General features: G+C 38.8%; 1 protein-coding gene and 1 long non-coding RNA gene across 3 annotated transcripts; one reads left to right on the plus strand and one right to left on the minus strand.

Moving 5' to 3' along the window:
* Nucleotides 1-9,547: 9,547 nt before the first annotated feature.
* LOC126484549 (uncharacterized) lies at nucleotides 9,548-38,664 on the plus strand. Its single transcript, XR_007587872.1, has 4 exons — nucleotides 9,548-9,891; nucleotides 16,788-17,076; nucleotides 36,582-36,787; nucleotides 37,123-38,664. It is a non-coding gene; the product is annotated as an uncharacterized LOC126484549 (long non-coding RNA).
* LOC126484537 (uncharacterized) lies at nucleotides 10,791-39,572 on the minus strand. Of its 2 annotated transcripts, XM_050108087.1 has the most exons (3): nucleotides 39,296-39,572; nucleotides 30,264-30,513; nucleotides 10,791-13,515 (listed from the first exon to the last, which is right to left on the minus strand). In XM_050108087.1, the coding sequence occupies exons 2-3, from the start codon at nucleotides 30,366-30,368 to the stop codon at nucleotides 12,454-12,456; spliced, it is 1,167 nt and encodes a 388-aa protein (XP_049964044.1). In that variant the 5' UTR covers nucleotides 30,369-30,513; nucleotides 39,296-39,572; the 3' UTR covers nucleotides 10,791-12,453. The 2 variants fall into 2 exon arrangements, with proteins under 2 accessions (XP_049964044.1, XP_049964052.1); XM_050108095.1 differs by lacking the exon at nucleotides 30,264-30,513 and having other exon boundaries at nucleotides 10,793-13,515.
* Between the last annotated feature and the right edge of the window lie 21,376 nt (nucleotides 39,573-60,948).

Genomic DNA, 60,948 nt, shown 5'->3' on the forward strand with positions numbered 1-60,948 from the left:
GACCTGTCATTGAGAATGTTCAACTACTTGGAGCGAAAATGGACTAAGCCACAACAAAACTGCTAATATTCTACTATATAGTACTTTTGTAATTTATCTATGTCAAAATATTGTTCAATAAAACCACAGTTACATCATATGCATGTTACAAGGCTGCAATGTATCACAAACATACATTATTTGTGGGCCCGTATTATGAGACCTGTTTCCTCCATATTGACTTCTCCGGGGTTAGTCCGCTTGTGCTCTCAGTGCCTCATATATCAATTGTGACAGCACATGTGTAGTGCTACAACATATTTTATTCATCACCTTTTGCTTTAGATTCCATCAGTTTCCAACTAATCGTCAATCACCTGTGGTCTATTCCTTGATTTTATTGGTTATGGCACTGTAGATGTGTCTTACATTAGCATCAGCCCATTCATATATTACCATTTCACATTACAAACAATCCATCTCTGGGCCTGTCATTAAATAGTAACTTGTCAGTTTAGAAACTAAGTAGTGTCTACATGTCTAAGGGAATTTTAAAAAAATTATGTAATGTTGTTTCTAGCACACAAAAGTGTGTTTTAGGCATTTCTAAATGAATGAAAAAATATGGACGCAATCCTAAATAAGATGTCTTGAAATGGATTTTGTCATAAATGTATTAATATCATTCACATAGCTACGTGTAGCAATATGGACACTACATAAATCTCTGATAAACTCGCAAAAAAAATAGAAACATCAAGTTAGAACTGCTAAAGATAATCTCTGAAAGTGCGCTTGTTTTTAAAAAGTTTAGGGTTAACAGACTATGAACATCAGGAATGAATTCCAATCATAATCAGTTAAACTGAGCATTGAAAATAACTTGCATTGTTTCACAATGTTTTTGTTGAAAAACAATAATCGCTTGTACTGAGACAGGTAATTATTTGACCCAAACAGCTCTTGTACAAAAATTGTTAGAAGTTTTGGGTAATTATCTGATCTATGTGACCATCATATTTAAAATACTAGAAAATTTGTATCTTCTGTCATTCTGAAACTTTCTGGCAGATTAAAACCATGTGCCAGGCTGACTCACACTTTGGACCTCCGCCTGTCATAGGCAAATTTCTACTGACTGAGCTATCCAAGCATGATTCACGACCCTGTCAGTATGTTTAACACTTTCTCAGTTTATAGACAAAGTATTGTACTTCTGCCCCAAGTCGAGTGAACCATAGAACATATTTTTTGCTTAAAGCACATAACTTCTCTCATGTTGAAAGTTAGCAAGTCAAGCAGAGACTGAATTGTCACTTGCTACAGTCTTGCTACCTCCAGAGGTAAAAGAAAAAAATATATGTAGTATACTATATGCCCATGTACCTTCAACACTCAACTCCATACATCAACATCTATAGTCTGCATGTCACTGCAGCAGTGGGCATTCCATGGCACTTGTGCCAGTCTTCTTACATTTTAAATTTCCTTCTCTTTGTACACATGATACTGAGTGAAAGTGACTGCCTATATGTAGCCATAAGTGCCATACCCAATCATCTGGCATGAGCATGTTTTAAGTCAATAATTTCGTAATTGATAGAGCACAGCAACACAAATAAACACTCAACTAAAACATCTCATTTCAATTGTCAGAGGAAAATTCAGGAGTATTTCCCCAGTTTAATTATTGCAGCAGTGTAGAGATCAGTGATACTGATATTAGTTTCAGTGGTCTTGAGAAGCAACTGACATCACTAAAAACAAAGAACCAAGGTCCGATGAAATCCCAGTGAGATTCTATACCAAATTTGCAACAGTGTTAGCTTCTCTTTTAACCACAATATACTGTAGGTCCACCGAACAAGAACCACACCCAATACTTGGGAGAAAGCATAGATCGCACCCATGTACAAGGATAGCAGAAGTAGTTCAAAAACAACCATCCAGCATCCTTGACATACCTTTGTTAAAGAATCTTGGAATATATTCTGATTTCAAACAATGAGGTACCTCAAACAGAATGACCTCTTTCAAGACAAGCACAGATTCTGAAAACATCAACTGTGTAAAACCCAACTCATGCTTTTCTCACATGACAACCTGGCAGCCTAGAATGAAGTAAGTCAAGTATATGCGGTATTTTTTGAGTTCTGGAAAGCATTTGACTCAATACCACACCTACTCATATTATCAAGAGCAGGTTTGTATGGCTTGTCAAGCAAAATTTTTGACTGCACTGAGGATTTTTTTATAAGGAAGATAGAGCTTGTTATCTTGGATGAAGAATTGTCGGCAAGTGTAGAAGTCAGGTGTGCCCCAGGGATGTGTTTTGGTACCCATGCTGTTCATCTAGTATATTAATGACCTTGCAGACAGTATTAGTAGCAACTTCAGACATTTTGCAGATGATTCTGTCTGGAAAAAAAATAAAATAAAATAAAAACTGCAGCCATATTCAGTTGAATTGTGATATGATTTCAAAGCTGTGCAAGACTGGCATCTTACTTTAAGAGTTCACGAATGTAAAATTGTGCAGTTCACAAAATGCATAGTATCCTATGACTACAGCTTCAGTGAGACACAACTGGCGTCTGTCAACTCACGCAGGTACGTGGGTGTAACAATTTGTAGGGATATGAATTGGAACAATCACGTAGGCTTGGTCACAGGTAAAAGCAAGTACAGACTTTGGTTCATTGGTAAAATACTATTCTGCAAATGAAACTGCTTACAAAACAATAATGTGACTCATTGCAGAATATTTCCCAAGTGTATGGGACCCATATCATATAGGACTAAAAAGGGCTAGCTACTAAATGTAGCACAAATATGTGAAGGTTTATCTGACCCACAGGAGAGTATCACTGAGGTGCTGAACTGTCAGATACTTTAAGATAGGTGCAGACTATCCTGAAATTACTTACGAAGTTTCAAGAGAGAGTTTTAAATGATGACCGTAGGATTATACCATAAATACTATCCGAGAGGGATCGTGAATATAGGATTAGATTAAGTAGACCTGGCACAAAGTTGTTTAAGTAACCATTCTTCCTGCTCTCCAAACTGGAATGGAATGAGAAGTAGCCCTTCTATCTGGTATAAAGGGAAATACTGGGTGTTTCAAAACGAATGTCACAGTTTTAAGGCTTTGCAGCATTTATTGCATTCAGATCACAATTATAAATAAGACATCAAATAAAAGAGTAACTCAGCCAGTGTTGTTTGCCTACCTGTTACAAGCTATAACGTCTGCAGACTACAGTTTATGTGCCAGTGTTGCAATTGAAATGTTGCTGCGTGACAATTTTCTGCATTGCATCATCTTCAATGCTGAATTAATATTTCTCCTAAGTCGAAATGCAAACACACACAATATGAAAATCTGGGAAGGGAGGGGGTGTTAGTAAATTCCAATGAGATGGTGCAGTTTCAATTAGACTCCCCTAAATTGAATGTTTTTTTGTGCTATTTCCCAGCAGAAAGTTTATGGCCATTTCTTTTTTGGTAACACAATGCTCTCATTACAGAAGAACTTAGTATCACAAGAAGTTTATCTTCCTCTGTCAGTCAAAGATACTTCCAATTCTTGCACACATCTTGAGAAGTGAAGGGGATACTTTTAAAAGATCATGTGTAAGGCAAAATTGAAGTCAGGAGACAATGACAAAGAGCAGCAAGTAGTTGGTTGGATGAAGCAAAGGAGGTTACAAGCCGTCCTCCTCACATGATATTAAGAAGCATTGAAAATAGCTGTCGTGGGGGTGTCTAGTTGAAGATTCAGTTACTTGTTAAGTGAATGAAGAATGAGGTTATCACACTTGGCAATGAGTAAACTGACTAATGATGATGGTGATGTATGTTAGGGGAAAAAAACTACTGCTTCAAAAAAAGCCATTTCTTCTCCTGCTGTACTACTCAGCTGCTGTTATTTTCTAATACTTCAAACAAAGCAATTGTGTAAGTTTACACGAGCACAAATGTCAGAGTTTAGCATAATTTACATACTCATGTCCAAGTACTGTATTCTGATAAATTGTAGAAAGAGTGGGAATGAGATTTTCTTTTACTTTGTTTTTTAAATATTTGGGGTGTTCAATTTGCTGCCTGATATCCACTGGTAACTTCTTGTAGACTTTTGCAACAGAATAAAAAAACTCCATTCTCAATCCTGGAGAAGGATTAATCGAGTATACAAACATTATTTGTGGTTTTGAATTGCCTAATTCATCCTAAATTTACTCTTGTTATTAACCACAAATGCCATTAGGGATTACATGTTCTGCCCTGTGAGTGTAAGAATCCTATGTCCATGAAGAAGCTTCTGCAAGCTGTTTGATAGTCAACTTTACACTGTATTCTTATTGCACGCTTCTCTAGAACCAACACTTTTTTCCCTGCTTTAGGTGCAATGCCTGCCACAACAGCAGGTAGTCAGTACTTTCGACTGAGCTTTTTAAGGTAAATCTTGGCACTTGTACAATAAAAATGAGAGACTTTCACATGTAAGTAAGGTTCGAGTAACACTGCTAAAACCTTTGTTGATTATTATGACAGCTGTTTAGGAAGATTTCCATTTTCAAGTACATCTATGTTCTCCTGATAAATACACTGAAGTGCCAAAGAAATTGGTATAGGCATGCATATTCAAATACAGAGAGATGTAAACAGGCAGAATTCAGTGCTGCAGTCGGCAATGCCTATATAAGACAATAAGTGTCTGGCCAGTTGCTAGATCGGTTACTGCTGCTACAATGGCAGATCATCAAGATTTAAGTGAGTTTGAATGTGGTGTTTTAGTCAGTGCACCAGCGATGGGACAGAGCATATCCAAGGAAGCGATGAAGTGGAGATTTTCCCGTATGACAATTTCACCAGTGTACCGTGAATATTAGGAATCTCTGCAGCTAGAAATGGATCCTGCAAGAACAGGACCAACGACAACTCAATTGAATCATTCAACATGGCAGAAGTGCATCCGTTCTACAAATTGCTGCAGATTTCAAAGGTGGACTATCAACAAGTGTCAGCGTGTGAGCCGTTCAACGAAACATCATCGATATGGGCTTCAGAGCTGAAAGTTCACTTGTGTACCCTTCGTGATGGCACAACACAAAGTTTTACACCTCGCCTGGGCTTGTCAACACCAACATTGGACTGTTGATGACTGGAACCATGTTGCCTGGTTAGACAAGTCTCATTTCAAATTGTACTGAGTGGATGAATGTGTTTAAATCACGTGAAATTCTAAAATAATGATTTCACATTGATTTTGTACTGTTTCATACAGTGTGGTGTACTATTTTGATATAATATTGTAGATATTTCCTGTAATTTTTGGCAGTTCACACCAAATATGTTTTATTTTTACATAGTAACAGTGTGTTATGGTTTGACAGTTCACGCCATAGATAATTTATATTTACATGGTAACAGTCTCTCCAAGGCCATCTTCGTGTACCTAATAATAACCAAGGGGGAAAAAAAATATGCATGCGTTCATTGTCTTGTTCAGCTTGATAACCAAAAAGATGAAACACCTCTTCCTTCTTTATATCTGGAGAACATTCTGGATATTCTGTACAGTTTTTGTGCCTAGCACAAAAATAATGTGGCACACAGTATAAAATAGAACAAAATCCATGTGAAATAGAAGGTTTAGAATTTCATGTGAAATATAAACGGTACTGTTGCCAGATACAGTCACACCAGGTGTTATATATACATCAGGACAATGTAGATGTACTTGAAAGTGGAAATCTTCCAAAACAACTATCATAATAATCAATAAATGTTTTAAGCAGTGATACTGGAACCTTACTTACAATGTCCTTTCAAGACATGTATTTCACTGCAGGCCCAACCATCACGAAACTTTCATATGTAACTCTAGATTAATTGTTTTCACCAGCTTAGTGACCAGTATCAATATATACCTTTTTACATATGCACAGTCACCAACTGTCTACTTCTGTGAACATCCTAATATGAACAGTCGCAGTGCCTGTACCTCAGAACAGGACAAAAAAGCAAATTTAAATATAATGGGAACTTCGCTTCCTCATTTCAGTATAGATCCACATTTTTTATCATCATATAATTTCTTTTTCTCTATACTTTTAAGAATAACACTGAAACTCAACAGCAGATAGCAAGAGGACCAATTGTCTATCCTAAGTGTTGGCTCATTAATTTTTGTATTCTGTCATGCTACATAAGCAACTGAGATTTCAACTTTGATTACATGAAAATTTAATCTTTCGCTCCTTCTGCACTTCATTCCTTCAACTGGTAATACTACTACTCTCTCCAAGGCACTTTGCATGTGCCTAATACCAACCAAGTAAAAAAAATGCATGCACTCAGTATGTCTGCATGTGTGTGAGGGGGGAGGGGTAAGAGGACAGGTTGCGCATGGTTCAGCTTGATAACCAAAAAAAGATGAAACATCTCTTCCTTTTTTATATCTGGAGGACATTCTGGATATTCTATAGAATTTTGTGTGTTTAACACAAATACTCATTAACCCACATGTATTAGTAAAGGGCTAACCCAGTTCATGGTGCAGTCCCCGTTGCAGGTTGCCTGTCTAATGGCTTCCAGGGGCAATAGAAATTTGATTTTCAGTATTTTGTATAATTATTGACTGAATTTAAAATGCTGGAATAATCTACTCACTAGTGTAATCTATGTTAAATGTTTAATACAGTAAGACAAGTACTACTGTTATACACTGTTTGTATCGTTTGTCTTGAGGCAGCATTAATCATGCTGTGCAAATTACCTGACTATATTCATCCAATACTTGAGAATGAGACCACTTAACAACTTCCAACAAATGTTAAACATAACTTCAAACATTCTCTGAAGTTCTTCTCCTTACGTGCTTGATGGAAAATATTTAAAACATTAACTCATTTGCATACTAATCAGACTCTGAAGCTGTTTTATAAATGGGTGATTGATTTTTTTAAATAATAAGAGTGTGAGGGTTTTACTGGTGAAACACTAGAAGAATTGTATTAGACATGAAATTGTATCCTTTAGTGCATTTCATTAGCTCAAGAGTTGCTAAGATAACGTAGGCCACCCCAAAGAAAAGAAATTAGACAGGCACTTTGATCAGACATTAGCAGCCTTTGAAAATAAGAATATGGTATCACATACACTGAAGTGCCAAAGAAACTGGTACAGGTGTGCATATTCAAATAGAGAGATATGTAAACAGGCAGAATATGGTACTGTGGTCAGCAATGCCTATATATGATTGGTTACTGCTGCTATAATGGCAGGTTATCAGGATTTAGGTGAATTTGAACATGGTGTTACAGTCAGTGCACGAGTGATGGGACACAGCATCTCCAAGATAGTGATGAAGTGGGGATATTCCTGTACCACCATTTTACAAATGTACCTAGAAGATCAGGAATCTGGTATAACATCAAATCTCCGACATCACTGCAGCCAGAAAAAGATCCTGCAAGAATGGGACCAATGACGACTGAAGTGAATTGTTCAACATAACAGAAGAGCAATCCTTCTGCAAACTGGTGCAGATTTTGGAAGTGGGCCATTAACAAGGTGAGACCAATGACCTCGTAGTTTGGTCTCTTCCCTCAAACAACCCAACCCATTAACAAGAGTCTGCATGGGAACCATTCAATGAAACTTCATCGATGTGGGCTTCGGAGCCGAAGGCCCACTCGTGTACCCTCACGAGTGCACAACACAATGCTTTACACCTTGCCTGGGCCAATCAACACTGACCTTGGACTGTTGATGACTGGAATCATGTTACGTGGTTCGACAAGTCTCATTTCAAACTGTATCGAGCGGATGGACGTTTACGGGTATGGAGACAACCTCATGAATCCATGGACCCTGCATGTCAGAAGCGGACTGTTCAAGCTGACAGATGCTCTGTAATGGTGTGGGGCATGTGCAGTTGAAGTGATATGGGACCCCTGATACGTCCAGATACGACTCTAACAGGTGGCACGTGCATAAGCATCCTGTCTGATCACCTGCATCCGTGCATGTCCATTGTACATTCCAGCTGACTTGGGCAATTCCAGAAGGACAGTGTGACACTACACACATCCAGAATTGGTACAGACTGGCTCCAGGAACACTCTTCCGAGTTCAAACACTTATTATTACTGAGCATATCTGGGAAGCCTTGCAACGTGCTGTTCATACTCTCACAGATTTATGGACAGCTCTGCATGATTCATGGTGTCAATTCCTTCCATCACTACTTCAGAGACTAGTCGAGTCCACACCATGTTGTGTTGCGGCACTTCTGCACGCTCGCAGGAGCCCTACACGATATTAGGCAGGTGTAGCCGTTTCTTTGGCTCTTCAGTGTATGTTATGTGAACTATAGAAGGCATGTTAATACGTTCCCTTTGACATCCTAATTGCACGGTTGGCAATTTATTATGTAATGTAGTTCTGCATTAGCAGTAATTACTTAGTTTATCTCAGTTAAAAAGAAACACTCTTCTGCAATAGAAATGAGTACCGTATTTACTCGAATCTAAGCCGCACTTTTTATCCGGTTTTTGTAATCCAAAAAACCGCCAGCGGCTTAGAATCGAGTGCAAAGTAAGCGGAAGTTCTGAAAAAAATTTTGGTAGGTGCCGCCACAACTAACTTCTGCCGTCCAATATATGTAGCGCTACACAGGCATGCTTTGCAGGCACAAAGATAAATACTGGCCCCAAACCCTCTGCGTCAGTAAATAAATTTAAAAAAAAGGTGGACGACGAGCTTTTTCCTCCGCCTCGAGTTTCGACCACTGCATTTTCACACATTATCCAACGAAGTAAATACAAATTCCGTATTGTCCACCTTCGAATGTAGCAGCATTTCAATGTACTACGAAAATCCGACTGGCAAGACTGTTTGGGATGTCTACGTTCTTAATTTTTTCCTACCTATGAGAAGAGATGGTTCCTTATAGGAACTTTTGTGAATTGTAAATCTCATGCAGTATTCTCTTCACCTTAAGAATAATACGAATATAAACGTTTTGCCATGTATTCTTTCGTGTTTGCTGCTTATTCATTTAGATCCTGTCTGCCTAATAAACGACGAAACTAGAGTGAGACAACAGCAAACGCGGAAGAATATGCATATCATGTCATGTTTATATTCGTATTATTCTTATGCCTAATAATGATACAGTTAGAAATGAAGCACAGCAACTGACTAGATTTTTAAATCTAAGATGACTCTAATTTCAGTGCAGAATGTAATGTAGGCTACTAAAGAGGCGTCTGCAAAGATTTTCAAACGGAGAAAAATTTTCGCTAAACTCTCGTTCAGAACATCTTCTATCATACGCTGTCTATTATTTGGTTCTTGTTGATCATTATCAAAGAAAGCAGCAGTGTAAGTAACAACAAGTAGCAGTCTCTTGCCATTGTTTCGCTAAGGAGACGATTCCTTTCTCTCTCTCTCTCTCTCTCTCTTTTTTTTTTTTTTTCTTTTTTTTTTTTTTTTTTTTTTTTTAAAAAAATTGTAATCGGCGGTAGCGTGCGCAAAAGCAAGCCATGCCGCGAGCGGCGACAGGTCGTAAACACTCATTATCAGAATGCGACAAACAATGCATGACACAGTACAGTAATGCATTTTCAGCTTAAAGTGACGCAAACATTTATAACAAAGAGTACGACACTTATCAGATCAAAGAAAAATAAGCAATCAATTCAAACCAGAGGTAGTATGCGAAAAACTTGGGTACTTCTATAAATACGGACGGAGCACGTGACGCATAGCAATGGTTACCTGGTAAAGGCTACCTGGCTAAGCTTACGACTCGAACCAAAGTACTGTAGCTGTATCTTCATTCATTCGACCTAAATTGTGTCTCATATTACAATGGACCAACTTTGTTTCGATTTGGAGGTGCGGCCTAAAACTTTTCTCTCCCCTTGAATTTCGAGTCTCAAATTTCAGGTGCGGCTGGGATTCGGGAATTTTTTTTTCCCTTGATTTTGAGTCTCATTTTTCAGGTGCGGCTTAGATTCGAGTAAATACGGTAGTGGTTTTCCCCAAGGCTCTGTCCTTATGCCTTTCTTCAACATTATTGCTATCAGTGACCAGCCCAGTTGCATAGATCTGCATTATCAGTAATTACTTACAGTTTGTTGCAGTCAAAAATAAACACTCTTATTTAACAGGAATTTGTAGTGGTTTTTTACAGTGCTCTATGATTGGACCCTTCTTTTGCATTTACGCTATCAATGACCTGCTTAATTAGATACTATATCAGACTGGCATATGCTTAACTTACCTCACATCAGAACATCTTAGCTCTGAAGGAGGTTACACAGGACTCACTTGAATCTGTACTGTGCCAGTTCTCATCAACTAAACTACTATGTAATCCAAAGAAGATACAACAGCTTCTTTTAGGATTGCACAAAGTTATATTGTCTGGAATCCAGCCTAAGACTTTAGGTTGGAGGTTTCAGACTGGCTGGCTCATCTTGTTCTAATTTAGTGATCAGTCAGCCACACGTACTGCTGTAGTATTTTAGTCTCTTCGCTATTCACTTTAAAGCTGTTTTACATTTATATTAGTGGAAAGTTTGATTTTTTTTTCATCAGTTTTAAACTGAACTGCTGCAAGTTATTTTGGTATATACATTAAAGGTCAAGATGACAAGTACCCAAAGATCAGAAGAGTTTTTTTTTCTTGTCACCACCTTATAGATGTAGTCAAGAAGGCAAAAGCTATGTAATATCGAATGAAATCAGATGTGAAATGACAGACTTATTTCTGTTGTAACTATCATACATTTTATTGTTGTCAGTACAGTTCAGTTCATGTAAGTAAAATGCCAACTGGTTATTAATTATGCTTTAATAAATGACTAAGCCTTGGACTTATCAATAAAGTACAAAATTTGATTTGAAGTATTACAATTTTTTGGCAACACTTATCAATTTGACAGTAAAAACATCTATCAAAATGTTTATTTACAAAACATCATTCCACTTATTATATAAAGAACTGATATATAAAATATGGTGCCATATCTGCTACTATATGAGTTATAAAACATTCAGACATGAAAAAGAGAAAGTATAGAAATCAGCATTTTGTTACAAATATGAGTATTTTTAATAAACTGTATTATGAAATTATTCAGTCTCATTCTTACTTAACATTTCACGCAATCTTGTTCTGAAGATGTTTCACTTGTATTTTTATTTAGTGGTAAAAATATCAACCCAGTACCAAGTCTTAATTATTTACATCAAGTTTGTAAAAATGCTGGAGCTCATGTCCAAAATGCATCACATTCAGCATAAGAAAAACACATCATCTAACAGCTCTAGAAAGTTATTTAAACCATGGTGCTCCATCCAAAGCTTAATGGTTACATTCTATGAAATGCATGCTCACCTCCCAAGCCTGCTTTTTTTAAAAAGTACTGCATACGTAACATCACAACTGGTAGTACTCATGGCATACGCATATCTGTATGTGAAAATGTGTATTACAATCCCATTACATATTTGAAGTGTCAATTACACACAATTTACAAACAATTTAATATTCTATTTACAAACAATTTAATATTCTGCTGAACTGACCGTAACACACACAATTGAGTCATATTCTCGAAAGTATTATGTCAAGAGAATATAAATTTGTCACTGAGCACCAGTTATTACACAGGACACAAGCAGTCTCATAAAAGAACGGTAAAATAAAAAACAAATGCTATCCCATAAACAATATCCTGTGATATGTGTTTGCTTATGAGAATTACAATAAAGATCAAAGATCATGAAAATTTAAGAAAGAAAAACATGATATGTGTTCAAAGAGGAAGTTTTCAGAAATATTACAGAAATGTATCGTAATAATATGTTTTAACTACTTTCTTTGTGTGACTACAGCATAAAAAACAAGACATTTTCTTCTTCTAGCGAAATGCAAAATGGATTTTGTGTAGCACAGTGAAAGAAATTACCTAATTTTCACTAAAATATTATTATTATTTGGAGTTGGGACACAGCAGACTTTTGGAGTTGAGGCACAGCAGCCTTAATATGTAATTTTCTAAATGAGGATTTAGAAAACTACATAAAACTTCTCTTGCAATCATATAAACATGAAAGATCCATATACAGACTCTTATTTTTACATTAATACATGAAGCTCATTATTGAATACCAGATGGGTCAGGCTTGCTTTCCTACTGTTTTGACATTTTGTACAATTAATTATGTTCCACAAATATTAGTTTCTGGCAGTGTTCAGTCATAATTTCTGGTTACTTTAAAAGGTCCTTTGCCCCAGTCTGAAACTATTTTGAAGTATTACATACACATTTTGTACAAGGTAATCATTTATCACATGCATGCCTTTTCATATCCAGCTCACATGATGTAATTTAAACCAGATAAATTTTTATATACAGTCAAACATATTGAAGATTATAAAGTCTGTCATTAACCTGATAGATCTCCAGATGATGATCTTTCAATAGGTTCCACTCTGCCTGTTCCCTGAATGTCTGTTAAGATTACAACTTCATATGGAGAGCATTCCTCGTGCCTCAGTACAGCACACAACCAGCCATAAAACCCTTTCTCTAGATCTGTTATTTCCTTATACCAGCTGTCATAAAACCATGACAGCTGAACAAAACCTGCATAAATGCCAAGACCAAGAGTAAAAATAACTATAAGAAAAGGATACAATAAAATGAGAATGGGAGAGACAAGTATCCTACAGAATGTAGGCTTTTCTTCAGTATAATATGTAAAAATGTTGTACCAAGTAATTGTCCCAATGTAAAATGAATACGCACCCGACACAAGACTTACAATAGGTAAAATAATGGCAGTTATTACCATTATATGGGGACCACTCTTAATACCACATGATAACCAAGTTGAAGCTGAACTGGAACTGGATTTTTTTGCAGTTATATTTGCTTCAAGATGCTCAAGCTCTTCACGAGACATATTCAGTCTAATATCCACGCACTGACCTGCCTTCTTGCCACGTTTAATGGTTCCAGTAACTGTAAGGCATCCATCAGTGCTGTTGCTCACTGCTGAATGATCCGCTACAGATTCTGATGTCTCAGAACCTCGAAGGGCCATAGTCTCAAAATTATTGATTCCATCTTCCTCTTGGTCCTCGCTCTCTGTGCAGATATTGACATGCTTTCTAGATTTCAGTTTATGAGCCCCTGTAGTATCCCGCACAACATCAAAATCTAAACTTTGTTCACTCTGACTAAGACTTTCAGTTGTTGTACTTGTCTTGTCAGAAGGATGTAATTTAACTGTTTCTGAAAGTGGGATAGGAATGCTGCAGATTTCTGATGGTGGCGACATTTCAATCTTGCATGTCTCTTCACTGCCAACAATTTTATTATTACTGTCACATCTTTCAACATTATTCTGGTGAAAATTAGTCACATGTTTTGCATTATTTCTGTTTTCTTGGCACAAGTCACTTTCAGCAGAAGGAGCACACAGCACGATACCATTTTCCTTGTCCTGTATGAAAATTACATAATTTTTATTAACATTCAGTGACATATAATATGACAACAGGAAAACAACAGTGGGAAGTTCATATTGATATATACATGATTAAGAGCTATTAATATAAAATATTTATCAAATTACTACAAACTTGGCTTACAATGTCTGGTGACAGAGGGAAAGAAGTATGTAAATAAAATTTCTTTGCATATAAATAATGCTTGTCTTTAATTGCAGAGAACGTGACATGTCAAACAGTGAAATTATTATTATTATCTTCTTTACTTTCTCAGACCTTAGGTCTGGTTAAAAATGGAAAGTGACGCGGACCTTGATCAAGTGTGACTTCCTTTTAACTGTACGGTATATGTTACATTGCATTTAGGAACTTTCGGGTAATTGAACATGTATCAATAATTACAGATTTCTGTAATTGTATATATAAGTTTGGATGTAGCTGTATTGGGTTGATGTACTGGTGGATATTGTGTGGTATGACTCCTGTAGTTGATAGTATAATTGGTATGTCAACTTTATCCTGATGCCACATGTCCTTGACTTCCTCAGCCAGTTGGATGTATTTTTCAATTTTTTCTCCTGCTTTCTTCTGTATATTTGTTGTATTGGGTATGGATATTTCGATTAGTTGTGTTGATTTCTTCTTTTTATTGGTGAGTATGATGTCAGGTTTGTTATGTGGTGTTGTTTTATCTGTTATAATGGTTCTGTTCCAGTATAATTTGTATTCATCTTCTCCAGTACATTTTGTGGTGCATACTTGTATGTGGGAACATGTTGTTTTATTAGTTTATGTTGTATGGCAAGTTGTTGATGTATTATTTTTGCTTCATTGTCATGTCTTCTGGGGTATTCTGTATTTGCTAGTATTGTACATCCACTTGTTATGTGATCTACTGTTTCTATTTGTTGTTTGCAAAGTCTGCATTTATCTGTTGTGGTATTGGGATCTTTAATAATATGCTTGCTATAATATCTGGTGTTTATTATTTGATCCTGTATTGCAATCATGAATCCTTCCGTCTCACTTATATATTGCCTTTTGTTAGCCATGTGTTGGACGCGTCTTGATCGATGTGTGGCTGTGTTAGATGATACGGGTGCTTGCCATGTAGTGTTTTCTTCTTCCAATTTACTTTCTTCGTATCTGTTGATGTTATGTGATCTAAAGGGTTGTAGAAGTGGTTATGAAATTGCAGTGGTGTAGCCGATGTATTTATATGAGTGATTGCTTTGTGTATTTTGCTAGTTTCTGCTCGTTCTAGAAAGAATTTTCTTAAATTGTCTACCTGTCCATAATGTAGGTTTTTTATGTCGATAAATTCCCTTCCTCCTTCCTTTCTGCTTAATGTGAATCTTTCTGTTGCTGAATGTATGTGATGTATTCTATATTTGTGGCATTGTGATCGTGTAAGTGTACTGAGTGCTTCTAGGTCTGTGTTACTCCATTTCACTATTCCAAATGAGTGGGTCAATATTGGTATAGCATAAGTATTTATAGCTTTTGTCTTGTTTCTTGCTGTCAATTCTGTTTTCAGTATTTTTGTTAGTCTTTGTCTATATTTTTCTTTTAGTTCTTCTTTAATATTTGTATTATCTATACCTATTTTTTGTCTGTATCCTAGATATTTATAGGCATCTGTTTTTTCCATCGCTTCTATGCAGTCGCTGTGGTTATCCAATATATAATCTTCCTGTTTAGTGTGTTTTCCCTTGACTATGCTATTTTTCTTACATTTGTCTGTTCCAAAAGCCATATTTATATCATGGCTGAATACTCCTGTTATCTTTAGTAATTGGTTGAGTTGTTGATTTGTTGCTGCCAGTAGTTTTAGATCATCCATTTATAGCAAATGTGTGATTTTGTGTTGGTATGTTCCAGTAATATTGTATCCATAATTTGTATTGTTTAGCATGTTGGATAGTGGGTTCAGAGCAAGGCAGAACCAGAAAGGACTTAATGAGTCCCCTTGGTATATTCCACGCTCAATCTGTATTGGCTGTGATGTGATATTATTTGAATTTGTTTGGATATTAAGTGTGGTTTTCCAATTTTTCATTACTATGTTTAGGAACTGTAGCAATTTAGGATCTACTTTGTATATTTTCAATATTTGTAGAAACCATGAATGGGGTACACTATCAAAAGCTTTTTGGTAATCAATGTATGCTAGTGTAGTAACCTTTGTTTAGTTTTAGCTTGATACGTCACTTCTGCTTCTATTATCAGTTGCTCTTTACATCCTCGTGCTCCTTTGCAACAGCCTTTTTGTTCTTCATTTATAAATTTGTTCTGTGTTGTATGTGTCATTAATTTCTGTGTAATGACTGAAGTTAATATTTTGTATATTGTTGGTAGGCATGTTATGGGGCGATATTTAGCTGGGTTTGCTGAGTCTGCTTGATCTTTAGGTTTTAGATAGGTTATTCCATGTGTAAGTGTATCAGGGGATGTGTATGGGTCTGCAATGTAACTGTTAAATAATTTAGTTAGATGTGAATGTGTTGAGGTGAACTTCTTTAGCCAGAAATTTGCTATTTTATCTTTTCCGGGGGCTTTCCAATTGTGCGTAGAATTAATTGCTCGGGTGACTTCATGTTGCAAAATTACCACTTCAGGCATTTGTGGTATCATCTTGTATGTGTCTGTTTCTGCTTGTATCCACCGTGCATGTCTGTTATGTTGTACCGGGTTTGACCATAGGTTTGGTGGATTGTCTATTTTAATGTGTGTGTTATCTATTGTCTGGTAAAATGTCTTTTGGTTTGTGTTGAATGTTTGGTTTTGTTTCCTTCTATTTTCACTTTTTTTGTATCTTCTAAGTCGTTTGGCCAGTGCTTGTAATTTTTGCTTCTTTTCATCTAATTGCTCTATCGCTTCTTGTTGTGAGATTTTACCTAACCTTTTTCGTTTTTTGTCTGATATTTCATTTCTTATAAATGATGTTAGGTGTCCGATGTCTTTTCTAAGTTTTTCTATTCTGATCTGTAGCCTGTGTTGCCATGCTGTTTTTGTGGGTTTCTTCTGTGTGTTGGTTGGTTCTGATCTCTGCCTAGTTTGTATATTTAGTGTAGTGAGTGCTCCTATATAAACCAGTAGTTGTAACTCTTCCATATTTGTATTTTCATTTATTTTGTTGTGCATGATTGTGTTGATAGTTGTTATTGTTGTTTCGACTTGTGGGTTATTTGGTGGTCTATGCAAGAATGGTCTAATGTCTTATTATTATTAACTCAGTATTCTCCTTGTTGTCTGGCCTTTGCAGAGAACTGATCGAGTTTAGGATGTCACAACAGTAGCGCTTTATTGAACATGTATACAAATATGTAGTCGTCTTACTAGCGCTATCCAAAATAACATACTAAACTGGATTATGAAACAGTTCTCTGGAAGATGATCTGTTCCAGTAAAAGGTTGTCTGTGTCATATATCCATCATGCAGCTCAGTGACACCGTTCCCAAAGAAATACTGTTACATTCTTATGTGATTTAGTGATCATAAGAGTATAATTAATCACATAAAATACAAGTTGAATTCAGCTAAAACTAAATAGGTAAGTCAGAATTATGACTAACACTAATGTGTAACTTAATCAGATATATTCTTAGCAGCCTGTAGCATGCTCCATCTCTCATTGTGACATGGGCTCCAGAAACAGTGCAAGCATTGGGAAGCCATTCTGATACATTACTGCTCTCAGCAGCATTCCAGATTAAGAATTTCACTCTGCAGTGGAGTGTGCGCTGATATGAAACTTCCTGGCAGATTAAAACTGTGTGCCGGACTGAGATTCGAACTCGGGACCTTTGCCTTTCATGGGCAAGTGCTCTGCCACCTGAGCTACCCAAGCACAACTCACGACCCCATCCTCACAGCTTTAATTCTGCCAGTACCTCATCTCCTACCTTCCAGACTTCACAGAAGCTCTCCTGCAGAGCACTTGCCCGTGAAAGGCAAAGGTCCCGAGTTCAAGTCTTGGTCTGGGACACAGTTTTAATCTGCCAGCAAGTTTCAGCATTCCAGCTGTTCTCAAGGAAGATTAGGGCATAATGACCCATTTTTACTGTGATCAAGCTCAGGTTGTACAAGGATGAGGAGAAAAATTGGCCATATTAATTTTGAAGTACCATCTTAGCATTAGTGTGAGTGGTTTAGGGAAAACATGAAAACCCTGAAGCTGGATGGCTGGACAGGCATTTCAATCTGTCTCCTCTCAAATTTAAGTGTAGTATCTTACACTCTGTGCCATCTCACACAGTCCACATTTTCAGTGTGACTAATGTCATGCTGCTTCATGATGAGACAAGTATCTCTGTCCTCTAGAGTGTTCATCAAACTGCTGTGATACAGTTTGGGGAAATAGGTGCTACATTGTTGTGTTGAATGTACAGAGAGCTGCATGTGAAGGGACTGATATATATGATCTACCACGAAGTCTCTGACTCTTTTATCTGTGAGCAACAATAGATGGTATTCCAGGAGTCTTATTTCATTCCATGGATTAACACCAGCACAGCTAAAAATGTGCCCTTTAGATGGCAAGAGCTGTTTTCTACCTGCTTTGATATACTCAAACTGTGCCTGTAGCATGTACCAAAATATGATGCAACTCACCAATTCAAGCAATCTTTCCTTATGCTTCAAATGCCCAATTGCAATGTTTTGGGATCCGTTTATCAATCCGTATGACCTGCAAGATGTTATAAGCATATAATGCAATATGGGTCCTCAGATATTGATAGTGCTCACATGCAAACTGAGTGTTATCAGCTACACTGTGGCCTGTTTGACACACGGGACACTGCAACAATCCCAGGTAACCCATGGTGACCTCTGTCAGCCATACGTTTTGACCTCACAACTGATTTTTTTTTATTTAATAGGATCAGTAATGTTGCACATTTTGTGCATGGTTGTCACACGGGCAAAAGTAAAAGGCATGATAATGTCATCAGTGTGTAGCACACATATCTCTTTCAATTGCTGAATAGTGACAGATGCAGCACTCTGTCTTTAACACTGCTGCTGTCATTCATTGAACTGCTGCACCTGATCAAAAGCGTTAAAGAAACATGAAAAAATTAGATGCAACAGAACAGTCGCTGTTATCCTTATGAATAAAGATCCGTAATATAGCACTACATTGGAGGTGGAGGAAAGAGAGAAAGAAAACTGTCCATACTAGTAAGTAATTAATTCATTCATCATGTTCCACATATCCAAACCAAGAAGGAGAACCTCAAGGGATGTGGAATGAGGCAAGTTATACAAAAGACAAGCAAACTGTAGAAACTTAATCTGCATACTGTATTAACTGTAAATTATCATTATATTGCTTAGTTCTATTAATGCTTATGCCAGCTAAATTTAATCCAGTACATTAAAAAAAAAGCTGCTGTTGTGAAAAAGGTGTTACTTCCTCAGTTATGCTAAAACTATTGCTTTTGTCTGATTTATGCCTTAATATTTACTTATATCAACAAAAATAATCAATTTTTGAAAATATGAGTAACTGGGTGGATAAAAAAAAAAAATCTACTCACCAAGTGCCAGCAGAACAACACACATATAAAAGGTATTACAGTTTGCAAGCATTTGGAGCCAGTGGCTCCTTCTTCTGGCAGAAGGATTGAATGAGAAGTAAGAGGGGTGAAGGAAAAGGACTGGTAACATTTAGGAAAAGAGGTAGCTTTCAGAAAAGTCACCCAGATCCCCAGGTCAGGGAAGACTTACCAGACGAGATGAGAAAGAAAGATTGATTTTTGAGGACTGCACCAGACGAGATTTGAAAACCTGACAGCTTGAAGGTGGAAGAATGAGTAACATGCAAGACAGAGATTACTGCTAAAACACTATGCACAAGTTAATAAGAGCGAAAAGCTAAGTGCATTATATGTAATAGAGAATGGGAGGCAGACGGCAAAAAATGGATAGGTAAGAAAATGAAAGATGTAGAAAACTGTAAGGAGTGGAGAAAGGAATAGGCACCATGAAGAAATGGCAAGACTGAAGAAATTAACATAAATTAAAGCCAGGTGTGTTCCGAGAGCCAAGGACATGTTGTTGTGATAGTTCCAAGCTGTGGAGTTCTGAGAAACTGGTGTCTGGGGGAAAAATCCAGATGGCACATGTGAAATGCACTGAGGTCACAACTCTCATGTTGTTGAGTTTGCCCTGCAACAGGCTATTGTGTGTTGCTAGTATACACCCTCTGCCTATGCCCAGTCATCCTACTTGATGGTAGTCATGTCACTGTAACAGGCTGCACAGTGCTTACATACCAGCTGGTGTATGAGCAGTCTGACACGAATATTGTGGAGATTGGGAGGGCAATGAAAAGCTATTCTAAGTGTGGTAGGCAAAATCTCAGACAGAGTGGACCTCATTTCAGGGCATGATTTTAATAATTCATAGCTTTGTTGAAATAGCTGATTAATACATTCAAGACCAGGATAATACTGAGTGATAAGAGGTTTACTCCTTAGTTGTTTTTTAGGTGGGATCAGCAGGTTTTTTTCTGCATCTTTCATTTTCTGACCTGCCTATTTTTCACTGTCCTTCTTCCATCTCTCTCACATACAATGCACTTAGCTTTTCACTCTTATTAACTCATTCACAATGTTTTAGCAGTAATCTCTGTCTTGCCTATTACCCTGTCTTCCACGTTTAAGCTCTCTGGTTTTCAAACCTTGTCTGGTGCAGTCCCCATCAAATCAGTCTTTCATTCTCATTGCATCCGGTAAGTCTCCCTGACCTGGGGTTCTGGGCGACTTTTCTGAACCCTACCCATTTTCGTTCATGCCGCCTCCTTCTCCTTCGACCCTTCTGCCAGAAGAAGGAGTCATTGGTCCCAAAAACTTGCAAACTGTAGTAACTGTTATTTGTGTGTTCTCCTGCTGCTACTTGGTGAGTAGGTTTTTATCTATCCAATTACTTATTAATCTTTACTTAATTACACTACCATTTTTCAAAGAAAATAATTACTTCATCTGTGAACACTGACTCTTGTTTACAGTTCATTACTACTTGGTATGCAGATGATCACTGGTCTTGTCGTGTAGCTAACAAAACTTTTCAGTTTTTGAACTCATATACTTTGTGGAAAGAGTTTCTAGTGAGTTATGTTTTTAATTTTGTTTCGGACTGGTAGGAATTCCCAATTTCTTGCTGTATGTCATATGAGAGCTTGCTGAAAATCTTTGCATCCGAGTAAATAACTCCACTCTGAACCACACACAGTGTTGCATGTGCCATCAATCAATCATCAGAGACATGTTTGGAGGCAACCCAGTCAGGCTGAACGCCTTAGACACACTGTCCAGTGAGTGCAGCAAGATGGAGGTTAACTGCTGTTTTGGGGTGGCTTTATGTGGGACCGACATACACAGCTGGTGGTCATGGAAGTTGCTGTAACGGCTATACGATACGTGAATGTCATCCTTTGGCCGATAGTGCAACCATATCGGCAGCATATTGGCGAGGCATTCATCTTCATGGACAACAATTTGCGACGCCATTGTGCACCTCTTGTGAATGACTTCCTTCAGGATAACAGCATCGCTCGACTAGAGTGGCCAGCATGTTCTCCGGACATGAACTCTATCGAACATGCCTGGGATAGTTTGAAAAGGGCTGTTTATGGACAACATGACCCACCAACCACTTTGAGGGATCTATGCCAAATCGCCGTTGAAGAGTGGGAAAATCTGGACCAACAATGCCTTGATGAACTTGTGGATAGTATGCCATGACGAATACAGGCATGCATCAATGCAAGAGGACATGCTACTGGGTATTAGAGGTACAGGTATGTACAACTCTGAAGGCCTCGCTGTGTGGTGGCACAACATGCAATGTGTGGCTTTCATGAGCAATAAAAAGGGCAGGAATGATGTTTATGTTGATCTCTATTCCAATTTTCTGTAGAGGTTCCGGAACTCTCAGAACTGAGGTGATGCAAAACTTTTTTTGATGTGTGTATACGTGGCTGTAAAAGTTTTGTAGGATCATAGATTTTAAATAAGCACTTCTACAAAGTATCTCATCTGGTTTCCAAAGAATCAATGTTTGATTTATGACTAAAACAAGAAATGTTTATGTGAAAATGTGATGTAAAACTATTTAACCAAGACAAAATGTGACCCATTAAATAATGAATTATATAAGAAACTACAAAATTGTTCTCAGGACAATAAACATTGATGACATACTCCAAGGGAATGGCTGAACAGGATAATCTTATCCTTAACAGGCCCAATATTACAAACAAGCAAGATGTAACTAGTGAGATTAAGTAAAATTATTAATGGGGTAAATGAAACTGTGGTGACTGGAAATTGGGACATATGAGTAGGAGGGATAATCCACAACATGGCCTGGATGGGAATATGAGTAGTATCTGCTGTCAGAAGTGGAGAGTAAGGCAACTGTCTCTGGTCACTCAGTACTAAACTTGGAGTGCAAATGGCCATATGTTTATTAATTTGCATTATTTCAAGATGGTTCATCTTCCTCCTTTTATTGATGTCATATAAGACTTCATGTCGCACCTTGTAACTTCAGCCTTCTTTAAGCAGGTGGTCTGTGAAAGTAGAGTCTCCATTTCTAAGTTTCCAACTTATATGGTGTTTCTTCAAGCAAGCGCATATTGCCCTACTAGACTGACCTTTGTGAAATTTGCCACAATTACAAGTGATTTTGTATATTCCACTCTTCTCCTAAGCTAAGTGCTGTCATTAACTTTGGTCAAAAACAGTCCAGTAGTGTTATGCAGATAAAATGATGTTTTAAACTTCTTGGATTTAAGCCTTCTGGCTACATTCAGAGAGACTTTTCCTAGATATGGAATCATGCACCATTTATCCAGGTCTTGTGGTGGTGAGTCAAGCACAGAGTACAGAAGAGAGGAGTTCTACTGTCTCTGTTTTTGTGAATTATGGAGTCCACCAAGGCAGGGGGGCAGCATTTAATACTGTTTGTTTGATTATATTTAATTCAGTTTGCAAGTTTTCATCACTCATGGGGACAGATACTATGTGATGTATCAGTGAATGAAAAGCAGCATGTGTACTGATCACTGGGTGTTGAGAACTGGCAGGTATTATAATGCCTGTGGTGGTAGGCTTCCTATAAATCTTGAAAGTATGAATGAGATCACTGATCTCTATGATTAAGTCAAAATAATTTATAGAGTTACTCTCAAACTCCATTGTGAATTTGGTACTATTTTGCTTAGAATTGAGCTGCTTGAGGAATGTTTAAAGTTTCTTGGTAGTATCTGTCCATAAGAACAACACATCATCGGCACTCCTAAACCAATACCCAGCCTTGGAAGAGAGTGGGTTATATTCTCTCTCTCTCTCTCTCTCTCTCTCTCTCTCTCTCAACGCTCCCCCCTCCCCTCCCTTCCCTTTGCCTCCCACCCTTTTCTTTCAAATGTCTCCGTGAGAATTGTGCAAGGACTGTACTGAGGAGGGGGGGGGGGGGAGGTGAGGGGAGCCACACACATAGCGAAACCTTCAAACTGTTTGTTTATCTTATAATCGAGATGGAAATAATTTTGGGTTAGGCAAGTGTGTGTAGTCAACCTTATGTCATCTGTGACAGCTGGGTTGACTCCTGGTTGTCTAGGAAGTTCGTGAGAATGTTTAGGCACTACTGTACATGTAAACATGGTGAGTCAAAAATGACTTTACAACTTTTAAATGTTGTTGTTGTTGTGGTCTTCAGTCCTGAGACTGGTTTGATGCAGCTCTCCATGCTAATCTATCCTGTGCAAGCTCCTTCATCTCCCAGTACCTACTGCAACCTACATCCTTCTGATTCTGCTTAATGTATTCATCTCTTGGTCTCCCTCTACGATTTTTACCTTCCCCGCTGCCCTCCAATGCTAAATTTGTGATCCCTTGATGCCTCAAGACATGTCCTACCAACCGATCCCTTCTTCTAGTCAAGTTGTGCCACAAACTTCTCTTCTCCCCAATCCTATTCAATACCTCCTCATTAGTTACGTGATCTACCCACCTAATCTTCAACATTCTTCTGCAGCACCACATTTTGAAAGCTACTATTCTCTTCTTGCCCAAACTATTTATTGTCCATGTTTCACTTCCATACATGGCTACACTCCATACAAATGCTTTCAGGAACGACTTCCTGACATTTAAATCTATACTCGATGTTAACAAATTTCTCTTCTTCAGAAACGCTTTCCTTGCCATTGCCAGGCTACATTTTATATCCTCTCTACTTCGACCATCATCAGTTATTTTGCTCCTCAAATAGCAAAACTCCTTTACTACTTTAAGGGCCTCATTTCCTAATCTAATTCCCTCAGCATCACCCGACTTAATTCAACTACATTCCATTATCCTCGTTTTGCTTTTGTTAATGTTCATCTTATATCCTCCTTTCAAGACACTGTCCATTCCGTTCAACTGCTCTTCCAAGTCCTTTGCTGTCTCTGACAGAATTACAATGTCATCGGCGAACCTCAAAGTTTTTATTTCTTCTCCCTGGATTTTAATACCTACTCCAAATTTTTCTTTTTTTCATTTACTGCTTGCTCAATATACAGATTGAATAACATTGGGGAGAGGCTACAACCCTGTCTCACTCCCTTCCCAACCACTGCTTCCCTTTCATGTCCCTCGACTCTTATAACTGCCATCTGGTTTCTGTACAAATTGTAAATAGCCTTTCGATCCCTGTATTTTACCCCTGCCACCTTTAGAATTTGAAAGAGAGTATTCCAGTCAACATTGTCAAAAGCTTTCTCTAAGTGCACAAATGCTAGAAACGTAGGTTTGCCTTTCCTTAATCTTTCTTCTAAGATAAGTCGTAAGGTCAGTATTGCCTCACGTGTTCCAACATTTCTACGGAATCCAAACTGATCTTCCCCGAGGTCAGCTACTACCAGTTTTTCCATTCGTCTGTAAATAATTCGTGTTAGTATTTTGCAGCTGTGACTTATTAAACTGATAGTTCAGTAATTTTCACATCTCTCAACACCTGCTTTCTTTGGGATTGGAATTATTATATTCTTCTTGAAGTCTGAGGGTATTTCGCCTGTCTCGTACATCTTGCTCACCAGATGGTAGAGTTTTGTCAGGACTGGCTCTCCCAAGGCCATCAGTAGTTCTAATGGAATGATGTCTACTCCCGGGGCCTTGTTTCGACTCAGGTCTTTCAGTGCTCTATCAAACTCTTCACACAGTATCGTATCTCCCATTTCATCTTCATCTACATCCTCTTCCATTTCCATAATATTGTCCTCAAGTACATCGCCCTTGTATAGACCCTCTATATACTCCTTCCACCTTTCTGCTTTCCCCTCTTTGCTTAGAAATGGGTTTCCATCTGAGCTCTTGATATTCATACAAGTGGCTCTCTTTTCTCCAAAGGTCTCTTTAATTTTCCTGTAGGCAGTATCTATCTTACCCCTAGTGACATAAGCCTCTACATCCTTACATTTGTCCTCTAGCCATGCCTTCTTAGCCATTTTGCACTTCCTGTCGATCTCATTTTTGAGACGTTTGTATTCCTTTTTGCCTGCTTCATATACTGCATTTTTATATTTTCTCCTTTCATCAATTAAATTCAATATTTCTTCTGTTACCCAAGGATTTCTACTAGCCCTCGTCTTTTTACCTACTTGATCCTCTGCTGCCTTCACTACTTCATCCCTCAGAGCTACCCACTCTTCTTCTACTGTATTTCTTTCCCCCATTCCTGTCAATTGTTCCCTTATCCTCTCCCTGAAACTCTGTACAACCTCTGGTTTAGTCAGTTTATCCAGGTCCCACCTCCTTAAATTCCCACCGTTTTGCAGTTTCTTCAGTTTTAATCTACAGTTCATAACCAATAGATTGTGGTCAGAGTCCACATCTGCCCTTGGAAATGTCTTACAATTTAAAACCTGGTTCCTAAATCTCTGTCTTACCATTATATAATGTATCTGATACCTTTTAGTAGCTCCAGGATTCTTCCATGTATACAAAGTTCTTTTATGATTCTTGAACCAAGTGTTAGCTATGATTAAGTTACGCTCTGTGCAAAATTCTAACAGACAGCTTCCTCTTTCATTTCTTAGCCCCAATCCATATTCACCTACTATGTTTCATTCTCTCCCTTTTCCTACTGTCGAATTCCAGTCACCCATGACTATTAAATTTTTGTCTCCCTTCACTACCCGAATAATTTCTTTTATCTCATCATACATTTCTTCAATTTCTTCGTCATCTGCAGAACTAGTTGGCATATAAACTTGTACTACTGTAGTAGGCATGGGCTTCGTGTCTATCTTGGCCACTATAATACATTCACTATGCTGTTTGTAGTAGCTTACCCGCACTCCTATTTTTTATTCATTATTAAACCTACTCCTGCATTACCCCTATTTGATTTTGTATTTATAACCCTGTATCCACTTGACCAGAAGTCTTGTTCCTCCTGCCACCGAACTTCACTAATTCCCACTATATCTAACTTTAACCTATCCATTTCCCTTTTTAAATTTTCTAACCTACCTGCCGGATTAATGGATCTGACATTCCACGCTCCGATCCGAGGAATGCCAGTTTTCTTTCTCCTGATAACGACGTCCTCTTGAGTAGTCCCCGCCTGGAGATCCGAATGGGGGAGTATTTTACCTTTGGAATATTTTACCCAAGTGGACGCCATCATCATTTAACCATACAGTAAAGCTGCATGCCCTCGGGAAAAATTACGGCTGTAGTTTCCCCTTGCTTTCAGCTGTTCACAGTACCACAACAGCAAGGCCGTTTTGGTTAGTGTTACAAGGCCAGATCAGTCAATCATCCAGACTGTTGCCCTGCAACTACTGAAAAGGCTGCTGCCCCTCTTCAGGAACCACACGTTTGTCTGGCCTCTCAACAGATACCCTCCGTTGTGGTTGCACCTATGGTACGGCTATCTGTATCGTTGAGGCATGCAAGCCTCCCCACCAACGGCAAGGTCCATGGTTCATGTTATAGAAATTTATTGAGATAACTTACAGAGTCAGTACATGTATCATTTTGTAGCAATCATTCTCAAGTTTGATTCACGTAGTGCATCAGTACCCCATTCCGCCACTAAGTAATGTAAGGCCCTTTCTTCTTTGTGGAGGAAACTGTCACTAGTATTATGTATTGGATATGCATGAAACATCGAATCTAGAGTGCCGTTGCACAGGTTACACCCAATGTGCTGCAACAAGTGTGGAACGAAACTGATTACCAGTGGGATGCTTGCTGTATCACAAATGGTAGTCACACCAAACCAAAATCACACTTGACACTTTTATATGAAACTTGGGGTTGTTTGCTACAAAATGACATGTCTACTGACTCTTGGAAGTTATCGAAATAAATTTTTATATCATTCCAAAGTTGTAAAGTCCTTTTTGACTCATGCTGTTTTAGTGAATAAGCTGCTGACAACATAGCCTGGTACTATGGTGGAATTGGGCATATTTAACTTTATCGCTAAGTCAACTGAATTTCTCCCATTTTAGTCATAAATTAAACATTAACAACTGCCATGTTTCAAAAACTTGTGAGATACTTCATAGATGCACTAGTTCAAAATCTTTGATCTTACAAAAATTCCACTGCCACATACATTTATCTTTGTACCCGAGGATGGCGTAAAAGCTGAAAACCAGTTTGTAAAATAAAATTATGAATATTGTAGACTATTATAACAGTGTTGTGTGTTTTCATTGATTATCTTATACAGTATGGAGAGTAGGTTGACAGACATCTGTTCTCGTTTCTGATGAAGCAGAACTTCAATTCAGTATTTGAGAACTGTCTTCCACCACAGACATTTCATTCATAATTTTACAGATTCGTTTTGTATTACACTTTTCCAGCTTTAACCATTCTCATTAAAGCATTGTGCTTTATACAATTATGGCCCTAGTTTAGCCATGAAAAAATCTTGTTCATCACAAATTTCATTATATGTTTACATGGATACATGTATAATTTGAGGATTTTCAGAGTTTCAGGTGTTGTGTATAATATATTTTGTCATAAGTCGAATGAGTTACAGTTTATGGGATATACAGGGTGATTATAATTAAAGATAAACTTTCAAAACGCTGTAGAAATAACACCAATAGTCAGAATGACATCAAATTGTAACGGAATATTATCGGAGAAGGGGGAAAACATATGGCAGAAGAAAAAAATAGTGTGAAAATTCATCAATAGAAGGTTCTGTATGTGTCAGAATACATAAATGAAAACACCTGTCATGTGCACGACCCATTGAAGTTGATATAAACATGGATTTTCCTCCTTTCGTGTCTGCGACATTCGCCATGACTGTCTCAATGTGGGATCACACTCTGCTTGTAAAGCTGTATTACAAGAGTGATGACTGTGCACACATCACTCTGCAGAAGTTCCAGACGCTGAAGGATTTGAAAAAAGGCATTGGTCCGATGACTGCTGTGGCTGTGGAGAAAATGATTCGAAAAGACGGGTTCTTTTGGTGTGCAACCTGGTAGAGGGGGGAAATGAACAGATTCAACATCAGTGGAAGCAATGGCCACAGCAATGCAGGAGGAGACACGTGGTGGTGTGTAAACATGTAGTGCACGGAGAACTGCCCAAATATTGGACATATCTGTGAGCACGGTGTGTAAAATCCTACGAAACATCCTTCTTTGCTATCCATTCAAAACTACCCATGTGCACAAGTTGCTTCCTGTTGACCTGCCCCAAAGAGAGACCATTGCTTTAGAATTATTTGCTCACAGGGAGGTGGACAATCATTGGCCATGGAAGATTTGTGGACAGACAAAGCCCACCTCCATCAACAGGATATGTCAATACACAGAATTGTTGAAATTGGGCAATGGAAAATCTACATGCAAATCAACCAGTACCACTTCATCCTGAAAAGGTCACTGTGTGGTGTGGGTTTATGCCATCATTTATCACAGGGCCCTATTTTTTAAAAGAGACAAGTGCTTCCAGTCCTGTTACATGTACTGTCATTGGTAATTCTAGAATTAACGGCTGCCATTTCCCTACAGCCTGGCCATCCCAATCACCTGATCTTAATCCGTGACTTTGGGCTGCTTCGAAGACATGCATTGGGCAACACGTTCTGAATGTGACCCTGGAAACACTTCAACCATTTGTGGAACTTGTTGCAGAAAATAGCTGACAGCATACTGAACATATTTTGTGCCAGTCACATGGAAATTAATAATCCGATTTTTTTTTAATTGATGCTTTTTATGCAGTTTTTGGCCTCAGGACAATTAGAAATTGTTGCGATTGATGCTTTTATATGTTTTTGGCCTCAGGACAATAAAAAAACAATTTTTACCATCCCATGTGATATGACCTTGCCGTGGTGGATGGGCTTACATGACTAACAGTATCACACCTGTACATCCATGCACACTGAGTAGTACAGTTTGTTTAACGTCAAACGTACACCTTAGGCATTGCTGTCCGATTCATTTGTCATTTGTAGCCGACCACTATTAAATTATGATGCTTACAGCGACATCTATTGCTACATTTTGGAACTATTTATTTTTGTTCTGCCACAAGTTTTCCACCTTCACCGATAATATTCCGTTGCAATTTGATGTCATTCTGACCAGTTGTGTTATTTCTACAGCAGTTTGAAAGTTTAACTTTAAATACAATCACTCTGTATATTTTGTTAAACTCAAGTTTTCCATTTCAGCAGGGGTGTATACTGTCTGCTTTTTATCATTAGCTTCCACTATTTTCAATTTTGTTCCATGAGTTTGTTATTAATAATAGCCTTGAAAAACGTTAAGTTCCAAGTAGCTCCAGAAAATCAGGAAATGTTATCCAAAGTTTTCTCCTGTCATAACATATATCTCTTTGTTGGGTGTTAATTGCTTCAGTTCTCTTTTTAAAGGAAACTGAGAATACTTGCAACATAACAGAACCAGAACTTAAAAGAGAATTAGTAAGTTCAGTTTGAAGTTAAAGTCATATCTCAAGGAGGAACTTGAAATGATTAGCTCTGGGAGGAGTATGTACAGGAACTGTCACTAAAGAGTAGCTGACCAAGCACTGGAGACATATGTACTTAGCAGCACAGTTCATGATGGGACGGGCCTTCCATGGTACATAGGTCTCTGTAAAGAAACATCTAAATAAACAGTGACTACTGCACAAAGCCTAGGGCTGTAGATAGGGTAATGCTAAAGGAAACGTGTTTGGCTGTCAAGAAGGCAATACGTGAAGCCTTCAATGACTACAGTCAGAGAATCTTGTCAAGAAACACCTACAAAATCCAAAGAAATTTTGGTTATAAATGAAGGCTGTCAGTGGCACTAAAGCCTGCATCCAGATGGAGGGGACAGGAACTGAAATTGAGGGTATTAAATCAAAATCAAAAATGTTGAACTCCATTTTCAAATGTTCCTTTACAAAGGAAGATACAGAAGTACTGACCCAGTTAAATATGCATAACGCACCACAGATTAGTAATACACGCAGCCTGACAAAATAGCTGAAGCTCCAAGAAGACATGATCTGACATCAATGTAACTTTGTGCATGTACCAACAATGGCGGGTATGTAAATGATTAGTGTTATAATTCTCTGTGACAGGTAGAATTGTGACCAAACTTCATTAGTGTTCTTACCAGGTCTGGTAGAGTATATAAGGGCCATGAACAGTGTTATATGCTGGGTGGTCACTGTGATGGAGACGGAGATGCAGTGTACTCACGTGAGACACGATGATCAGCACTTGGTAGAATTTGGAAGGCACCTCATAGTCAGTCTCCATTTGGTCTGCTGGTTGAATTGTGCAATATCCAGATTTGTGGGGCATTCAGATGTGACAGTGACACCATGTTTGACTGCATGGGAAAGCGAGGTATACTCATTTTTCAAGGTTCTGGTCGACTATGTCTGACCCCATAAGGGAGAATCAGTGCACCAAGCACTCCATAACTTTCCACATCTGTGCCTGCAATCTGAGAAAAAGTAATAGATGCTCAGCAACATTATTTATCATTCCACACTATTGGATGGAGGGTAACAGCAGCTGGACTAAGGAACTACCAGCCCACGCATAGGCTGCTGTTAACACCACAACACAAATGGTTGTGTTTGGAGTGGTTCCTATCACCAGAAAGCATGGACTACTGACAAACAGAATCACACTGTGTTCAGTGATGAATTGTGATTCTGCACTACCCCAAGTGACCATTGTCAGTGAGTATGGTGCTGACCTGGGAAGGGGTCTCATTCTTCTAATGTTTCACAGCAGTGTCACTCCTGGCATGACTTCAGGTCATGGCTGGTAGTGACTGAGTCAACAGTACATTATGCAAATCCTGCATCCTCATGTGTTTCCTCTCATGTGACAGTGTCGTGGCGCCGCTTTTCAACATGACAATGCTTGACCATATCTAAATCTACATCTTTACTCTGCAAATTACTGTGAGGTGCGTGGCAGAGGATACTTCCCATTGTATGAGTTACTAGGGTTTCTTCCTATTCCATTCATGTATGAGGCACAGGAAGGATGGCTGCTTGAATGCCTCTGTGCATGCAGTAATGATTCTAATTTTAGGCTCACATTTCCTATGTGAGTGATACATAGGGGATTGTAATATATTCCTAGAGTAATCATTTAAAGCTGGTTCTTGAATGTCTGTTAATGGTCTTTCTCAGGACAGTCTACATCTATCTTCAGGAGTCTCCAGTTCAGTTCCTTCAGTATCTCTGTGACACTCTCTCAAAGATTAAACAAATATGTGCCCATTTGTGCTGCCCTTCTCTGTCTACGTTCAATGCTCCTATGTGTGTTATCTGGTATGGGTCCCATACACTTGAACAGTATTCTAGAACCAGTCGCACGAGTGATTTGTTCTCCTTTGTAGACAGGGTCCACTTCCACAGTATTCTACCAGTAAACCGAAGTCTACCACCTGCTTTACCCACAACTGAACCTATGTGGTCATTTCTTGTCATATCCCTACGAAGTGTTACACCCAGGTATGTGTATGAGTTGGCCAATTCCAACAGTAACTCACTGATATTATAATCAAGGGATACTTTTTTTTTTTTTTTTTTTTTTTTTTTTTTTTTTTTTTTTTTTTTTTTTTTTTTTTTTTTTTTTGTGGAGTGCAACATTTAGAGCAAGTTGCCAATCTTTGCACCATGATGAAATCTTACCAAGATCTGACCGAGTATTAAACTGCTTCTTTCACACAGTACTTCATTATAGGTAAGTGCATCACCTGCAAAAGCCTGGTTTTACTATTAATATTGTCTGCAAGGTCATTAATATACAACATGAACAGCAAGGGTCCCAACACACTTCCCTGGGGCACACCCGAAATTACTTCTACATCTGATGACGACTCTCCACCAAAGGAAACATGCTGTGTCCTCCCTACTAAAAAGACTTCAATCCAGGACTGGATGTGGCACATGTCTCTATGAATTGTCATTCTGATGTTGATTCACTCCCGTGGCCAGCAAGATCCCCAGATCTGTCCCCAATAGAACATGAGTGGGACCAGCTCGGATGTTGACTCTATCCCAGTGTCAGCATCCCGAATCTCATGCACCACTTAATGACAGCTGTGGGCCACGTTACTTCAGGAGAGGATACAACGGCTTTATGAGATCCTTTGCTGTTGAAATAGTGTATGCACCAAGGCCAGAGGGTTGCACTGTCATACTAATGTGTGGCTCAAACTGCAAAGTTCTTTAAAAATTTGATTTGATATTATAAATCACTGAAACAACATAACATACCCTCACAACCCACAAAGTTTCATTTTGTTTCCTACTCCCCTTCTGGGTGCTTCTTTTTTTGGTCAGGCAGTGTGGATGTTAGTGTTAATGAGACTGATAAATAGTTGATATCATCAAGAAATTGAACAAGGCTCAAGGGCCCAATGGAATCTTTATCATATTCTACAAGCAATTGCAGCTGAGTTAGCCTGTTTTAACAATAATATACTGTAGATCACTTGAACAAAACAATTAGCCCAACAGGTGGAAGAAAGCATAAATCACTCTCATCTATGAGAGTAGCAGAGATAATTCACAAAACTACTTCTGAGTACCGTTGACATTAGTCTGTTGTACAATCTTAGAACATGTTCTGAGCTCAAACATAATGAGATATCTAAAACAGAATTACCTCCTTCATGTCAGCTAGTGTGGATTCCAAAAACAGGGTATGGACTCAACCTGCATTTTTCTCATTTGACATACAGAAAGCTATAGAGATCACAGCATTCAAGTACATGCAGGTACTACCCTACTGCTTATTAAGGAAATTACAATGATAGATGCATCAAATGGAATTTGTGAATGGATCGAGGAATTCTTGAAAGGGAAGATATAGCATGTTACCTTGGATGGACAGTCTTCTAGATGTGTAGAAATAAATTCAAGCATCTCCCCAGGAAGTGTGTTGAAACCCTTGCTAGTCATGCTGTATATTAATGATCTAGCACGCAATATTAATAGTAAGCTCAGACCTTTTGCAGATGATGCAGTAATTGGTAATGAAACACTGTCTGAAAAAATGAACCCTAACTGGAATTCGTCAACTAATTCAAATCCCTTTAAGGATACAAAACGGAATCATCACATGGATTCAGTCATAGGTAGAGCAAGTGGCAGACTATGTTTGATTGTAGGATACTAGGAAAATATAATCAGTTTTCATAGGTGTTCCTTTCTAAAACACTTAAGTGACCCATCTTTGAATAGTGCTCTAGTGTGTGGGACCCATACTAAACACCTCTACTGGGGATACAGAATGTATATAAAGGGCAGTTTGTTTTGTTTGATCCTTAAGAGAGTCACAGAGATACTGAAAAATCTCAACTGGCAGATGCTTGAAGATAGATGCCAACTATCCACAAAGGCCTAATTAAAAAGTTTCTAGAATCTGTATTAAGTGAAGAATTTGGGAATAAACTACAGCTCCCTATGTACTGCTCCTGTAGTGACTCTGAAGACAAGATTAGATTAATTACAGCAAGCACAGATGTATGTAAGCAAATGTTCTTCCTGTGCTCCATGCACGGGTGGAACAGTAATAATCCCTAGTATGCGGTATAATAGGAAGTGCCCTCTGCCATGCGCTTCATGGTGGTTTGCAGAATGTAGCTGTAGATATATCATCCTCTCAAAGTACCTTTTCCTTGCTTTATGTCTCAAATGCTTTTTCATACCTTATCTGGCATTACTTCCGGAATGTCATTAATTTTTGAACCATCTGATTATAAAAACATGTAAAGAAATGTTTGAATGCTTGAAGACTTTTCTCTTTGTTGTTAGTTTCTGTCCATCTGCCATCTTAATTGTTGAAATGTGTTGTCTACCCAGTATTTCTCTTGGTTTTTTTTTTAAATTTTTTTTTAACAATGGATAAATGCTCCTATCTGAGCGCAAAAAATGCAAGTATGTTCCTGTTTATTAAAAAAAACTGCCTGAAGAGTGGGGTACCAGATGCCTCATTTTACCTTCCACAGCACCTTTAAACATTTTCCCAAAAATTTTGGCATGTGAACATATCCGCACTCCTTTCAATATGCAAGTCACCTCTAACTCTCACAAGCTCACCTAACCGTAACTCACTCACATCCACTAGTCCATTGCTGTAAGTCATTCACACCCAACCACTCTCATTTGCCCATTTTGATTCATTCTTTCAGCCCAACTCATTGTCATTATCCCTTTGTGTCTACCAAACTGTCACTGTCGCCTGTCTCATAGCCAGTCTCCTTCATTGTGTCCTACTGCTTCTGTCTTCTCTCACCGTCACTGTCTCCTCATTGCTCTCTGTTTCTGCTACCATCTCTTTCATTCTATCCCACTGCTGCTGTCTCTTCTTACTGTCACTATCTCTCCCTCGTTGTCACTGTCATAGACTCTGTCTCTCATTATCACTGGTTCTCAAACACATCCAATGTGTCCTCCTCTCTATTCCTCTCCCACTGGCACTGTCTTCTTCACTCTTTACCTAACACTGTTCTCTCACTGCCAACTATGTTCCACTGCCGCTGTGCCCCTTTCTTTCTGCCACACTGCCTTTTGTTTCCTTATTTATTTCTATAACACAAGCAGCATTTGTTACTTTTCTGTTTCTTTGTGACTGCCACTGCCTTCTTCTCTTTCAGCATCAAAAAGTGCAAATTTTTGCATTCCAATATTTTTAAAGGTGCTGAAGAAGGTTGAATGAGGCAGCCGAAACCCCACTTTTCAGTCAGTCTTTTAAATAAACAGGAAAATACTCAAATTTTTTGTGCTCCGAGAGGAGCATCATTCCACTGGTTCCCTTCTTTTCCCTGCTGCAACAGGGTAGTCACTCATATGAAAAGAAATGTATTGGTGAGTAAAATTTTGATAGTTTACTTCCATGAATTTGAAATAACACAAAACTAATTTTACACCTCAGACCAGATTTTATGTGCAAAAAGGTTTTTGTGCATACTTTAGTGCTACAACATGCAGTTCCCATACCAACATGATGATAACAGACACATTTTGTAGCAAATTCCTTTTTGCTGCATCACTTTATAAACTACAGATTTTACATGTAAGCATAAGATAACATCAAACATCTATATCTCAGAAACAGATAAAGATATCAAGACAATTTTCCAGGTTGTTTATGGCGGGTCTTAGGAGATTATTGTAAAAATTTCAGCCATTTGCTCTGCAAAGCCGTCTTGGACACCACAACTTGGTTTTGCTACAAAAAAAATTTTTTTTCAGGTTTTCTAAGGAACTGCACATGAACTAATGGCACCTCCACAAGCTGCACCATAGATCACGTAAAAAAAAGGAGCAACCAATTTGCTGCATTTGCCTAAACTGAAAGTAGTGTGTAATATTCATACTTAAACCCCTACTGTACGATGGTGATACTATGATGATCCTTCTGTTGGGACTACAAATGGTTTATAGTACGAGGGCCTGCCTTTGTATCACCAACAGAGCCTGAAGTATGGGCCCTGGAAAGCCATGTTTTTATGTGCAAAGTCTGGAACATATTGAAAAGCATGCTGTTGCATTTTTATCTTTTTCTTTTTAAGAATCTTGTTGTTTTCAGTTACTTTTCTTGTTAAATTTTCATTGAACCTTGTTATGTTTTCCTGTGGACAATGGTTATTTACAAACCTTATGCTAATTCTCCCAGCTAGGTCAGGTTACTTGCAGTTGAAATGTTGTACACATGTAACAACCGGAAGGGGTCAGAATCTGATGAACTGTGGAATCAAATGTTTCATCTACAGTATATTACCCATTCAACCATACACATTTTGGTCATTCTAATCATATGAAGCAAATGTTTTATCCCATCACATTTTAATTTCAACTCTGTGGCTTGTCTTAAGGGACATATATTTATTTTCACTCCCAGTGATCACAGCTGATACAGATGACAATCCAACTCCAGCTCGCACATCTGAACAGTCTCAGAATAATCATAGCACTTTAGCCTGTACGTATATAACAGCTTAATGTATGCTATTGAAAATCTGGGAAAATTCAACATAAGATGTGGCATGCATTTACACAATACTACAAACAATCACTTGTTGGATTTACTTTTCTCAAGAGTTGCTATAATCCATAATAACTATAAGTACTTATGCATAAACATTTTCAATAAGTTACCATACTCAGTTCATACAGTACTGCTAAATAAATATAAGTTCATATTACAAACTTGGCTCAAATAAAATGAATTCTATTCAATTGAATTCCTAAGAACAAATCATTATACATTTTTCCTCAGTGACAAAGAAATCCTTTTAGTTCTTAAATGTATGTGTAACTGATAACTGATTTGATTCTAATGTAAACTTTGACAAAGCCGATTGAACAAAAAAATACTGAAAGCTGAATAGAGATTATCTTTCTGAAGAACTGAGTAACTTCTCAACAGCTTCTAGTATCCATATGGCATATGGCAATTTGGCCTCACTTTGTATACTCAGAAAATGACAAAGCTTACACAACATATCCTGGAACCAATTCCCCATTCTTTCTCTCTTCCCAGACTATGAAAATACAATCTTTGACACACATCTGGAGCAGGCAGGAAAGATGATTTTGGTTCAAATGGCTCATCATTGATGAGGTCATTACAGAATTGTCCCGACATTAACCTTAAGATATTTAGGCAAACCATGGGAAACCGCTGAAGCCACACTTGTGACAATCTTTTTGTTGTGCCTATCTGCAGCCCAGCATTTCTGCTATGTGGTGAGTAGCAACTTTCCTTTTCATAATATCATTACATTCCATCCTATATTTTCCATTATTTGAATATGGTATACGAAACAACCTAATGGTCATGTTTACCCTGTTACATTGTCTCTTATTATAGTGGAAATGTAAAAATATATGTCATATTGTGCAATGCTTTCAATTTATGAATGACTGAATCCTGCCAGATCAGTTATGAAATGAAAATCCATACTGGATCAATAACATGTTTGAAAGTCCTGCAACCATATTATGTTGTTTCTTATGATTTTTTGACAAGTTTATTTGACAAAGTTATCAAACTGATTAACTGTTCTTTTATCCTCTTCCAGTTTCCATTGTGATGGGCTAGGCTTGAAATCAGCCGAACCATAAAGTTTTTAATACAGCTGAGAGGTGTAATGAGATATCTTCTTGAAATTCATGTAATCTGTGGGGCACCATGATTCAAAAAAGTGTTTACTACCAAGCAGATGGTGTACCAGGTAATAGTTTTCTCTAAACTGCATTATGCTTGTGAAACTTCGATGCTTTAGGCTGAGGTATGAAGAAATAACTCTATTACCAGTAGAAGCTTTGGTCAATTGTGAAACTCATCTAGGAGTAATATGTAACCAATGCTACAGTTTTTATAAGAATATGGGTGAACAGTACAAAAGCCACCTCATTAGTTGCAGTATCAGATGAATTTAACTTGCCCAATATGTAAGTAATGACAGACTTCCCCACAAAAGCCTCTATTACAGTTCAGCACTGGCAGAAGACCTCATGGATTGCTTCAAGGACTAGCTAAAAAAATTGCTATAAACAATCTTGTAAATTGAAATATATATGGTGTTGTTATAGGCAAAAGACAAACTCCATTTTTTAAATGCCTCATCTTTAGTTTGCTTTTGTGGCAGACCTTGTATATGACACTTTCTGACAGAGCACTAGTACAATTCCATAGTTAACTACTTGTCCGCAGGTCTAAAAACAGTTGCACACCAAGCACCATGGCTAAAAGTTCCTTAGTAATCCAGACAGCTTCATATCTTTTCTGTTACAAGCGGCTCTACCTTACATTGTTCCATATCCCTGAAGGTTCAGTTTCTCAACAGGATTCATCCAACACTGTCTTCGGTGGTGGTGGTGAATTCTTCCATCAAGATAGTACTCCATAAAGAAAAACAGAAATGTCCAGTTTTGTTTGGAATATCATGAATTTGTGTAAGTTTTACAAGCTCGCGATTCTCCCTAAATTAGTAGTGAATGATATATATCCACCTATCTGTTTTCATTCCACTCACTACAAAAGTTTAGAAATGTGATCAACATTAGGCCTATGCCACACACTATGTTAGTGGGAATTGCAAGTAGTGTGCGATTCTTCTTATGTGTAGTGGATGAATTAAACAACTGAAATGGGGCAAAGGGAGAAAAAGAAACACATCAAGAATTTGAGACTGCAGAATCATATTTAAAAATGTTGTTACTGGAAAAATGATGCAGACAGATCTTGTTATGGAAAACTGGAAAAAGATATTCGTATGGTACAGTTGATAATAATGACACATTAACAGTGAAGTCAAGAAAAAGCAAAACACTGAAAAGATGTACTGCTATTGTCTCTCTACATAAGTTTGAACAAAGCAATGAATTTATAGGTTGAGGATATTTATGAATGATGATGTGGAAGTCTGAGCAAGGAAACGTCACCTGTAAATTAAGCTTGTGTTACGTTTTGTGTCAAATAAATGATTGTAAAAATATGTTCACTATGTAAACGCAGTTGTTATATATTACTTTGTAACACATGTAAACTGGAATGTTGATATACTGTTTTTGTAATACTGTATATACAAGTTTAATTGAAATGTAAACGTAATGTTGACGAGTCCCCAGTACATCTGTGATTTGACTTTGTATGTTATGATCAATAAAAATTCTGATTCTAATTATAATGCAAGGACTATTCACTGGAGAACTAAGTCTAATTTATTTATGATATATTTATGTTATCACCTATGCATGATAGGCTATTCACACTTGATATTAGATTCTGCTGCATTTACTGTTTTACGGTTCAACGCAACAACTTGCTCCATGCTGCATTTCTTATGCATCGCAAGCAATGTTAAACTACACAACATGATGTGCAGAAAAACTACAAATGTCGAAGTGTTTTTCGTCAACTAAACTAGAACTTTTGTACAAAACAAATGCAAAAGAATATTCTCCTGTGAAAGATAAAGTGGCAGCCGTAAGACAATGCGGAAGTCTATATAAATGTCATAATATACCAGATACGTAATACTGATTTCATTTAATGTGATAATATACCAGTTACGTAATACTAATTTCATTTAAGAAACTGAACCAAACGTGGAAATTGTATTAAAGGGGCTGCATGCTCTTGTGAAGGTGGACATTATTAAACTTTTATATAAATAACATCAATACGTTTCAGTGAAACTCTGGCAGTAAATCACATGCTTATATGCACATGCATCCCATTCAATGTACCTTAATGTGCAGTATCTGCTCGTGAATGGCATTTTCACTAAAACATTGTTTGTCAGAAGCAACAATTTTCGCTTTTATTTCCGTTTCCATTTTTGCTTGCATACAGTTCTTAAGAATAACTTCGCAACTTGATGGCACGCATTATGCATAAATATATTTGTCACTTTATTTATTTATTTATTTCACCAATTTGCATACTATATTTCATTTTCCATGAAAAACATATCCTCCATAACACACCCTCGCTACTACACACAACGCCCTTACCCACTTGGGGTGTGGGGTGGAAACCTGTGTTGAATCGATCCGAAGCCACTGGCGCCGGCTATGGTATTTGACAGGTGGAATTTTTTGGGAGTTATAATACAACTTCAGGTGTTAACATTTGTTAGATGTCAGATATATATAATTACCTCTTTCGTTATTTAACTGTTCACAAAATAAGTGTTTGCATTCTAACGAAACAACAATAAATATGCGTTTTCGGGCAGTGCACTCCCCTTGCGTGTTGTTTTATAGACTGTGATTCAAAATTCCTATTATAGCCTTCTAAGAGTTGTAGAAGGGGCTTAGTAGATAAAAATTCTGATAAGGAATCCCTGTTCGGAAATGCACCCATTGGTAGCAAAATCGGATTACTTTCAATTCTTCCTTTTCTCGGTACGCTCATGGCGGAGGCCGGAGATAATGATCTCTGATCTGTGTGCTGTAGGAGTTTTTCTTTCTTTCTTTCTTTTTCTTTTTCTTTTTTTTTTTTACTTAAAAAAGTATGATCGTCGTACCTCGTATCTGTATGAAAGCACGATTGCCGTAAAGCAGTGACAGCCATGTTCCTGTCGTGATCCGACCTAACCCCTTTATAACTGCTAAATCAAACAGTATTATTTCAATTTTATGTCACCAAATGGCTATATTATGCATGAAGCAAACAAAAGAAAATAATATATCACACATCAGACAGACCTACATTACTTTAGAGCCCATGTCTCATGTGTATTTGTCATTTGACTGAATCATGTTTAAAAGTTCCTTTTGTTGATACAAATATTTAAAAAAGCTTTTGCAGTTCAAAAGTCTAACTGGCCGACGGACTTTAAGCAAACAGCAAATGATGTAATTCAATAACCGAAATAAAAAGTATATGAATTGTTCATGATACAAGATGAAAACAAAAATTAACAGTTCTTCTTTCACAAAACTAAAACATGCGGACATTTGCAGAAACATCAAAAGTCGAAAATGCTGAGATGTCTGCATAAATGAGGACGTATAATAACCCTAAGCATAAGGTATAGGTAATATTACGAGTACTTGTTCTTGGGTTCCTTTCTATGTTACAAGGATGTCATCTACCAAGTCTAGAGTGCAGATCATCCGTGGAGCACCACAACCAACCCTAGTTTCCAACATACCAATTTCTCGTAGCCAGAGTTGTAGTCTGACAACGGTTATTATATCGAAAGTGTTATGTGATGTCACCAACAGGGACTAACTATGGCGCTCTCTTCTCAGCTAGTGTGTGTACCAGTGAAGAGGGAGATTTGAATGTGATCCGATCCTCAAATCGATTTTACATCCAAAGGGTACATTTATGGACATGGTTTCTTGTCAAAATGTCATCTACTAAGTCCCCTCTACAACCCCTAGAAGCGTGTAATACGAATTCTGAATCATCCTGCATCATCACTGTGCTATGACGTCTGCAATTGCATGTCTCCTGCATGAAAATACAAATTATTAGTTATCATCTTTCTGGTATGCACACTAACCTTGGGTAATGGCCTACATACATAATAGTACCATTACTGCTGTCTCCCTTTGGTAAAATAGGAAAGCATGTAGGAAATAGTGGTCTCAGATAACCACAAGGATAACCTATTGATTATCATATTACAGAACTAATTGTCATTAGGAAATGTTAAGCTTGCAAGCAATGTGCGCGGGTTTCACTGACTTGTACTTGCGAATACTGCATGCAACGTATCAAGAATAGGACTCAGTTCACCAGCCACATTAAAGGTATGAGCCTTGGAGAAGGAAATATGATATTTAGCTTTCATGTGAAGTCATTATTCCCGAGCATTCCCATTAATGATTCTATAGATATACTCTCCTAATTGTTTGATGACACTGTTACGGATTTATTTGTGCATACTGTGACATCATCGTATTTTTGTATGATGGACAGTATTTTAACTACATCTACGTCTGCATCTACATGGTTGCTCAGCAATTCACACTTACAGGGTGTTTCAAAAATGACCGGTATATTTGAAACGGCAATACAAACTAAACGAGCAACGATAGAAATACCGTTTGTTGCAATATGCTTGGGACAACAGTACATTTTCAGGCAGACAAACTTTCGAAATTACAGTAGTTACAATTTTCAACAACAGATGGCGCTGCGGTCTGGGAAACTCTATAGTACGATATTTTCCACATATCCACCATGCGTAGCAATAATATGGCGTAGTCTCTGAATGAAATTACCCGAAACCTTTGACAACGTGTCTGGCGGAATGGCTTCACATGCAGATGAGATGTACTGCTTCAGCTGTTCAATTGTTTCTGGATTCTGGCGGTACACCTGGTCTTTACCGTGTCCCCACAGAAAGAAGTCACCGGGGTTCATGTCTGGCGAATAGGGAGGCCAATCCACGCCGCCTCCTGTATGTTTCGGATAGCCCAAAGCAATCACACGATCATCGAAATATTAATTCAGGAAATTAAAGACGTCGGCCGTGCGATGTGGCCGGGCACCATCTTGCATAAACCACGAGGTGTTCGCAGTGTCGTCTAAGGCAGTTTGTACCGCCACAAATTCACGAAGAATGTCCAGATAGCGAGATGCAGTAATCGTTTCGGATCTGAAAAATGGGCCAATGATTCCTTTGGAAGAAATGGCGGCCCAGACCAGTACTTTTTGAGGATGCAGGGACGATGGGACCGCAACATGGGGCTTTTCGGTTCCCTATATGCACCAGTTCTCTTTATTGACGAAGCCGTCCAGGTAAAAATAAGCTTCGTCAGTAAACCAAATGCTGCCCACATGCATATCGCCGTCATCAATCCTGTGCACTATATCGTTAGCTAATGTCTCTCGTGCAGCAATGGTAGCGGCGCTGAGGGGTTGCCGCGTTTGAATTTTGTATGGATAGAGGTGTAAACTCTGGTGCATGAGATGATACGTGGACGTTGGCGTCATTTGGACCGCAGCTGCAACATGGCGAACGGAAACCTGAGGCTGCTGTTGGATCACTGCCTGCACTAGCTGCGCGTTGCCCTCTGTGGTTGCCGTACGCTGTCGCCCTACCTTTCCAGCACGTTCATCCGTCATGTTCCCAGTCCGTTGACATTTTTCAAACAGATCCTTTATTGTATCGCTTTTCGGTCCTTTGGTTACATTAAACCTCCGTTGAAAACTTCGTCTTGTTGCAACAACACTGTGTTCTTGGCGGTGGAATTCCAACACCAGAAAAATCCTCTGTTCTAAGGAAGAAACCATGTTGTCCACAGCACACTTGAACGTTGTGAACAGCACACGCTTACAGCAGAAAGACGACATACAGAATGGCGCACCCACAGACTGCGTTGTCTTCTATATCTTTCACATCGCTTGCAGCGCCATCTGTTGTTGAAAATTGTAACTACTGTAATTTCGAAAGTTTGTCCGCCTGAAAATGTACTGTTGTCCCAAGCATATTGCAACAAACGGTGTATTTCTATCGCTGCTCGTTTAGTTTTTATTGCCATTTCAAATATACCGGTCATTTTTGAAACACCCTGTAAGTGCCTGGCAGAGGGTTCATCATACCATTTTCATACTACTTCTCTACCATTGCACTCTCGAATGGTGCGTGGGAAACAGGAACACATAAAACTTTCTGTTCGAGCTTTGATTTCTCTTATTTTATTATGATGTAGGTGAGTGTCAACAAAATACACTCTTGGAAATGGAAAAAAGAATACATTGACACCGGTGTGTCAGACCCACCATACTTACTCCGGACACTGCGAGAGGGCTGTACAAGCAATGATCACACGCACGGCACAGCGGACACACCAGGAACCGCGGTGTTGTCCGTCGAATGGCGCTAGCTGCGCAGCATTTGTGCACCGCCGCCGTCAGTGTCAGCCAGTTTGCCGTGGCATACGGAGCTCCATCGCAGTCTTTAACACTGGTAGCATGCCACGACAGCGTGGACGTGAACCGTATGTGCAGTTGACGGACTTTGAGCGAAGGCGTATAGTGGGCATGCGGGAGGCCGGGTGGACGTACCGCCGAATTGCTCAACACGTGGGGCGTGAGGTCTCCACAGTACATCGATGTTGTCGCCAGTGGTCGGCGGAAGGTGCACGTGCCTGTCGACCTGGGACCGGACCGCAGCGACGTACGGATGCACGCCAAGACTGTAGGATCCTACGCAGTGCCGTAGGGGACCGCACCGCCACTTCCCAGCAAATTAGGGACACTGTTGCTCTTGGGGTATCGGCGAGGACCATTCGCAACCTTCTCCATGAAGCTGTGCTACGGTCCCGCACACCGTTAGGCCGTCTTCCGCTCACGCCCCAATATCGTGCAGCCCGCCTCCAGTGGTGTCGCGACAGGCGTGAATGGAGGGACGAATGGAGACGTGTCGTCTTCAGCGATGAGAGTCGCTTCTGCCTTGGTGCCAATGATGGTCGTATGCGTGTTTGGCGCCGTGCAGGTGAGCGCCACAATCAGGACTGCATACGACCGAGGCACACAGGGCCAACACCCGGCATCATGGTGTGGGGAGCGATCTCCTACACTGGCCGTACACCACTGGTGATCGTCGAGGGGACACTGAATAGTGCACGGTACATCCAAACCGTCATCGAACCCATCGTTCTACCATTCCTAGACCGGCAAGGGAACTTGCTGTTCCAACAGGACAATGCACGTCCGCATGTATCCCGTGCCACCCAACGTGCTCTAGAAGGTGTAAGTCAACTACCCTGGCCAGCAAGATCTCCGGATCTGTCCCCCATTGAGCATGTTTGGGACTGGATGAAGCGTCGTCTCACGCGGTCTGCACGTCCAGCACGAACGCTGGTCCAACTGAGGCGCCAGGTGGAAATGGCATGGCAAGCCATTCCACAGGACTACATCCAGCATCTCTACGATCGTCTCCATGGGAGAATAGCAGCCTGCATTGCTGCGAAAGGTGGATATACACCGTACTAGTGCCGACATTGTGCATGCTCTGTTACCTGTGTCTATGTGCCTGTGGTTCTGTCAGTGTGATCATGTGATGTATCTGACCCCAGGAATAAAGTTTCCCCTTCCTGGGACAATGAATTCACGGTGTTCTTATTTCAATTTCCAGGAGTGTATTTTCGTATTCGGAGGAGAAAGACGGCATTGTGATGGGAAGCACATTAGCATCAGTTATAGTCAATATGTTTATGGAGTAGTTTGAGGATATCACTATGGACATGGCTGCTGCAAAACCTAGTTGCTTTTATCATTACGTGAACGAACCATTCGTTGTCTGGTCTGATAGACATGAAAAACTTGTAAAATTCTTGAACCATATGAACAACATCCATGACAACATCAAGCTCATGGTGGAGCTAGAGACGGATGGTGCCCTGCTGTTCCTTGATATCCTGGTTTGCTGTAAAGCAAATGCATGCTCAGCCGCAGTGTTTACCATAAATCAAACCCCTATCGACTCCTACCATCTGTCATCACCTGTCACAGAACATTTCTGTTTTGAGGACCTTGGCTCAATGAGTGTAAGCCGACCCAGATGCTGAAAAACCTTCCAAAGGAACTGATCTACTTACGGAAACTGTTCCAGTAATACAGCTAAAATGGCTGTCAAATTGTGCAAGCCATCTTCCCAAAGACATGCAAACACAAGGCCCCCATGGAGCACACAAAGACGCAAGCTTTTTTGCCATTTTGAGGCTCAGTAGTAGGAAAGGTTAGCCGCCTCCTAAAGAGGCACATAAACGATTCGACATTTAGGTCTCCAGCAATAATAATAATAATAGTAATTATAATATATACATATATACATATATATATATATATATAAAAGTATGCACCACAAATGTACTGGAGAATGATGAATACAAATTATACTGGAACAGAACCATTATAACAGATAAAACAACACCACATAACAAACCTGACATCACACTCACCAATAAAAGAAGAAATTAACACAACTAATCGAAATATCCATACACAATACAGCAAATATACAGAAGAAAACAGGCGAAAAAATTGAAAAATACATCCAGCTGGCTGAAGAAGTCAAGGACATGTGGCATCAGGATAAAGTTGACATTATACCAATTATACTATCAACTACAGGAGTCATACCACACAATATCCACCAGTACATCAACGCAATACAGCTACATCCAAACGTATATATACAACTACAGAAATCTGTAATTATTGATACATGTTCAATTACCCGAAAGTTCCTAAATGCAATGTAACATTTACTGTACAGTTAAAATGAAGTCACACTTGATCAAGGTCTGCGTCACTTACCATTTTTAACCAGACATAACATCTGAGAAAGGAAAGAAATAATAATAATACAGTTATTATGAGGTGTGCAAAAAACAATTTAGGTTTCAGAACACCAGAATTATAGAAAATACCTTGCAGGTGTGGACAGTTTCATGCTGAACAGACTGTGCATACAATTGACCAGCGCCATGTATAACACAAGAGATGTTTTCACCTACGATATTCTGAGAAGTTAGTGATAGTGGAACATGCTCTAAAAAGTGGACACTGTATTGTAATCGTTTTTGGTAGCTTTTAATTCCCTTCCCTGAGGGGATTTGGCAGGCTGAGGGAGAGGTCTCAGATTCTTTGTGGCCATTGTTCTGTGTCTGTACTGTTGGCATTCTGTTTATTATGCGTTGGGGGCAAATGGAATAGGAGGACCTGCCTTCCATTTAGGAATCTTGCAGAGGGCATTTGGGGGACAGCTCCAGGATTTGCCTTATGGCCAAGCAGAAATCTCCAAAACCCCTGGCTACAGCTCCTGATGTTGACACCATAAGTATTGTGCTGGGGCTCACTCCCACTGTGACAGTTTTTTTCCTTTCAGCCATAGTACACGCCCTTTTCGTTAAAGTGTTCCAGATCTTGAGGGCTCATCAGGACATTGAACTGATAGAGTACACCAAATGTGGCACTGCTGTGATTGTCTTCACTGGACATTCCTTCTAGGTGTCAGGCATAGATTGTGTCACTCGGTGGTGGACCTCCATTTGGGAGGATGAAGTATCTGTTATTATTCTTTCTGGTATAGCATCATGAAAGACATGATGGAGATACAAATTTATTTACTGTACTCTCAATAAATACAATGGACTACAGCTAAGCACAGCTTTGGATCCAGCCACTGGAAATTTGAAATGGGTGTAGCAGGTGCTTAACGAAAACATTACCATGTATAGTGCTGGAGCGAGCACCAGTGATGTCACATAAGGCAGCATGGCTCTATAAGGATGGCTCCATCACTAATATGACAGTCTCCACCTGATAATGGCTGAGGAGCACTCAACTGAAAGCTCGTGGATTTTAAACCACTTGAAACGAGTGGAGGTCCAAAAGACTTTTATAAGTATATATCGACATGAAACCAACAATCATGTAAAGAGTCTAGCAAAAAGATCTCCCATGTTTGGTAAGGCAGCTGTATATGTTTTGGTGGGCATTCTGATGTGGAGGGGGTATCGATCGATAGCAGTGTATGTGCCATTTTCAGTATGTGCAATGGCTTGGGTGGGTGACCATTGCATGTTTGTTGTGGAGGAGTATGTTTATATGGTGGTTCTGTAACTACTACTCAGCAAGCATTTCGCATTAGGATTAAGCTTGGCTAACATGAACCTGTTCCTGACAGGATATTGTGAAGGCATTGCTAAGTACGCTTATAAAATTTTTTGCCATGATTTACTTTCGTTTTCTATTTTTTCTTTTGTTCCTACTGGTGTATGTAATTATGATGATATAACATACTACTGCGGTTTTTAAATGTAAAGATGTAATTGTGATTATTTCGTTTGCCAATGCATAAACATGTTTCTTGCTTTGTAACTGTGGAAAAGTTTGTAAACTTCTTTATTTGTATATTATTAATTTTGAAAAATGCAGTCAAGAACATTTATAAAGATCTATGTAGTTTACGAACGATATAACATCTGTAGACAGGGAACAGCGATAGCGAAATCGATAGTCGAACGGAGGATGAGTAATAGAAGGTACGGTGGACAATGCGTCTGTGAAGCGTGCGCGGGAAAATGGTACTATGTTTTTATGAAAAGCACCCGGAATTGTATGGACAGTGATACCGACCTATGAGAATGTCAATTCGCTTTACCGCTGCGGTACGTAATGCTATCGACAGCGAACTTTAGGAGCATATAAACTGAACTACGAAAGTGCGGCTAACAAGGCTTTGTTGCGAATGAACTTTGTTGGCATTGATATTTGGATGGTGGAGCCGTCGTCTTTCGCGTTCTATCAAGCCGTGAAACTGGAGACTTTCAATGACATTACAGAAGTTTGAATTGCGAGAACAGAGTGGATATTGTTTACGGTGTGCATCACGTAAAAAAACAATTCCATGAACTGTGTATTTGTGGCTGCGGCTATAGGAATGTGACAAACAGTGTAACTATGAAATGAAAGCGTCACGGACAGTGCACAAAGTGCAAACGGACACTGTGTATGTAATGTGCTTTGCAAGGAGGAACATGTCAACAAATGGTTCAAATGGCTCTGAGCACTATGGGACTCAACTGCTGAGGTCATTAGTCCCCTAGAACTTAGAACTAGTTAAACCTAACTAACCTAAGGACATCACACACATTCATGCCCGAGGCAAGATTCGAACCTGCGACCGTAGCGGTCTCGCGGTTCCAGACTGCAGCGCCAGAACCGCGCGGCCACTTCGGCCGGCACATGTCAACAACGGTCGCATACCAGTGTCTTGAGGTTTGTTAATCGCCACTGGGTTACTGATACAGCTGTGCAGAAACTTTGTTCGCGTTTCGCCGGAGAAGATTAGCAAGTGGAACTGCCTGTATCCTGCTCACAACATCGTAACCCGCCGACGTCGTGGTGCCCCGCGCAACGCTTCGTATGCAACGGAAAGTTAAGATATTTCGCTGTACCCTGGTCTAAAAACTTTCTTTCTCTATTAAAAGTAGTAGAATTATGGACTCTATTCAAATCAGTTCTTCGCTTGTTTATTTTTGCTTTCTACCATCGAAAATAAAAGTATCATTAGTGAACTAATAGTTACATGGTAGTCATTGTTGAAACACTGCTAAATATAAACTTCTTCCTCTCATCAGAACTATTTCCCCTTGGCATGTAAAAATTATTGCAACCGCATTATTTTAGATGATTTTATGTATTGTTATGTGTACAGCAAAGTGATAGTGACTTTTCGTGAAATAGTGCTGCGCGCGTAAATTACGGTGACCGCCATAACAGCCTGAGATCCGACCAAAGACATAAAAGCTACTATTTCACCACTGATGCATTTCCTGCCGTGAGCGCGAATCATATTTCACTTGTCAAAACACGTGGGGAATGTTCACACTGTATTAAAAGCTTTGATACGGTATTGCTATGAGTTGTAGTATTCAGAGATACTGGTTACACTCAAAAAGTAGATAGATATATGGTGAATCCCCCTGTTTTCATGTAATTATTAACAGAGTTGTATGTGGTTCACGAGATTTTGTCACCTTTTCTAAATTCTGTCAGATGTTTTTAAAGTTTTGGAGGCTATGTTCACAATTTTGTTGACTCAGGCTATTTTCAGAGCAGTTTCTCGTAAACATTTGGTTTTTCCATTCATAAATAAAATGAGATTATGACCAACTGAGAAGTATAACAAATAGTTTGTTTTCCAGTTAGAATTTTGGGTGACTTAACAGTTCAGATTTTGATAATGATTTTTCCTATGGGGTGAGGTAATCGCAAAATGTATCCGAGTTTGGGTACCTAACTTTAGAATGTCAGGTTCTGCACTGAAAGGAATACCTACTGGCTGACCTTGGACTGTGACAAAGCCAGAAAATGTGGCCCATGCGAGAGTATCTTTCCAGCAATCGCAAAGCGTTCAGCATTTCAACATGCAGCTGCCCTGAGATTGTGTGACAGGAGTGTAAGATGAATTCTGCAGAGAGTTCTTCACATGCACACACACAAAATGATGGCCACGCAAGAATGAACTTAAAGAGATTTTGAAACTCGCAGAGCTCTAAGTGTTATTCAGAACATCCCCCTTTGTCGCTGTTTTGATTTCTTCTGTTAAGACCCACTTTTCGATTGTCCGGTGCTATAAATAAACAAAATTTCCGCTGTCTGGTAGCAGAAAATCTTCAGGAGCTTCACCAACAACCACTTTCCAGCCATCATGTGACAGTTTCGTGTGTCGTTGCTAAATTTGGAGTGTGGAGTCCATATTTGTTTGAAGTAGATGGCATAAATGTAATGGTTGGTTCAAATTGCTACTGTCACATGATAGAGGTCTTCTACCAGAAATGACACAAAGGATTATGGAGAACTTCTGGGAAGGACTTCATCAATGTGTCAACAACGGAGGACTCTATTTACCAAACATAAATTTTAAAACCAACTAATGTAAAATGGCATAGTAGTTCCTGTTCACAAATAAAAGTATTTTCTCTGTATCTTTCTTTGTTTGTTTGTAACTGCCTTCTGAAATATAGGAGGTATTTTTGCTGGACCCTGTACTACGTACCTCTATGGGGAGGAAACATGGTGCAGCAGTAATCACCTGGGGATGCCACATCTCGAAAGTGTTAATTTATTAAGCTCTCCAACCTTCTTATTATGCTACTGTGGAGAGAAAATGAATCTGAATTTTGCCGTCATGAACCACCATATCAACACTGCTGTGGTCAGAAGTATATTTCGTCATGCCACCTTCACCCTACTCTGAGAGAGAATAAGTCACACCAGAAAGCAATTAGATATAAATGGTCATCAGCTAAGTGTCGTCCCATTCACCTGTGACTACTGGATTGGCTCTCAGCCTTGGACTGGGACTTGCTTGATGAAGCTACAGTAGAACAACAGATGCCATAACAGAGGAAAATAATGTAAAGGAATAAAGGGTAAATCAGTCTAATTTCAAAGCAACAACATGTGGGGCAGGAGGTAAAACAATAGAACGCACCATCAACATGATTATGGCTGGCCGGAGTGGCCAAGCAGTTCTAGGCACTTCTGTCTGGAACCGCGTGACCGCTACAGTGGCAGGTTCGAATCCTGCCACGGGCATGGATGTGTGTGAGTCCTTAGGTTAGTTAGGTTTAAGTAGTTGTAAGTTCTAGGGGACTGATGATCTCAGATGCTAAGTCCCATAGTGCTCAGAGCCATTTTTTGAACATGATTATGAGAAACATTACACACGTGCCAGGTAGGCTCTTAAGAAGGACTTAACTTTGCATCGTCGCCACGAAGTTTCCCTTTCATTCACGTAATAAGTGGTGTGGAACAAGCTGTTTTCAAGATTCTCAATGAAAATGTAGATGAAATTCATCAGAAACAAGCTGCATTCTGTCAAAACTCAACCCATCAACCTTGAACATGACAAGAGCTGAGTGTAATGGTCTTCACAAGCTATGCAATGATCCTCTCAGTACATTCTGCAAGCTGACAAGGTCAGTGCAGCTGTAATTACTCAATGAGCCTACTACGATTCTAAGATTCTATTGATGCTGGAGGAAGAGAAGTATAGAAATTGTCAAGGGAATCAACACCAGAGCAATGAGGAAGATTTTCAAGTGCTCCTCACTGGAAGAGAAAGTCATAATAAATCTCCTCCATCAGGCACATTGACCATCTACATTGCAGGGCCTTCCAAAAGTTCATAAGATGAACACACCCCTCCATCCCATCGCAAGGACTATTGGACTGCCAACTTAGAGACTAGCGAACCTCTAGTCAGCCACCTCACTCAGCACATTGGTCAGTATGTGCATCATATCAAGAATACAACCATCTTCGTAAGCCAAACTAAGGAAATGAGTCTTGGAGAAGGAGGTATCATGGTCAGCTTTGATGTGGTATCATATGTCATGCACGTTCCTACAAAAGATGCTATAGATCTGCTCTTCCAGTTATTTGACAATACTCTTGTAGATTTATTTCAGCACACACAGAGGATATCGTATTTCTTATATGATGGAAAATATTTCACTCAAATGGATGTAATTGTGATGGGAAGTCCATTGGCTGTAGTTATAGCCAGCGAGTTTATTTAGTACTTTGAGGAAATCACCCTGGAAACAACCCCTCCAAAGCCTAGTTGTTTTTATCATCACGTCTTGTCTCCTGGACATGAAAAGCTCGTAAAATTCCTGAACCGTATGAATAACATCCAAAACAACATCAAGTTCACAATAGAGGTAGAGACAGACAGTGCCTTACTGTTCCTTCCCATCCTGGTCTGCTGTAAACGAAGTGGGTTTCTCAGCCACAGTGTTTACCATAAACCAAACCACACAGACCAATAGCTGTATGCTACCAGCTGCCACCAACTGTCACAGAACAGTTCTGTTTTTGGGACCTTGGTTCATTAAGCATACTCTGACTCAGATGTGGAAACCTGCTGAGGGAACTAAGCCACTTAGGGAAAAAGTTTAAGGAATACAGCTACAACAACTGTCACATTTTGCAAGCCATCTTTCCAAAGACATGTAAACAAAAAAAGGACATCCTATGAGGACTGTGAAAGACAATGTAGGCTTCAGAATGCCAGAAGTATATAAAATACCTTGTGTGTGTGGATAGTTTTATGCGAAACAGACTGTGCATATTACTGAACAGTGCAGTGTGGAACACAGTACCTTGAGGAATCAGCGGTAGCAGAACATGCTCTGAAAACAGGACACTATTGCAACAGAGACTAATTGTTTCTGGGATAGCATCATAAAAGTACTGATGAAGATAAAAATTTGTACACAATATCCTCAATAAAGATGATGGCCTGCAGCTAAGAACAGCTTTGAATCTGGCCATTGGAAGGTTGAAGTGGGTGTGGTAGGTGCATAATGGAAACATTTCCATATGTTACGCTGGAGTAAGCACCAGTGGTGTCACATAAGGCAGTGTGGCTCTATTATGATGGCAGCAGCAATCATACACCAGTCTCCACTTGGTAACTGCCGAGGAGTGCTAGTTGAAAGCTCATAGATTTTAAACCACTTGGCATGTTTGGAAATGTGAGAGAATTTTGTCTTTATAAAATATGTTTGTTTGACTTTTATTGAAATATTAATGATGTACATGATACTAACACGATATGTCGTCTTTACAGAACAAAGACTAATACGAATGTGGGATCCTTACCAGATAGGGCTGATGGAGTACATCGAAAAAAGTTCAAAGAAGGGCAGCACGTTTTGTATTATGGCGAAATATAGGAAAGAGCATCACTGAAATGATACAGAATTTGGGCTGGACATCATTAAGAGAAAGGCGTTTTTCGTTGTGAAGGAATCTTCTCACGAATTTCCAATTACTACCTTTCTTCTCCAAATGCGAAAATATTTTGTTGATACCGACCTACAGAAACGATCACCGCGATAAAATAAGGGAAATCAGATCTCGTACGGAAAGATATAGATGTTCATCCTTTCCACTCGCCATACAATTTGGAATAATAAATAATTGTGGAGGTGGTTCGTGAACCCTCTGCCAGGCATTTAAATGTGATTTGTAGAGTTTCCATGTAGATGTAGATGCAGATGAATGGTAAAAGTTATGTTTAAAAGGAAAATAGTGCTTCAGAATTGTGACTGAAGTGTAACTATCAAACGCTAGAAGGAAGACCTCGTACTTATCGCTGAAGACTACCCAAAACCTTTCAGGGATTAGATCTCAGTAATGATTCCAGGAATATCCTATGACTTCCTGTTAACGGTTCCAACAGGAATCGTGTTTCAATTAATCACACTATGCACAAGAACACATAAGCTGTAACTCTTCCTGTTCTGCTTTCATGACAGCAATAAGGAGAGAAACACCCAAAGCAGCTACGAACAGAAGCCATGCATCTAGCTACAATGGGTTCTTCAGTACACACATTCACACTGGCCGTGCCTTCTCAGATTAGATTAGATTAGATTAGATTAATACTAGTACCATGGATCATGAATACGATATTTCGTAATGATGTGGAACGAGTCGAATTTTCCAATACATGACATAATTAGGTTAATTTAACAACATACTTAAGTTAATATAACTACTTTTTTGTGTTTTTTTATTTTTATTTTTTTATTTTTTTTATTTTTTTAATATTTTTTTTCTTAACTTATATCTAAAAATTCCTCTATGGAGTAGAAGGAGTTGTCATTCAGAAATTCTTTTAATTTCTTCTTAAATACTTGTTGGTTATCTGTCAGACTTTTGATACTATTTGGTGAGTGACCAAAGACTTTAGTGCCAGTATAATTCACCCCTTTCTGTGCCAAAGTTAGATTTAATCTTGAATAGCGAAGATCGTCCTTTCTCCTAGTATTGTAGTTATGCACACTGCTATTACTTTTGAATTGGGTTTGGTTGTTAATAACAAATTTCATAAGAGAGTATATATACTGAGAAGCTACTGTGAATATCCCTAGATCCTTAAATAAATGTCTGCAGGATGATCTTGGGTGGACTCCAGCTATTATTCTGATTACACGCTTCTGTGCAATAAATACTTTATTCCTCAGTGATGAATTACCCCAAAATATGATGCCATATGAAAGCAATGAGTGAAAATGTGCGTAGTAAGCTAATTTACTAAGATGTTTATCACCAAAATTTGCAATGACCCTTATTGCATAAGTAGCTGAACTCAAACGTTTCAGCAGATCATCAATGTGTTTCTTCCAATTTAGTCTCTCGTCAATGGACATACCTAAAAATTTGGAATATTCTACCTTAGCTATATGCTTCTGATTAAGGTCTATATTTATTAATGGCGTCATACCATTCACTGTACGAAACTGTATGTACTGTGTCTTATCAAAATTCAGTGAGAGTCCGTTTACAAGGAACCACTTAGTAATTTTCTGAAAGACAGTATTGACAATTTCATCAGTTAATTCTTGTTTCTCAGGTGTGATTATTATACTTGTATCATCAGCAAAGAGAACTAACTTTGCCTCTTCATGAATATAGAATGGCAAGTCATTAATATATAATAAGAACAACAAAGGACCCAAGACTGACCCTTGTGGAACCCCATTCTTGATTGTTCCCCAGTTTGAGGAATGTGCTGATCTTTGCATCTTACGAGAACTACTTATTTCAACTTTCTGCACTCTTCCAGTTAGGTACGAATTAAACCATTTGTGCACTGTCCCACTCATGCCACAATACTTGAGCTTGTCTAGCAGAATTTCATGATTTACACAATCAAAAGCCTTTGAGAGATCACAAAAAATCCCAATGGGAGGTGTTCGGTTATTCAGATCATTCAAAATTTGACTGGTGAAAGCATATATGGCATTTTCTGTTGAAAAACCTTTCTGGAAACCAAACTGACATTTTGTTAGTATTTCATTTTTACAGATATGTGAAGCTACTCTTGAATACATTACTTTCTCAAAAATTTTGGATAAAGCTGTTAGAAGGGAGATTGGACGGTAATTGTTGACATTAGATCTATCCCCCTTTTTATGCAAAGGTATAACAATAGCATATTTCAGTCTATCAGGGAAAATGCCCTGTTCCAGAGAGCTATTACACAGGTGGCTGAGAATCTTACTTATCTGTTGAGAACAAGCTTTTAGTATTTTGCTGGAAATGCCATCAATTCCATGTGAGTTTTTGCTTTTAAGCAAGTTTATTATTTTCCTAATTTCAGAGGGAGAAGTGGGTGAGATTTCAATTGTATCAAATGGCATAGGTATGGCCTCTTCCATTAACAGCCTAGCATCTTCTAATGAACATCTGGATCCTACTATATCCACAACATTTAGAAAATGATTATTAAAAATATTTTCAACTTCTGACTTTTTGTTCGTAAAGTTTTCATTCAATTTGATGGTAATACTGTCTTCCTCTGCTCTTGGTTGACCTGTTTCTCTTTTAATAATATTCCAAATTTTTTAATTTTATTATCAGAGTTGCTGATTTCAGACATGATACACATACTCCTGGATTTTTTAATAACTTTTCTTAATATAACACAGTAGTTTTTATAATTTTTGATAGTTTCTGGGTCACTACTCTTTCTTGCTGTCAGATACATTTCCCTTTTCCGGTTACAAGATATTTTTATACCCTTAGTAAGCCATGGTTTGTTACAAGGTTTCTTACGAGTATATTTAACTATTTTCTTGGGGAAGCAGTTTTCAAATGCATTTACAAAAATGTCATGAAATAAATTATATTTTAAATTGGCATCAGGTTCACGGTACACCTCATCCCAGTCTAACTGCTGTAGGCTTTCCCTGAAATTTGCAATTGTTAAATCGTTGACTGAACGTACTACTTTGGAGGAGTGTTTAGTATTGCTGAATGGAGCTATGTCATATATTGTAACCAGCTGTGCACCATGATCAGAAAGACCATTCTCAACAGGCTGAGCATTTATCTGGTTAAACTTATCCTGGTCTATAAAGAAGTTATCTATCAGTGAGCTGCTATCCTTTACCACCTGAGTAGGAAAATCAAAATCATCATCATCGATTTCGTCTAAATTTATTGTATCTGATGGACTTGGCCAGAAATGAAAGTGACAGTAGTGGGAGCTCCAGAAGGCCAAGCATTTGGAAAAAAGAGGTTTCTTTAGAGCGGTTCGAGCGAGGCAAGAGCGATTTATTGTGATGTATTTTCCAGGCAGCAGTTGGCACAGCAGGAAGAGTACAGAGTGGTAATCCGACGATCTTGGAGTTGAGTCCTTATGCAGAATATTTTTTATTAATTTTTACGTTCTTGTACTACAAATAAACCTAATTAATGGCAGTATATTTAATTTATTGTTGTTATTGTGGTCTCCAGTCCTGAGACTGGTTTGATGCAGCTCTACATGCTACTCTATCCTGTGCAAGCTTCTTTTTTATTAATATTTTCATAAATGGTTTGGAAATAACATACAAAAAATGGGGACGCCAAATAAATTTCCAACAAAGAATCATACTTATAGTGTGCATGAGGGCATTGCAAATAACTTTCCAAGAATGGACTGTAATTAAATTGTAGTTTCAATTTGACACAAACAACACTTGGCAACTGCTTACGAACAATTGGATGCTGGTGCAGGCAAAATCGGTCCATCGGCTGGTAGGAACAATGCTAGCATGTGTAACTCATCAATGGTAAAATAATAAAAGTAGCTAGTTTTATATATAAGTTACAGAGAAACCCAGTACTGCGCTAGTATTTATTTATAGCTGTGCCTGAGACTTCAAATGAATTAAATTTATTTTTTATTTAGAAAGCCACCTTGTGAAGTGAAATAGTAAATTGTTAGGAATAAGTGGTATTTGGGGTATAAGAACTTGCTAATCTGTGCCACTTCCCTCAAAAATTTCTGCTTCTGTGATGTTACATTGGAGAGAAGTAACTTCAAGCTTCAGCAAGTATAGGTTTGTGAGGAGAGAGATATTGCATAACACTCTCAATCGATCCATCCATTTAGAAGGAGTTTTCAAAGAGTGAGTTAAAGTCTGACGTAGAGCTGCAGCATGTCTCACCTCAGGGTCTTCATTGGATTCTTGAGACCACACAGTCCTCAGTCTTACAGCCACTCTGGTGAATTACAGGAAGCCTCAACTGTTTTCTATGCATGTTTATTCATAAACAAAAGTAAATCAAAATGCAATGAATAGACACCCAAGTCACAAAGAAAACTTAATAAATTCGTTGTTCCTAGCAAGGAATGTAAATGAAACCTATTGAAAGAATGAAACATTGTTAAGTTTTTAATGCAGAAAGCAGTATCATTTAATCCATATAGCATAGCCAAGCAAATTCACTATTAGTTTGTATTGTTAAAGATGAGACTGCAGTGCTTGATTCTGTCACTGACATAAACTACCGCAAATACATCTATCACTGAGTCACAAAAAAACTATGTCATAACCATTGGTTCCATGGTGTACTACGCCTTGATGATCCAACATCGAAACTACTAAGCTTGGAAGGCGACTGTATATAAAACTTTAAATTGGGATATCTTTCTTTCCCGTGTTCCAATTTTGGTTAAACAAAACCTGAATGTTGTCCCAAGCTATGCTCAAGTTACCTGTGAAAACCACATGAAAATTCGTCTAGTAGTTTTCCAGTTTAGAGTTTTCAAACAGGCAGACACAATAATTTTATAGTTTTGTTATTAGTATAAATGGAGTTCTTGTGCAAGCCTTACAATCCCATCCTGGAAAATTATTTGCAGTTCCAAATTTTTCTTTTTGTTTCCTTTTTGTGCCTTTTATGAAAGTATTAATAAATGCAGTATATTGTTCATCATTTTTTTGCGGTGTAATTACCATAAAAATTGAAAATAAAAAAAAGTTTCCAACTAGGGATTCGACCCCACGACCCTAGGTTTATCATCCTGTACTTTTACCACAGCACCAACTATTGTGTAAAAACAATGTTAACACAAAGTATGATAAATGGCTCACACCCTGCCTGGCCCACGCCAAATCCCAGATTTTTTCTAAATGCATGGCCATCTGGAGCTCCCACTTCTGTCACTTTCATTTCCTGCGAAGTCCTGCATACAGTACCATAAATTTGGACACAATTGGTTTATGACGAGTAGCAGCGGCCCACTTGTAAGATGCTATGAAAGTGATCCTCATCTCCAGACTGTATTGTTCACTTATGTACAAGACAGACACCAAGAATGGTGCTCATAGTGAGCTTCTGTTCGCGATTCTGGCTGCAGTGAAATATCAATAGTCTGAACATCGAAATGCACCCTACCTTCAATATTTCAAAACAATTTCTGGCTATACTCTCCAAAAGACGAATTTTAGACACAGGCTGTAAGTAATGTACAATCATTTTTCTTTGCACCACATGCATCCTTAACCAATTACGCCGCCCATTCACTGAGAGTCGAAGAAATCACTGTTTCGAAAGTGTGCACTCAGCAGAAGAAATCTGAATTAGAAGCTCATTTGGTTCTATTCATTGACATGTAGACGTCTGTCTTCATCACATAGTAGCTTAAGTGAATTCAGATTGTATGATACACTGTTTTGTTGTTATTCTTTCTAACGTTGCAGATTTTTTGTAGCCTAAATTTCGATACTTTTGGATTGTTCATAGTGTTGTAATGTTTCTAAAAAATAGTTTTTTAGATTATATCCAATGCCAACAGTGTTAAATAACGGCACTGGCTGATAATGAGTAGTAAGTTTTGGCTGGTTTTAATACAAGCTGCTTAAAGGTATATAAACCTGTTTTCACTTGTGACAGAACGTTATAGGTTACTTCACTCACTTTCGCTAATGGTCGTTTCCATTCCACTGGCCCTGAGCAGCTCACTTGTTTCATTTCAAAATGGTGTACAATTGGCTCCATCATCCCCCCTCCTCCACCCTCCAAATACATGTATTTGAATTTGGGAGTTTCTAGTTCGAATCCTGAAGTTGAATCAAATTCGTTGATGGCGAGCAATAGTTGCTGCTACGAGTTTTTAGTTCTGGAGGTGGCATATACTGATAGAAAACAATCGTCTAAATAAATACATAGGGATCTGGACTGTGTTATTCAAACAATTTGGGTAACAGACCGATTACCCTATGTAAAAGTGGTGGACAGACGGTTCACTCGAAGAAAAGATCTTAGGAAGTTCCGGATTTGAGTCCTAACATTTGTATTTTCGGAGAGTTACCGCTATTTCTGTACTTACACAGCAACCTCATTTCATCTGCCTGTTAGGATTTGCATCAGAAACAATCTTTATTCCAGTCCTGACACTGTTGTGTTATCAATTTAACATTTCTTCAATCACTGGAAAGTTTCTATAGGATCGATGGCGTTCATGTAGTCCGTACTTGATTCCCTGATTGTGTTATAACATCTGGTGTATGAGATTGTTCCTGTACCAGTAACACACCTACCGCCTTACATGATGGCCACCAGTCCGTAGCCACAGATGACAGAAGCCAGCCTCCACTTCCAGCCACCTCTGACAGGTAGTCCACAGGCCTGGCAACACTGTTCTGGCCAGAGCATAAACTGCTCTAACCTCCAGAATTGCTTGGGTCAGACAGACTACCAAACTGGTGGATTGCGATCAGCATTCATCACGACCTCATGGCATTCAACATCATGGTTCATCTAATGGGACAACATGGACAGTGACCTGAGAGGGACAGAGTTCCCCCAGAACAGCGTGTGGGACATAATACACAAGTGCCATAGTCATCGCCATCTCTGAGCAGAGCCTCCGCCAAGGCGCTCCTTCCACAGCATGGGTGGCAACCTGCCTTCTGGAAATAAATGGCCTGAGCACAGGGTGGATGTTGCGATATACGGCAGCCTGAGCCAGCCACTGAGTTCAGAAGATTCCTCGCTGGATTGCTGAGCTACCAGCCACCATCAAATATCCGGTGACAAGATGTATTCAGAGAAATAAATTAAGTAATATTTAATCCTGTTTTATTGTGTCTGGCTACGCCAGACAGCTTTCTTGGCTTTCATCCAGACAAACAGAAGAGATTTCCACCCAGCACCAATAAGAATTGGAGGATGACAATTTCGTAACCACTTCTGGTCTGGCACACGAATGTCCTCAACAGTAACACAGGGTACTTAGTGAAAAGAAACATTGTTACTTGTTTTCAGAGGAATTGTATTTGTTGCCATGACCAGAATAGGACTTGAAGACTGCCTATAGTGGAAGGCGCGGTCTTGTATGTCGTGATGTCCTATTGAATGCTGATAGTGGTCCACCAGTTTGGTAGTCTGTCTGACCCAAGTGATGCAGGTGTTCACAGCAGTTTATGCCCTGGCCAGAACGGTGTTTCTAGGCTTCTAACTACCCATCAGTGGCGGCTGGTACTGGTGGCTGGCTGGCTTCAGTTATGTTTGCCTATGGATCAGTGACCGTCTCGTAAGGCAACAGGAGTGTGACCAGTACAGGAACAATCTCATACATAGATGTTAAAATACAATAATCAGGGAATCAAGTGCAAATGACATTTACTCCATCGATCCTACTTACTACAGGCCTAGATAGCCAACTAATTCATCTCAATTTAAGGATAATAGTCAGCAAGAGTACCTGGTTCCAACATGCTGTAAAATTTATAATTTAAAGGCTCACAGTGCACCGTGTGATAAATTTCTGTCTGCAACACATACTACATGTAGAAGATACGATCACACAGTGGATGATTTCTCAGAGTGGCATTGGACATTGAGAGGTGTAAGGATTAGTTAGTCTGGTCTAGGCAGCCAGAGACTGTGATCATGAATGTGTGAGTTGTGTTTCTGTGAGTGTGTGTCTGTGTATGTTGTCTACTTCCAACGAAGGCCTTGTTAGCCAAAAGCTCACTTTCTGACAGGCTTGTTGTTATGCTTACCTGCGACTCAGCATCTCTGGTATATGGTGAGTAGCAGCTATCTTTTTCATAATACTGTTACT

This window comes from Schistocerca serialis, chromosome 1 (genome assembly GCF_023864345.2).
Source record: "Schistocerca serialis cubense isolate TAMUIC-IGC-003099 chromosome 1, iqSchSeri2.2, whole genome shotgun sequence".
NCBI lineage: Eukaryota > Metazoa > Arthropoda > Insecta > Orthoptera > Acrididae > Schistocerca > Schistocerca serialis.

Excerpts from the sequence above, each read along its gene's own strand:
- LOC126484537 (XM_050108087.1), bottom strand. The coding sequence starts at position 30,368 with ATGCCCCACAAATCTGGATATTGCACAATTCAACCAGCAGACCAAATG. Across the intron at positions 13,516-30,263 it reads TGCTGATCATCGTGTCTCAC|GACAAGGAAAATGGTATCGT; the intron begins GTGAGTACACTG and ends ATTTTCATACAG.